This window comes from Cetorhinus maximus, chromosome 16 (assembly GCF_964194155.1).
Source record: "Cetorhinus maximus chromosome 16, sCetMax3.hap1.1, whole genome shotgun sequence".
Taxonomy (NCBI): domain Eukaryota; kingdom Metazoa; phylum Chordata; class Chondrichthyes; order Lamniformes; family Cetorhinidae; genus Cetorhinus; species Cetorhinus maximus.
The window spans coordinates 73,760,517-73,832,605 of NC_135894.1; the positions used below are offsets into that span (position 1 = coordinate 73,760,517).

Genomic DNA, 72,089 nt, shown 5'->3' on the forward strand with positions numbered 1-72,089 from the left:
AGGTGACTCTGGAATGTCTGACCCATCCAAATCCCCTCTTCCTGTGACCCCCGCAGCTCCAGATCCCCAGGCTGAGGAGGATGCAGCTGACCCACAGCAGGACATCCAAAGCAGAACAGGGCCTTCCAGGTCTCAGCCCTACAGGGGATGTATGCCAAAATCATCACACACAGGATGTCACAGTCAGCAGGCTGCCTCCACCTCCGCTGTGGATGTCTGGGGAGCACCAAGACGTAGCGGCAGGGTTAGGAAGGTTAAGGAGATGTATTTTCACAGCCTCGGCATGGGTGTTAATCAATTGTACATAACATTCACTATTGCAAATAACCTCCCAAGAATGTCTCCTTGCCTATGGCTCCTTGTTATGATGAGCAGTGTTCATGTCACTCAGATGTGAAACTTCGGTTCCTGCACAAGATGAAGGCAGGTCTCTCAGTCCAGGGCCTCTTCCCTGTGCAGTGTGTAACCTTCAGAGCAAAATGATGGTCTGGCTTCACACTCACTGGACACATTAGTGATGCCTGCACCTCGATGGTGCTTGTTATTGCAGCCAGAATGTTGTGGGCAGGCGTCAGGGAGTTCCGTCATTCTCTCTGTGTGCTCTCAGCACCTTTGAGGTGGGGCTGGGCCCCCCATCTCTTCAGCATCTGTGACCAGTGACACTCTGCTCCTGACGCTACAGGTACTGAAGGCTGACAAAGGTTCAGGTGCATTTAAAGTTTCATGGCTGCGTCTCCATGATATGACCATGTTCAAAGAGCGCAAGCGAGCTGCCCTCAGCCAGCCAGGAGTAGACATTGACAAAGGCTATGTGAAGATCTATGGAGTGTCCTCACTGCATGTCGTCATCATCCTCCTGGGTCTAGTGACTATTAGGGCCTCTGCTGCGTCTCCATGACATGGGCCTGAGCACTGAGGGTATGTACTCTGCCATCAGCCACACAGGAGTCAAACATTCACAGATGCAAGGGGAGGATACCAGAACTGTCCTCACTGCATCTCATCATCATCCTCCACGAATCACGCAGCTATGAGGGCCTCCCAAGCATGCCTGCCTCGTCTGGCCAGTGCGAAGGCCTCATTACCGGCACCCTTGCCTTCCAGGGCCTCACCCCCTTTGAGGAGCTCTTCCATCTCCTCCTCAGCCAGATCCTTCCCCCATTGCAGCGACAGGTTGTGTAGCATGCAGCAAGCTACGATGGTGTGTGACTCCCTCTGGGGACTGTACTGGACCTATCGAGGCACCGGAACCTCATTTTCAAAATGCCTATCGTTTGCTCCATCAAAGTCCGGGTCGCAGCCTGAGCCTCATTATACCTTCGCTCTGCTGCAGTCTGAGGCCACTGAATGGGCGTCATCAGCCACGTCCCCTGTGGGTAGCCCTTGCCCCCCAGGAGCCAACCCTGCAGCCCCTGTGGGCCCAGGAAGGTGTCAGGGATCTGAGGCCTGCTAAGGATGTAGGAGTCATGGATGGTCCCTGGGAATCGTGCGCAGATCTGTAGAATGTGTTTGTGGTGGTCGCAGGCCAGCCGAACATTCAGTGAGTGGAATCTCTTGCAGTTGACGCAGTTGACTGCTAGTTGTCATGGAGATCTAAGCGCCACCTGAGTGCAGTCAATGGCACCCAGCACCTGTGGAAAACCAATGACCTGTGCAAATCCCAGTGGTCTTGCTCCTTGGCTTTTCTAATCCCCGGCGAAATGCACAAAGTTCTGTGCCTTCAAGAAGATGGCGTCCTGGATACACTGGTGTGTGGAGGCTTGCGAGACCACACACAGATCACCTGTGAAGCCCTGGAAGGAGCTACTACTGTAAAAATTGAGCACCATGGTCACTTTCACAGACACTGGCAATGGATGCCCTCCATGTCTCCATGGTGCCAAATCCTGCAGTGGGTGGCGAATGTGGCTGACCAGTTCCCTAGGCATGCAGAGTCTTCAGCGACACTGGTCCTAAGTCAACTGCTGGAATGACAGGCGCCATCTAAAGGCCCTGGGTCCAGCTAGGCGCCTATAAGCAACAGTTTGCTGTGGATCTTCAACTGCATGTGCAGCAGGGCCTGCTGCCCCGTCATCTTGAGGGAGCCAAGCCAGGTGCCTCCGCCGCACTCTTCTTCTTCTCTTGCTCTGTGTGAGCCTTGACACATGCCGCTAAATCACCAGGCTCCATGATCCTGATGTTCTCCTCCTCCAGGATCAAGGAGAGAGATGTGTGGGTTAGCATATATGTCCTCATAACCTCTCCTGGTTAAGTCTGAAGGCCCCTGCACACATGTAGGAGAGTGCTGGCCACCACATGGCTGTCCGGAACCCCACCCACCTCCGCCCCACTCCACTTGACCGTTTGACAAGGTTTTCCAACTGCGTGGCCGTTTCCCTCACCACCCCACCCCCCACCCCCCCCTCCACCCATATTGTGCTTGTGTACTTCCTTCAGTCTGTGCTGCCTTGCCCCCACTCCACCTCCCCAGCCCCACCCATACTGGAGCCCTTGCACTGAAAGCCAGCTGAGAAAAAGCGACTTGCCTGTGCCACCCCCACCCACCCCCTGAATGGGCGGCGCCTACTCCTTGATGTCCTACAGGTGATGCTCACAAGCGCTGCGCAAGGCTATGGGCACTCACCTCCAACCTCCCTTCGAAGTTCAAGTCGCCAGGTGCATGCCTATTAAAGGCAGTCATGAAGCACACCATTCTGAAGTCACAATAATATGGGCGGTAAATTTGAGGCGGGGGGTGATTCTGGCACAAGGGCACAATAATGAGCTGCAAATGCATTAAAATTAAAATTAAGTTCTTGACCAGCAGTGCAGCCGGCCGTTGACAGGTGGAGCGGACAATCAGAAACAGACAGCGTGAAACCGATTTTTGGCCTTCTCACTATATTGCCCGCTCACGCCCACCATGACGCCCACTGCCAATGGGGCGATTCCACCCATTGTCTTAAATAGATTAAATAATATTCAGTTCAACTGGCTCTTCATTCTCTCAGTTTACTCTTGAGAACTCTAACTGACTTTTTGTTTATAAAGGTTTGTTTTTGGAGATACCTAAGTTTAAGAGACCTGCGTTGGATAGGTTTTATATATAAACATTAAAAAATAATTAAAACTACCTTTTTAACTAGAAGCCCAAGCAATGTATCCCTGGCAATAATCTATTGAATAATCTGTATTTTACAATCTTTTAATCGTTGTTCTGGGCTGGTTGGGCTCTAACAATAATTGAAATAAACAGAGAGCTTTTGAGTTCCTTTCAAGTGAAGCAGCATTTCACTTGCACTTCCCTCAATTTAGTCTACTGCATTCTTGCTCCCAATGCGGTTTCCTCTACATTGGAGAGACCAAACGCAGACTGGATGACCGCTTTACAGAACACCTTCGGTCTGTCCGCAAAAATGACCCAGACCTCCCTGTCGCTTGGTATTTTAACACTCCACCCTGCTCTCATGCCCACATGTCCGTCCTTGGCCTGCTGCATTGTTCCAGTGAAGCTCAACGCAAACTGGAGGAACAGCACCTCATCTTCCGACTAGGCACTTTACAGCCTTCCGGACTGAATATTGAGTTCAACAATTTTAGATCATGAACTCTCTCCTCCATCCCCACCCCCTTTCCGATCCCCCCCACCTTTTTTTCCTTTTTTTTCCAATAATTTATATAGATTTTTCTTTTCCCACCTATTTCAATTATTTTTAAATGTATTTCCATCCATTGTTTTATCTCTGCCTTTTAGCCTATTTCGATTCCTTCACCCCACCCCACCCCCACTAGGGCTATCTGTACCTTGCTTGTCCTGCTTTCTACCCTTAATTAGCACATTCCTTAGATAATATCACCACTTTCAACACCTCTTAGTCCTTTTGCCTATCTCCACCTATCACTGGCCCTCTATCCAGCTCTACCTGCCCCACCCCACCCCACCCCCACCTTAAACCAGCTTATATTTCACCTCTCTTCTATTTTCACTTAGTTCTGTTGAAGAGTCATATGGACTCGAAACGTTAACTGTGTTCCTCTCCGCAGATGCTGCCAGACCTGCTGAGTTTTTCCAGGTATTTTTATTTTTGTTTTGGATTTCCAGCATCCACAGTTTTTTGCTTTTAGCTTTTGAACTAACTTGTGTAGCCACTCTCTGCCCGATTAATTATCAAAATATTAAGACGTACTTCTGCTGTACAGTTATAAAATAAACTTCTCAGTGCCTCCAAGTCATAAGGCATGATGTTTTCAATAATCTGGTCTCAAAAGGCAAAAAGACTGCAGCCACCCCTTGATTTAGTGACGCATCCCTGGGATTCTTTCTGGACACCATTGAAGCCCGCCATGATGTCCTCTAGCCCTGCTCTGGCCGTGGCAGGTCCATCAGTGTCACCACTCCAGCTTGGGAGGTGGCAGTGGTGGTCAGTGCCAGAAGAGGTTCACCATCCAGTGCAGAAAGAGGATGAATGATCTCACCTGTGCCGCCACGTTAAGGCAACCATCTCATCAATCTAAACTCACACAATCACAAGCCCATCACATTTTCACTAGCATCTCACTCACTGCCAGCTCAAGGGTCATCACCCATTCTCACACACATACCATCACATCTCCATCTGGAATCGTCTCCTCGAGACAGCCTCCTCAGCCCTCACCCTCTTGAGGCCACTTGCACAGATCAACATGTGTTCCCACACACACACACACACACGCTGGGACGCCCCCCTTCCCCAGTATAGCCCTCGCCCTGCAGCCTCTTCCGTTGCCTAAGGCCTCTTCTCCCCATTCCCCAAACAAGCCATAGCCCCGCAGCCATTGAAAAGCTACCTCCACCTTACAGCCAGTCTCATAAGACCTACCCATCAGTCCCCCTAAAAGTGATGTGGTGCTGTCTGAGAAGCCTCGTGCTGATGACCGCGCATGCTGCCTAAAGCAAGGTAGACAAACAAACCTTGAAGTCCCGAGCAAATGCAGCTAACCAAGTGCACGTCACTTATGTTCAGTTGTGAAACACGTCAGCGTGCAATCACGTGCTTGGATGATCCAGTGTGGCAGGATGATTCCAGTGGGCTGGGCTATAATGATATGTAGATGTATTATAATTAAGTTCCCAACATCCAGCGGCAGGAAACACAGACCACCACTTATGGGTGGAGCAGACAATTGCAAACATGTTTCACGATAGCATGAAACTGATTTTTGGACTTTCTGCCATGATGTCCGTCGCCAACGGGCATGGAAAATTCCACTCTAAAATTCCAACACCCCTCTGCATCCTTCTCTCTCACTTTCCTCTGAACCCATTCCAGCTCCTCAGCTCACCTTTTGTTTTGTTTTCACTGTCATCTCTGACCCCAAAAAAGCAATCTTCAGAAAAGGCATCAGCTTCATCATCCTAGGCCCATAATGAATGAATTTTGAGCTTGGCAGGAAGCTGAGCTCTTCTTCCGTCACCGATTCCTCTGTGCCCATGTTTTTGGCCAGGTTTTGTACCCCACACAGCGGACCCTTTTACCTGTCTTCAGAATTCTCATTCCACCTGGACCACTCCCTCTGGTCTCTTAACCTCTCTGGATTTTTCCACTGGGAATGGCTGGAGTGACATCAACCATCTCAAATTCTGTTCCCTTCACTCACTCTCATCTACCTCCCTCTGAACTTGCGGCACTCCATTTTTTCGAGCCCAACCCTGACCATCGCAATCAAGCCTGCTGAAAGGGGTGAAGCTGTTTATGTTGCACAAACAGACCTCAAATTTGCATTGGATGATGGTCAGCTCTCTCACCTCTGCCTGAACTGCAACTTCACCACCAAACATCAAATCATCGTTTTCCAACCAATACTAAATGCATCTCCTCTGGAGATTTCCCATCCAAAGCCTCAACCTCATAGTCCCACAATGCGGATCAGCCCACTTCTACCTGCTACCCAAGATCCACAAACAAGAATGCTCTGGTGAATCCGGTAGGGTGGGAGGATGAGGGTTCGCCAATGGCAAGTGAAGAGGCGCTGCAGGTTGTTGGAGAGGATACAGAAGGAGAAGTGGATTCTGGGGGTTGGCAGAATGAGGGGGGCGGATTGAATGTGGCAACCTCTTCTTGCCCTTTGGAATGGATTTCTTCTGATCTGAACTCTATCTTTTCCTCCTTTTGTTCAGTCTCTTTCTACCTACATTCACGATTCTTCCAACCTCTGCCACTTTAACAGTTTTCAGTTTCCTTGCCCGAACCATTTCCTTTTCACCATGAACATCCATGGTGAAATTCTTCTACATCTCCAGCCCCCACCAAGATGCCCTGAGAGTGCTTTGCATTGCCTTAAACAAAGGCCCAATCAGTGCTCTTCCATCACCACCCTCCTCCACTTGGCTGAACTTGTTCATACATTGAACTATTTCTTCAACTTGTCATTTCTGCCATCTCCAGTAAGATACCACCAGCAAACATATCTTTCCCTCTCCTCCGCTTTCAATATTCCAAATTCTAAAAGTTCACTTCACTACAGCCTGGTCCACTATTCCATCACCCTAACATCCATTCCTCTTTCCAATGCACCTTCCCATGCAAATGGAGGGAATGTAACTTCCGCCCTTTCATCTCTACCCTTTCCACTGTCCAAGGGCCACACTCGCTGTCTGACCTCTCTGGCTTCAGCCTCCCACACTGTTCCAATGAAGCTCAAAGGAAGCTCCTCTTTCGATTAGGCACTTTACAACCTTCTCTACTCAACAACAATTTCAACAATTTCTGACCACCTCTCCCATTTCTTTTAAGAGTGGCTGTTAATAACTATTTTGCTGTTGCCATTTACACATCCTGTAGGCCTGATCTTTGTTTGTTCCTTGTCCCATTACCATGTCTTCTGCTTGCTCTATCGTGCCTTTCTCTATTTAATCCATCCTGCCTTCCACCCTATCACAGACCTCCTCTTTCGCTCTTTCCTCCCTTCACCCCTTTCCCTGTCTTTATACTTGCTGCAAACCTGTTACACCTGTAATATTTTCCAGTTCTGACAAAAGATCACCAACCTGAAATAATGGCGGTAATTTTAACCGCCCAAAGCAGGTAGGTTGGGTGAGGTGAAAACACCGCAACCTGCAAGTTCCCCTCCAAGCCACTCACCATCCTGACTTGGAAATATATCACCATTCCTGCACTGTCGCTGGGTCAAAATCTTGGAACTCCCTTCCTAAAATCACTGTGGGTGCACCTACACCACATGGACTGCAGCAGTTCAAGAAGGCAGCTCACCCCCGCCTTATCAAGGGCAACTAGAGATGGGCAATAAATGCTGGCCTAGCCAGCGATGCCCACGTACCATGAACGAATAAAAAAAACATTTTTGCCCCAGCGACAGTGAAGGAATGATGATATATTTCCAAGTCAGGATGATGAGAGGCTTGGAGGGGAACTTCCAGATGGTGGTGTTCCCATTGTCTGCTGCCCTTGTCCTCCTAGATAGTAATGGTCATGTGTTTGGAAGGTGTTGTCAAAGGAGCCTTGGTGAGTTCCTGCAGTGCCTCTTGTAGTTGGTACACACTTCTATCACTGTGCGTCAGTGGTGGAAGGAGTAAATGTTTATGGATGGGGTGCCAGTCAAGCGGGTTGCTTTGTCCTGGACGGTGTCAAGCCTCTTGAATGTTGCGGGAGCTGCACTCATCCAGGCAAGTGGAGAGCATTCCATCACACTCTGACTTCAGCCTTGTAGATGGTGAACAGGCTTTGGGGAGTCAGGAGGTGAGTTACATACCGCAGAATTCCCAGCCTCTGACCTGCTCGTGTAGCCACAGTATTTATATGGCTAGTCCAGTTCAATTTCTGGTCAATGGTAACGCCCCAGGTTGTTGATATCTCCTCTTTCCAACAGTACAATGTCTTCCATAATCCTTATTCCCACCCTATCTCCCTTTTTGCCTTCTCTGTCTTTTATGAATATATTTGCCCCAGAACTGGTTCCAATGCCCAAAGAATCTAAAGCCCTCCCTCCTACACCATGCCTCAAGCCATGCATTGATCCTGTCTTCCTATTTCTACTCTGACTAGCATGTGGCACTGGGAGTAATCCAGGAATTAATACCTTCGAGGTCCTACTTTTAAACTTCTTCCCTAGCTCCTGAAAATTTGACCATAGGACTACAATCCCTCTCCTATGTCATTGGTGCCAACATATAACACAAGTTCACACCCTTCCCTTGCAGAATATTCTGCACCCTGGTCATGATGTCCTTTACCCTGGCACCAGGGAGGCAACACGCTATGTGGGAGTCATGGTGACAGTTACAGAAATGCCTGTTTGCCCCGCCCCTTGACTATGGAGTCTCCTATTACACTTTGTTGATCCCTCTTGTGTAGTTCCTTGCCCATTGGTGCCATGGTCAACTGCATTCCTTTCTCACTCTCTGTATCCTGAGCTTTCAATTAGTTTTCTTCATTTAACTGAGATGAACTTCCATTGATAATGAGCAAGCTGGAGTTTGCTGCACTCACAGCAACACAAAACTGTTCTACTCTACCCTGCTTTAGGAAATCCCCTCTGCAATTTAATAAATAGCCATGTACAGCCTTTCTTTTAAACTAAATTTCCTTCAGTTATAATGGAATATTTGTACACAACAAAAACAAAAACCTCATTTGGTTACAACCATAATGACAACCATAATGAATACGCTCACACTTGAATAATTCAAAAATTATTTGTTTTAAAAGTCAATTATCAATTTTAAAAATGCACGTTAATTTAAGGCAATTACACAAACCTAAGAGTTCTGACGGTATTACTTAGATTTTGAATCACATGATAACTAAAACCTGTTTGGAACAGATCTATTACAGAATTTATCTCTTTCTGGAAGGACACACATACGAAAGAAACATGTCTATTTCATTTTTTATAATGACTCGCTCAGGGTGTAAATTATGTGGCAGGTAATGTGCTATTGTCATCTCCCAGGCATCCACAAATGCCACATTGATGCCTGTGAACATCTTCCTCATCACTAAATCATGTTGGTAGGAATACCAGTCACTGTTGTACAGACTGACTTCTCCTGGAAGGGCCTGGACATTGGCAGTCTTCATAACAACCACTGTATCCGGATTCCTGCCTAACAATTGTAGAATTGATCTCCGGATATTCTGTAGTCTTCGGATATAGACTTCTACTGGAAAAGTGCTGAAATGAGACCATAAGGTGATGGCTATAACGGTGTCCTTTCCTCCTTTAATTTCATCCAGTTCATTTGCAATGTAATGCAGGTCCTGGCTCGAAACAGTGTTGAATCGGATTGGTGGGCCATGAGGTCGATATTCTACCATGATATTGTTTTCCAAGTCCACAGCAAGGTGAGGGCCAATATTTTTAGGATTGCCAAGATTGAATATTTTGAGACCTAGAACAGGAAAGGTAACATTACTTAACACGCTAAGACACAATCTTGCTGATGTTCACATATGAAACTGGGAGGATACATCATTTCAAACAACAGAACACCAAAATGGAACCACAGCCTGCTAATTTAAGAGATGTGTTAGGGACATAAATCATACAGTGGAATCTTACAGCAAGCACAGACAAGCTGACAAATAAGCATATATCTCCTGTAGCATATTAGTTTGCTTCCATTTAGTTTGTTAATTATTTATTCTTCTTTCATGTTTCTCCGCCTTAAACATAAGTATTATAATTATATAATTGAGGAACGGGCAGACTGCTGACCTGTTCCCAGTACTCTGCCAATGCTGGTCTATCTGACCTCTGAGCAACAAGCAAGGCTGCTGAGAGTTAACTGTGTCAGATTTTCTCTTCCTCCCTTTGAGAAATACTTCTATCCAACGTAGTGAACAGAGGAAGCTTACTCTGTGGGAACAGAGGGGAATACATCCTGTTGAACATCACTGGTAATTGGGTTACATTCAATCATTGTTTATTTAGCCAAAAGTGGACTCAGGAATTCAATAAGTTACCAATGTCACCTGAGAATTTTCTAACTATATTAGTTGATCTCTATGGATAAAAAATTGTCTTTCTTCCTGTAACTATCACTCTGCCTCTTCTCCCCACCATAATTCCTTCACTGTCTGTCTCTGTTTATCTGCTTGTCTTGCTCTCCCTTTTTTCCCTCTTACTCTGTATTCCACCCCTACACTTTCGTTGTCATTTCTCTTTTACTTTGTCTTCAAAAGAGTATTTTCCTGCAAATTTTTCCTTCCATCTGGGACATCTTTCATAAACATCACTTTACCGATTCATACGTCACATGTTGAACCATCTTTAAAACCAAATACGACAGACTTCAGTGATGGCCCTCGTGTACTCTGTAGCTGAGTGCTGTGTAACAGCATGGACCAGAAGTGGCCACACTTGACTGGTTGATGTTGAACTGAACACTGCAATGAGATGCATCATTGGAACCCTCAAGTCGACCCCAACACCCTGGTTACCCATGCTGGCACACATCGCACCAACCCTGCCCCCCCCTCCGCCTCATCACCACCACCAATTTGCCACAATGCAGTAACCCTCCGTGAAGCTCCGCGAACTGAGGAAAACAAATGCCTCCCCATGCACCAACCTCATCAACATCCCTCACCTCCACTTGAAGTCACATAAGCCCTTTTGGACCCATGCAATTTAAGCCCTGAAGAAGCTTGGAAAAAAGAATGGCCCTCACAAGAAGTCACGAACGAACACCTCATGAAAGACCCGACACAGAAGATCCCTGGTATCAACCTCCCATGAAGCTCAGGGGCATCCATGAACTGCATTCATATAAACCATGGCAGAAGTGAATACCTGATGCACAAATGGAAGATTAAAAACTTTCCTGTATGTGACTGTGGTCGCCCAGAACACACCATGGCACACATAACAACTCAATGCCCACCTCAAAATACAAAGGAGGTATTACAGTAACACACACCAGTACTCCTGACATAACATCCTGGCTTGACCACCTTGATATAAAATTATAGTTCATGCTCTATACCCAGCCATATGAAAGAAGCAGCAGCAGCCCAGGCACAACACCAACATGGCTAACACCATAGAATGGATCAGATGTTGATACATAGACAAATCAGGAAAAGGGGAGACTCAATGGGGACAGGAGATAGGGGCTTGAGGGGGACAGCAACACACACGAATAAGAGAAATTGGGAGCTTGTGCTGGGAGGAGAGATTGAGACAGAGCAGGAGTCAGGGCCAGGGTTTGGGAATATGACCAGAAGATCTTTCTATCGCTAGGAAGATGGATCAAAGCAATTGCTACAACTGCTACTGACAGGCAGGGCCCACTGTAAGACATAGAGGCAAAAGAAACTCAGGGCCTGTTTTTTTTTAATTCACTCACGGGATGTGGGCTTCGCTGGCTGGGCCAGCATTTATTGCCAATCCCTAGTTGCCCTTGAGAAGGTGGTGGTGAGCTGCCTTCTTAAACCGCTGGAGTCCATGTGGTGTAGGTACACCCACAGTGCTGCTCGGAAGGGAGTTGCAGGATTTGGACCAAGTGACAGTGAAGGAACGGCAATATATTTCCAAGTCAGGATGGGAGTGACTTGGAGGGGAACTTCCAGGTGGCGATGTTCCCATTTATCTATTGCCCTTGTCCTTCTAGGTGGTAGTGGTCGTGTGTCTGGAAGATGCTGTCAAAGGAGCTTTGGTGAATTCCTGCAGTGCATCTTGTAGATGGTACACACTGCTGCTACCATGCTTCAGTGATGGAGGGAGTGAATGTTTGTGGATGTGGTGCCAATCAAGCAGGCTGCTTTGACTTGGACGCTGTCAAGCTTCTTGAATGTTGTGGGAGCTGCACTCTTCCAAACAAGTGGGGAGTATTCCAACACACTCCTGACTTGTGCCTTGTAGATGGTGGACAGGCTTTGGGGAGTCAGGAGGTAAGTTACTCGTTGCACGACTCCTAGCCGCTGAACTACTTTTGTAGCCACAGCATTTTTATGGCTAGTTCTGCTTCTGGTCAATGGTAACCCCCAGGATGTCGATAGTGGGGGATTCAATGATGGTAATGCCATTGAACATCAAGGGGCGATGGTGGATTCACTCTTGTTGGAGATGGTCATTGCCTGACACTTGTACTTGCCGTTTGTCAGCCCAAGCCTGGATATTGTTCAGGTCTTGCTGCATTTGGACATGGGCTGCTTCAGTATCTGAGGAGTCGTGAATGGTGCTGAACATTGTGCAATCATCAGCGAAGATCCCCACTTCTGCCCTTATGATGGAAGGAAGGCCATTGATGAAGCAGCTGAAGATGGTTGGGCTGAGGACACTACCCTGAGGAACTCCTGCAGTGATGTCCTGGAGCTGAGATGACTGACCTCCAACAACCACAACCATCTTCCTTTGTGCTAGGTATGACTCCAACCAGCGGAGAGTTTTCCCCCTGGTTCCCATTGACTCCAGTTTTGCTAGAGCTCTTTGAAACCACACTCGGTCAAATACTGCCTTGATGTCAAGGGCAGTCACTCTCACCTCACCCCAGGAGTTCAGCTCTTTTGTCCATGTTTGAACCAAGGCTGTAATGAGGTCAGGAGCTGAGTGGCCCTGGTGGAACCCAAACTGGGCATGAGTGAGCAGGTTATTGCTAAGCAAGTGCCACTTGATAGAACTGTTCGTGACCTCTTCCATCACTTTAGTGTTGATTGAGAGTGGACTGATGGGGCGGCAATTGGCAGGGTTGGGTTTGTCCCGCGTTTTGTGTATAGGACATATCTGGGCCATTTTTCACATAGCCGGGTAGTTGCCAGTGTTGAAGCTGTAGTGGAACAGCTTGGGAGGGAGGTTGAAGCCAGGACCTGGAACCTGGGACTATGGCTGAGAAGCAGTGGGGTGGCCAGGTCAGAGATACAGAGCAGTAAAGCTGTCAAATGTATTATCACGAATAAGTCAGATCTTTGGAAAAGGACCAAAACCTTTTTATTTTAAGAGTTGAATTGATCATACTTCTCACGCTGCTCACACACCCATCACTCATCCATCAGCTATCCCTAACAGTCAGGACTCAGGCATAGCATTCAGATATTTGATTTCACCTACCAATGAAGCCAGCCTCACATCCATATTGTTGGATCTCACGGATCCTCATCGCCTACTTGTTGTGACCGGTGGCCGAGTTGTACTATTGATAGAGTTGATCCGCAGACACTTCTTCGCTGGAAACATTAAGTTTATTTACAATATCTTCAACAGCAACTATACATGTAATTTCAACTTCAACTCCATCTCTGCACTGACTGGTGGTAGCTCGCGCTACTCTCCTGTTGTCTATTACAGGTCATGTGATCTTCCTTAACAAGCATTACTCTTAAAGGCACATTACACACTAAACAAAACCATAATTACTACATTCCTCCCTCTTTAACTCGGCCCTACATATTATGTTTAAAAGTAAAGAAGTTCAGGTGGTTTCCTGGTATGTGTGGAATGTCTCAGCTCCACAACTTCAGATTCTTTGTCAGGGACCTCCTTTTTTGGAGTTGCCTGAACATCAAGTGCTTCTGTGGGCACTGTGGGTATCCTCAACTCTTACAGGAAATGTAAACCTGGTCTTGATAACTGGTGGAACTAAATCTTGGTGATTTGTGTCTCTCTTCCTTAAATGGTCCACACGTTTATGGATTATCTGGTCGTCCACCTTCACGTGGTAAGATAGGGGTCAAGAAACTGCACTATTTTCACACGGTATGACCAGTTTGGTCCTTCCCCGAAGTTCTTCACGTATCCCGGCTCTCCCATGGTAAATTTCCTCTCGCGGCTATGCCAGGCGTGGCTAGTTTTCTGGCTTCCCTGACTCCTTTCCACCTTCCTTTCTAAATTCAGCGTTATTAAACTCAATCTTGCCTTGAGACGGCGTTTCAACAATAACTCTGCAGGTGTGACAGCTGTTGTTGTATGAGAGGTAGTCGTGTAATGAAAAAGAAAGTGTGCTAGTCTGGTTGCCTAGGAATCACCAGTTAGCTTTTTCATGCCTGTATTGAACATTTAAACCACCCTTTCAGCCAGCCCTTTTGAGGAAGGGTGATACTGTTGAGGCTGATAAACCGTTGAAATTCAGCACTCGTAAATGCCATGCTGTTATTGGGAACAACTACTTCTGGTAGTCCGTGAATGGCAAAACTCTGACGTAGTTTCTCAATTGTAGCGCCCGACGTTGGTGACTTCACCTCATATACGTCCAACCATTTTGAATGGACATTGACAATGAGCAGAAACCAGGAAAGGTCCAACGTAGTCAATTTGTAACCGCACCCAGGGTCTACCTGGCAGCTCCAGTGGGTGTAACGGACCTGTGACTGGCAACTTCTGCAATTGCACACTGTGCTTTACTAAACTCTCTATTTCGCTATCCATCCCAGGCCACCACAGATAGCTGAGTGCTATGGCCTTCATTCGGGAAATTCCTGGATGGGCACAGTGTAGTTCAATTAAAAGTAACTCCCTTCCCTTTGGAAGAACTATCACTCTCCACAATAAGATGCCATTCTGACTAGTTATCTCATGTCTTCTGTTGAAGTACGGTTTCATTTCGTCAGGACTCCTGTGACCAACCATGTAGCACTTGTTCTCGTACTTGAGATAGGACTGGGTCCGGACTTGTCCACTCTCTGATCTGTTGAACACATACCAGCAAGGAATCTAAGAAATTTGTTATGACACAGCAGTTGGTAAAGTCTGAGTTGTTTAAATCCCAGAGGGAAACTTGAACAACTGTCAAAACCTATATTTTCAATTGGATGCAGCTCTGAATTCAGGAATAAGACCACCGAGCCTCCAGAGGTGTTTTATATAAAACTAAATTAAACATTTACTAATTTAACAACAAATTTAAACACAGACACATGTCTACAAATTACTACCACAATAACTTTTAAACAAATCCCAATTTAATCACTCCCAGGTAAATCTTCACCAAGGCAACAATAACCCACAGACTTTAAACAGACACCAGGCAAAGCACATCTGACCTTACGAATTCAAAATGTGGTTCCTTGCAATTTGGTTCTTTGCAGACACAGTTATAGGCTTACAGGCTGGTTAGATCTTAAATACCTCTGACTCACACACACAAACTCCTTTCTGTTTATACCTAGATTTTCCTTAGAATGTAAATTTTCCATTGTATTTGTCACATCTTCTAATGATAACATTTTCAACCCACTAATTTTATTAGTAATATAAATGCATTACTTGGCATCTCCCACTCAGGTGCAAGATTTTACTCCCACTCTTGAATGCTTTATTCAACAAATGCAAATTTACACTTTACCTTCTAACCCTACTCAATGTTTACCAAATTAACATCTCAAAATACTATACATCAAAGCACCCAGACTAGCTGGCTTTAATCCAATTAAGATACACACATAGACACAGACCTTACTACAATTCAGTTTTAAAAATAACTTCCAATAACATTGTAGACATTAATGTCTTTTCATGACAAATTTAACAATAAAACAAGTTCTTCCACAGGAACATGCTCATCATTTTCTTGTAAAAGCAAACTACTAAGTGCTTTGGCGTTTGCAATTTTATTTTCAGGCCTATGTACGAAAGTGTATTCGTATGCTGCAAGGAGCCCACTCGCTGACGCGTAAAATGACGCGCGGTGATGTCGGGCAGACGTCCCGACGTCATCGCCCGTCATTTAGATTGTCAGTTCAGTGGGCAAGAAGCAGCGTCAGCTGTGCGCCCACCGAACTGTCAAAGGCCTATTAAGGCCATTAAGAAAGTCATTAAAGCCTTAAGGTTGGCGGGCAGGCAAAGAGCCCAGACGGCCTTCGCATTTTTCATGAAACCTCATCCACGGGCGGGATGGAGTTTCATGAAGTGTTTTAAAATGTAATAAAAATTTATACTTTTATTCTTTGACATGTCCCAGCTCATGTGATAGTGTCACATGAGGGGACATGTTTTAAAAGTGTTACAATCCTTTATTTGAAACTTTATCACTGAAACAAATCTCCCTGAGACACCTCCGTACCTTGGGGAGATCTCTGCACTCTTTCGTGCGCATGCAAAGAACCTCTCAGGGAATCCCCCCCACGCCCACACAGGAAGCGCTCAGTGCTTCCGGGTGTGCGTCACACTGGGTGGGCCTTAATTAGCCCACCCACGTAAAATGAGGGTGCCGATCGGGTCCAGGCTCGCTCCTGCCCGCCCCGCACAACACCCCCACCCCCCTGACGGCAGGAAAATTCAGCCCAAAGTGTCATTTGTGTTTCTGTGTCTTCTTTCTACATGCCACCTTCTTACTAGCACTGACTTTAATCTTGGCCTTCTTTTTGATTTCAATATTGGCCAGTCTACTCTCAGTTGCAAGCTCGACTTGAGTGAGCTGAGTGGTTGGGTCTCCCAAAATTTCATCATCTGTTTGCTTCGAAAATCCTACGACTTTTGCCTCAATCTGAAGAAGATTCACATGGACTTGAAATGTTAACTCTGTTTTTCTCTCCACAGATGCTGTTAGACCTGCTGGGGTTCTTCTAGCATTTTCTGTTTCCGTTTCAGATTTCCAGCATCCGCAGTATTTTGCTTTTATCTTGGAGTAAATATCTGAATTTATTGTTTCAGGCTGTTCTACGTTGTAGATCTCACTGAGCTTTTTTTCTTTTGTTTAAAAGCCTGTTTGAATCTTTCCTTGCACTGTCTCATTGTATGTCCATTTCTGTGACAATAATAACACTTGATTTTTTTAGAATAACAACCGTTATAAGATTGCTTGTTTCCATCTCTATTGAAATTATTCTTTACTTTTGCTGCTAAGTCATTTTTTCTCATTTTCCAGCTAGCAGGGTCTGTTTCCTGCTTCTCAGCAGAGTCTTGCATTTTCGCGTCCTTTTTGGCTGGAGTTTCCCACACTAGTAGAGGACGGCACCATTTTGCACTCCCTGTATGGCTTTTGAATCTCTTACTGCACTTTCCATGGCCAGTGCTATCTCTAGCACCTTCTTAAAATCCAAATTCGCTTCGGACAATAATCTCTTCTGAATCGTGTCCTCATTCACACCTCATGCTAAACAATCTCTGAGCTTGTCATTTAGGGATGTACCAAACTCACAATGTTCCATTAACTGCTTCAAACTTGCCACATAGCATGCAACTGTCTTCCCTGGGGCTCTATTTCTCGAGTTAAACATGAACCTTTGCATCATTACCAAGGGCTTTGGCTGGTAATGACCCTTCACGAGGTCCACCAATTCATCAAAATTTTTGGAATCTGGGACACTGGGTGCCATCAAACTACGAATCAAGCCGTAGTCTTTATTTCCACATGTACTTGAGAGGATCGCTCACCTCTTCCCTTCCCCCGTAATCTTGTTCACTTGGAAAAAGAACACAAGGCGTTCAATGCAATGAGACCAATCGTCCATGGCTGAATCAAAAGGATCAATTCTTCCGAATTGCATCATTCTGAGAGGGGATAACTTCTTCGATTCGAACAAAACTTCAACTTACAATTACTGGGCGAGGTACAGTGCCAATATCTTTTCAACTTGATTTCTTCTGTTTAACCTTGTTTTATCCTCATCGCCTATTTGTTGTGAGTGGTGGCTGAGTTGGTACTATTGATAGAGTTGATCAGCAGACACTTCTTGGGCGGGAACATTAAGTTTATTAACAATATATTCAACAGCAACAATACATGTACTTTCAACTTCAACTCCATCTCTGCACTGACTGAAGAGGTAACCCACACTACTCTCCTATTGGTTACTACAGATCATGAGATCTTCCTCAACAAGCATTACTCTTAAAGGCACATTACACACTAAACAAAGCCATAATTGCTACACATATCTTGATGTTTCCATGCCTCCAGTTATTCATCTGTGGCAGGCATATCAACGAAACATGATGCTAAACAATCACTGACATTCTCCTCTCTACGCCACAGGGTAAGGTGGCATGCAGTGGAAGGGAGCAGAGTAGAATCAGCACCCGAGCCCTACAGAAGAGGTGGTGCTCTACATCCTGGGGCTGGCTGCAACAGATCCTGGGTACATCCGGCATCGCAGAGAATACTGGGACAATTGTACGTTACTGCCTTATGCCCCTTCTCACCTTCCACATCATCTTCGTCCAGCTACTAGACATGAAGTACAAGCTGCAGACAGTGTGGCCATGGACATCTTGCATTCAATCCCATCTCACCCCACTCCCTTGGCCCCAAATATCACCTTCCATTTTTCTGTTTTCAGATACTCAAGAAATGCTGCCTGTCCATCCATAGCAGCCTCTGAAGGAAGAGAGGGAGTAACAGCTCACCGCTGATGAAAAAGCACCATTACTTGATCTGACACTGGCAGCCTCCAGCAGTGATACTGGCACTGTGTGAACTTTAGAGGCTGGTATAGATTCAGGGCCAGCACATGGTGAGTCAGTGGGCATGGGTAGGCTGCAGCCACCAAGGGGAAAGATTGCTCATGTGCCAGCTCACCGGAGGGCAAGGTCACAAACAAGACCTGCCATAGGGGGTTCAGATGAGAAATTTGATGAGGCTGCATACATGAAAACATTTGATGAGGGTGCAGACAGCAGGCCTGCCAGACTGTCTTCTTCCACTAGGAACATAAAAACAGGAGTAAGTCACTTAGTTCTTTGAGCCTGTTCCATCACTCAGTGAGATCAGGGCTGATCTGTCCCATATCCTTTAATACCTTTTACTAACAAAATCCAGCACAGTTTTAAAATTAACAATTGATCTGTTTGCAGAAAAGTTCCAAACTTCTACTACCTTTTGCCTGAAGAAGCATTTCCTAATTTCACTCTAAAAGATCTGTGTTAATTGATATTAATTGCGTAATTGCATTGAGATGATGAGCATTAACTGCAAATTCACTTGTGCCCCTAATATTAGACACAAACTGAAACTGTGGTTGTTGGGTTAGGAGCTTAAAATGTATAACTCTTGTAAATAGATGCTTGGAAAAAGGTGTAAAGATTGGATCCATTTTTATTGTTCACCAACTGACTTTCTGAAATATGGTAGCAGCGGCTGGTTGCCTAAAGATGAAGGTTGGAAATTAGGAAAAAAAAATCAGACAGAAAACCAGAATCCTAATGGCCATTGTGGATATTGGTAGAAAGCAAGTGTAAATTGTCAGGGAATGTTATCCTCTGATGTTCTCTGAATCTAAACCATATGACCAGTGGAAGAATGAAGTGGATATGTCCAAACAGGTTAGGTCCCTACTAAAAAGAAAACAAGGTAAGGCTTTGGCCTTGTCACTACCTATGAGAAGTGAAATGTGAAATAACATATTTTGGATAGCAATGAAGGTCTGCACCTTCTACTAGAGTTCTTGGATGAATTCTACAAGAAAGATGATCCATTAAATGCCTATGAGGTCAGACATTGATAGATTTCAGAAAAAAAAGATTGCCATTCCATGGAAGAATATATCAAGGACTGTAAAAGATTGTATAAAAGATTAACAAGATTCCATTTGTGGATCCCTGGTTCAGAATCATTATTTATATTGCTGTATTGTGCTAAGATATGTCATACAGACAGGTTTGTAATTGGTGTTCAGTTCTCAGAGAGGGACACTCTGTTGGATCAGATGTCTGCTGCCTTGAAAAAAATCCTGGGGGAACAGTTATTTCCTTCAGTCTTCATGGGAAAAAGGGGATTCCATAGTGATATAAAGAATAAAGGACTCCATGTCCGCCAGGTTTTGAATAGATCCAGATATTGGACACATGCATCAATACAACAGAAGGGTTAAAGACAGACAGATTGAGGAAGAAATCACCTTCCGCAGATCTGGTTATTACAGTGCAAGACAGAATTGGAATAACAATAATAGGCAAATTAATCCCAGGAATGTCCAAGGAATGGTTAATAGAAGATTCAAAGTATCATTATGTGGTGAACCACGCAAAGCAGAGAGGTGGGGTCCTTGAAAAGACAAATGACAAAGAGACATCTGAGAAGAGGATGAAAGTAATAAGGCTTCCAAACAAATTATGCTGGTCACAAGGCCAGTGATGAATGTATTAGTTGCAGGCTCCTTTAACACTGCAATAGTAGATAGTGCTTGCACTTGTGCTGTATGTGAAACAGATTGGTCTGCTTGATCTATCAAGTAGTGAGGATCAATGCAAGAGTAACAAATATAAAAGTATTATTTGTTTTAGGCATGATAATAACAACACATTAAGCTCACCAAAGAGAATTGCAGTTCCATGTATAAAGGCTTACTCCAGCTATTTTACAAGTACTAATGGAGTTTCTACTGAGCTAATTATGCGGTTTGGGTAAACTTCTATATACAAAAAAGGCACAAATAAAACTTGACATGGAGCCTGATAAGGCAATTTTTTTGGAAAGTCAGAGGATCTGAGTTCAACCAGTCAGGGCATGGTTATATCACCTTAACAAAACTTGATGTTTCATTTCAGGTGTTGGAAAAGTATTAATGGCAGATGATATGAATCATAGAGAAAAAAAGCAATAAAGAAAAAAAAAGCAAATTGTCTTAAAGTTACAAAGGTAATTTGCTCAACCTATTTGTCAAAGGTTAAAAATCCTGTTAAAAGATGCAGGTGTGGTTGATGAAGAGCATACAAGACTAATAGAAGAGAGAGAAGTGTGAAATCTCTTTAAAACTATCAGATGATGCCACCACATCCTACTGTAAGCCTTCCAATGGCTTTGACTTTACAAGATTTAAGGTATGGGACAAAGACAGAAATATTTTCATTCTATTTTTTGTAGACCTGGCAACTAGATTTAGTCTTTATTATATAGTGAGGACGGAAGAGTTTAAATGCACAAAATAATGGAGAAATGAATAAGGACGGCATTTGAAACACCATCAAAGTTTCGGACTAATAATGGAGGAGAATTTGCCAATGATGAGTTGAGACGTGTGAAAACATGATCGTGAATACCACAGTTGAAATTCCTTTCAGCAATGTGAATGGAATCATGCGGTGATCAATGAAACACTGCATGTGCAAAAGAGTGCACTCTTGGTTTAGGGAATCCTCCCCCCACCCACACAGGGAGCGCACAGCGCTTCCGTGCAGACGTCATGCTGGGCGGGCCTTAATTGGCCCGCCCATGTAAAATGGAAGCGCACCCCAATTGGAGACGCACCTCCACGTGCCCGCTCTTAAACTCCTCCCCCCTCCCCTTCCCACCCACCCCCCACCCAACGGGAGGAAAATTCTGCCCTACAAGTTGACAGCTGCCCTGGCATGGACAGTTCATGTAAAGAATTCCCTCCAGATGGTTGGTGGATATGGTTTTCATCATTCAGTCTATGGGCAAAATCCCAAATTGCCTTCTGTGCTATACAACAGTCCTCCTGCTCTAGAATGTACTACGATTAGTATTACTTTTACTGTACATGCGAATGCATCATATGCAGGGAGACAGGCTTTAATCAAGGCTGAGGTTTCTGAGAAAATTCAGAAAGTACTGAGGTATCATGGAAATTATCTGAAACAGAACTGAACTCAGAAGATTTGGTGCATTATAAAATAGAGGGAATTGAAGTGCCCTGGTAAGCTAATAAGTCATGATGGTAAGATAGTACTTTTCAAACATGGCAATTAAACTCTTAAGATTCATTACCCACAATTAATCAGAATTAATGACAAAATCTTGACTCTGCACAGCTGATAGAAGTAAACAAGGAACCTTGTACCACAAATGGTCATGTGTTTGTGATGAAGGACCTGAGGAGCACAATAAGGTAGATCATGGGCTGGACAGTAGTAATGTGAGTGATCATGACACCCATGACAGAGCTGTCACCAACAAAGGTCAACTGCCCAGAGTGAGTAGCTGGGTGCCATATAGTCCAGAGAGGTCTAGTGAATGGAATTATGTGACAACTATGGAACATGCGGGAAAAGCTATTGGCAAGTTTAAACATTGGTTGACTGTTCAGGTTGATGGCCAAGGAGCAAGGTCTATGGACTGACAAAATGGGGTGAAAGAGTGGAATGTAAGAAAGCATAGTGCAAAGCACAGGAATAACTCTTGTGTCAGAAAACAATCATGTAACAGAGAAAGACTTTCGGAAGGTGCAGAAGGGGGATTTTGCAGTAGTAGTCCCAACAGACATAAAATTACAAGCAGAGGCCGTAACTTGGATAAATTATACAATTAAACATAGGCTATAGAACAGTCTCAGAACAGAGCTAGAAATAGAAGCCCTCATCATTGTAGCTGCCAATAATTCTGAGGCTAATAAGAGAGGCTGAAGAAAAGGAATTAGATAAAAGCAAAATACTGCAGATGCTGGGAATCTGAAATAAAAACAGAAAATGCTGGAAAAACTCAGCAGGTCTGGCAGCATCTGTGGAGAGGGAAATAGAGTTAACGTTTTGAGTCCGTATGACTCTTCTTCAGAACTAAAGAAGAGTCATGCACACTCGAAATATTAACTCCATTTCTCTCTCCACAAAAGGAATTAGATAGCTGTGAAGAGTTTGGATTGATTCTGAGCTACCGGATAAGGCTGTGACAAAGGTGGATTTATACTAAAAAAAACGTCCTTGCAAATGGGACCTATAAGGCTAAAGCAAGGCCAGTTGCTAAGGATTTTGATGAGCAACCGGGTGATACAGATGTTAGAGGGGACTCTTCCATGGCTGGAAAAGGAATCTTGAAAATCATTTTAGCTCTTTTGGCCACATATTCATGTAACAGTAGATCAATCAACATAAAAGCTGGGTAATACTTTTCAAACAGAATCCTTTCTGAAACCGTCCAAAGATTTCTTATGGGGTGATACAGCAGAATTTGAGAAACGTGTTTTTAATAAGATTAGAGTAGCATTTAAAAGTGGGAATCAGGCTTGTGGTGCATTTAAATATATAGGTTCAGATATTAAGCATTGCAGGCCAGGAATAACTTTAAATCAGCAATTCTATACAGAGTGTGTTACTCCCGTCCCAACTAATCACACTAGGTCATCACAGAAAGATAATGTTAAATCTAAAGAAGAGACAGAACAATTGCAAAGCCTGATTGCTGAGTTGAACTAGTCAGGCACTCAAGAGTAGACCAGATGCTAGTTTTGCTGTGTTGAAGTTAAGTACTACAATGAAACATCCTAAAGTCAAGAATGTTTAAAGGGCAAAAAAAAATCTAATTAAATCTTGAGGAATTCATACCTAAGTTTCTATCCTTAAGTGACCCAAAGAACATGAAACTAGTCATTTTTAACAATGCTGCACATGTTAATCTTCCCGATCGGTATTCTAGTGCAGCTGGTTTCATAATGTTTCTTATGGGGAATTATTGAAAACATTGCTCTTTAAATTGGGAAACTAAGAAAACAAAATGGGCTGTTTAAAGTACTTCGGCTGCTGAGACATTGGCTCTTGCTGAGGTTGTGAATATGGGATTCTATTCGTCAAAAAAATTTAAGTAGGATTCTATAGAACGAGCATACTGAAGATAGTGCACCCACTGAATGTTACACAGATATTCCTTCATTCTAGGATAAAGGTGGCTCTATGAAAAGTGTAAGAGAGATAAAGCTACGGATTGACCTTGCTGGCTTGAAACAAATGCCGGAGAATAAGGAAATCTCCAAAATTAAATGAGTGGATGCAAGTCATCAACTAATTGTTTTACAAAAAAACAAATGCATGTCTGAAGAAATTGTTAGGGGTATAGTAATTCTTTATATAGAATGTGGAATTTTCTGATACCATTTGTTTTGAAATTTTGGTTATACATATAAACTCTCATTTATATTTTGAGCAAAGGGAATATGTTAATTATATTAATTATGCTTAATGCAGTTGGTGGGCATTAGTTGGAGATTCACTTATACCCCTATAAATAGGCACAGACTGAAATTGTGGTTGTTGGGTTAGGAGGTATATGCTTGTAGTATGTGATTTTGTAAATAATTGCTTATAAGGGTGTATACAGATTGGCTCCAGTCTATCCTTCACCAATTGGCTTTCTGGAACAGCCTGGCTCCAATTTTTTGACTATGGTCCCTAGTCCTAGACTCTCCAGTGAGTGGAAATAGTTTCTATCTATCTTACCTGTTCCCCTTAATATCATGAAAGCTTCGATCAAATCACCCCATAATCTTCAAAATTCCAGGGAACACAACTCTAGTTTGTTTAATCTCTCCTCATAATTTATGCCTTGTAGGACAGATATCATTCCAGTAAATCTACACTCCCTTCCCTCCCAGGCCAATATATCCTTCCTAAGGTGTGGCTCCAAGAATTGTTCAGAATGCTCTAGTTGTGGGCTACTGCTTTGTACAGCTGAAACATGGCTTCCTACCCCATTGTATTAAGACTCTTTGGACCTCCACTGAATCTAGTCTTCCACCATTTAGAAAGTACCCTGTTCTATTCCTTTTCAATATGAGAATTCACATTTGCTACATTGAAATCCATTTGCAACAGGTTTACTATCATCAAAGAGCAAGAAGGAATCTAGCTCCAACATGACAGACGCATCATACTGAGTTTGGAGCCCATCCTTTCCAGCATGGAAGTGGTGGCCAGCTTCATGATAGCACTTACAAAGCGAGACGTGATGCAGCGTCTGGTGACTGCTGTCTCAGTTCCCACTGGGGCACAGGCAGAAGCTACCCAAAGTTTCAGTGGTGCAGCAGAAGCTCAGGCTCAGAATGATGCCATCATGGCTCAGGTCTCAGCGTTCAAAGGGGCAGTCCAACAATCTGCCAACACTGAGTGAGGTCCTGCCCCACGGGAGTGGCTGCAGCATTGTCAAGAAGAACTTGCTGCCCGCCATCAGGATGATAGCAGACTCCCTCAGAATGTAGGCATCTTGGCTGCTGCCAAGGTAGATAGCAGTCACCAACATAATGCTTTTGTGGATGGTCGCACACAAACTGCACAATGATGGTAGCCCTTGCGGTTCCTGTACCTCACCCTGTTGACATATGGGGCCTGCAGAGCCACTAACATGCAGTCAGTCGCTTCCTGCAGGACTGGGAATCCCACTAACCTGGCAAAGGCTGCTCATTCTACATCTCACTGCTGACAGAGAACAAGATGAAATCACCTTATCTTGCCTACAGGGCCTATATCACTTCCCAGGCATAAAGGCGGATGGGAGATATTTGCTATGTCATTTGCTCCCAACTGGAACGATCTTGTCGTGTAGATGGCTAAGGCGAGTGTGATCTTTACAACCACTGGCAGTGCCATCCTTGCTATGAGGCTGCAGGTTTTGAAGGAGATGGTACAGTTGAATCTGAGTCAGCTCAGGCATTGCTCCGGATGAGACAGAGGTTTCAGAAGTGCACTCTGAAAATCCGTGCTGGGTATAGACTTCTACAGCTGCTTGGCACTCCAATCCTATCACTGCTGACTCTTCTGGCACAGACATGGCACTTCCTTACTAGCGCCCTTCAAAGCATGGGGTGCCACGCGTGCCATGTCAGAGGTGGCCCGAAGCGTAGTACCCGAACCAACAACATTACAGAGCCCAATTTCGCGGCCTCTATGACTGACTGGCAACAAGAACATGAAAATATTTTCTGAAACACTGCCTTTGCAAGTTGAAGTTATTAAAAATGTATCAACATTGCATTCAAAATCATCTCATAGTGCCTCAAATAGATTTCCAACTTAAAAGAAATACACTTTTCCATTTGTACAGAATTCTACTAATGAGTGATTGAATTTGTGCATATTTGCAGGCTACAGAATTCCCTTTGGCTAATAGGTGGTAGAAAAAGAGAAATATATTAAGGAAGATTTTTCTGGCACCCGTCTTCCCTGGAGCTGGACAGAAGTAACAACCTCAAAGTACAAAACTCCTGTCCAGGCCCAGCATGTTTAGTTATGTAGTCAGGGTTTTGGGGATTTTCCATGCTGTTCGAGTCTGTAGTTTCTCAAAACCATTACTCTTTATTTACAGCAAGTATTTACACATTTGGACCTCTACACAAGGTTGCAGCTTCTCCTCCTTCTAGATCTCTCTTACTTCTCAGTGACATGATCTGACATTACTATTACATCAGCATCATGTATGTTTCTGATGTTAACCCTTTACTCTACTCAGCACTGCTGGTATTTGCTATCCTGACCTAGTACATGACCCATGGTTCCCTCAGTCTGGCATATATCTCAGGCTTCCAACTGGGATCATATTCCACAATTTGGGTCTTCACTGCTGATGGAGACATCAAAAACCACAAAACATTCTGGATATACAAAAACCGAAGAACTGAATGTTGCCTGTCTTTGTCCTGTCCCTGGGTCTGCCCCCCCACCATCCTGCCCTCCCCACTGGCCTTCCGATCACCTTTCCTCCAGGAAATTGAAGGGGGAGGCTGGAATTCCCATCTCCTGCTTCATTAGCAGACACTTTGCTGGTGTGCATTATTGCAGGTACAGACCCAGCTCCTGTCTATCCCTAGGGAAGCCCTGGAAACCCTGAGGCAATTAAAAGGGCCATAGATGGATCAAAACAGACCTAGGGCTATTTTTCCTGCTCTTTGCACCCAGGGAAATGGCCAGTCTTTGGGGTCAAAGGGCAAAAAAATCTAGCATATTAAGTTCATGCTCAGATGAGAACCTCAAATACAAGTGTTAATAAAGCTACTCAAAGATAGGAAACAATGTTGCCATTAAGCTTAAATCAAGTTATTTCATAGTATTTTTTAAGCACTTAGTGGATCCAGGGGGTAAAATGGCAGAGCAAAACATTTTTCTAAGAGTACTTTGATTGGTTCATGTTCACCTTTCTTTTATTGGTTGGTGAATCATTTAAGATTATTTTGATAAATCCCGAGATGTTTCTCATCAGTAACTTTCCAACTACTTTCCTTTGTTCAGATTTGTACTTGAGCCAATTATAAAGGCAAAATTGACAAATTTCAAGTGTCACATGTGCGTTTAATCTGTGCTACATGGAAGAAGATAGATACAGGTAGTTAATCAAGTTAAATAGCAAGACAGACAGAAGGAGGCAGACAGACACAGACTAACTAACCCAACCTGGAATGAATTCAGTCAAATATTCAAACCACTGGCGCACAGTAGAATCTCCAAGCAGATAAATATTTTTTCTACGAAGACAGTCTGTAATTCTTGCAGGAGTGTCAAACCGGCGATTATTGCAGGTCGTAGACATCCATTGGTCCTTATAATAAAAACCAGATGGTGATACCATGGGCTTTCCCCGGGCACATTCTCCGAGAGCTGTGGCTGAAAATAAAGAAAACCAAGAAATAGGAATCATAACGCACTATACTTTAGGTTATCAATACACTTTCACAGCTGCTAATAAAGCAAATCTTCAATTTTAAAAAATTCATTCATGGAATGTGGGCATCACTGGCTAGGCCAGCATTTGTTGCCCATCCCTAATTGCACTTGAATTTACCAGTCACAAGTTTACCTATATCTTACCTGCCTGAGGTAAAGGCTCCACAGTTATATAATTTGTCGAACTGGGTAATATGGGCCTCTTGATATTGACTTCACTGAAAATATAATAATGTTGCACATTAAACCATTGAATCAATATAAAAACTGAATACATACAGGAAATAGCCCAATTCTAATTTTAAAAATAAAAGAGTATTTTTCAAGATAGATTAATATTTAACCTTTAAATTTATTTTGACGGAAAATGTAACGGTTAGCTATCCTACTAGATCACAGGCTATGGATAGAGAGGAGTTCTGGATGAGAAACCTGGAAGTATGGGTTTCTGAGGACATTCACAGCAGGAATGTCTTGAAATGTTTCAACAGATTTCTTGCACGACAGCCAGTCAGTTTGACAGGCAGTTTCCCTGTTAGGTGGGAATGCCTGCGGTGCAAGATCACAGCTAAGGATCAGACAGCAGATGGGATAGGAGGATTGCAAGGGAAGGATCACAAGGAGTAGGGGTGCCTGTGTTTGGGGGAGAGGAAGAGAGCATGGTGATTAGGAGAGTTGGAGATTGTGAGGTGAAAATCATGGGGGGAGTGTGCATTTGAAGTGGAGGCGAGTGTCTCAGGTGATCCTGGACAGGAAAGCAGGTATGCTTATTGGGCCATGGGGAAAACACTCCTGCACCTCATAGCCCACAAGCAGTACTGCAAAAGGCATTGACCTTCTGGACTCAGCCCTTCTTGCTTCTTTTTGCTTGCTGGGTTTCCCATTTTTGGCAGCAGCATGGAATACCCTGTTTTTGGACGCAGGTAAACCTGTGAGCTCTGTATAGGCTGGTAGTATTGTTTTTGCATTACAGGTCTGTAAGACTGTTACTATTAACTCACTGCTTCGCTGCATGTTCGTGCATGGTAAATTGTTTCTTTGTTATCATTGGTGCTCTGAAATTCATCCCCACAATAGAAAACAGGACAAATTCTCGAGGACCAGGTGCTTCAGCACACTGCATCTATGCTAGATAACAGCTAGCAACATCTCAAAATCTATTCAAAGTCTATGATATCATTGGAAATTAATTTTAAATGCCATGCAATATTTCTCAGTTGTCCCAATTTCCATGGCCTCTCCCCTCCCCAGCTCTGTAACCTCCTCCAGCCTTATAACCCTCTGAGATATCTGCACACCTCCAGTTCTGGCTGCTTGCACAATCCCAATTTTAACTTCTCCACCATTGGCAACCATGCAACCATGGTTCAGCATGGGAAACGTAAAGTCAAAATAAAACAACCTCAAGTGACATACCTTTGGAAATAACGCATCTCTTCTCCAATTAAGAGACCTTTCTCATATCCTCCTTTAGCATGGTTGATACGAGCAGAGCAGGGAAGCTTCTTTGGTTTGTAACAGAACCAGGGCTCCCCAGTCCTGAGATCAGTAAAGTTACAGAGCGGTTTAGTTTGTGGCAAACAAAGATTACACACAGTGGTCTCTGAAGCACCTCTGTATTTGAAGGCACTTTTAAAATACACTCTGTCTGGTCGTTCCTTGCGTAGCCTTTCAAGCACTTGGATCCCTTCACTGGGATGAACGAGGAAAACAGACACTTCAACTTTCCCTGGCCAAGATAAATTAAAATTTATATAGTAAAATCCATTTTGGTTATCTACAACTGTTCCTGCTGAACCAGCTTTTAAATCTGGGGTGTGGATCCGGCCTTGGAGATAGTCACCCCCATATTGCTTTGGGTGGCCTTCAAAATCAATCATTTGCAGCATCACTTGTAACTGATCCCCAACGTAGAAAGTCTTTGTAGAATTTAAAATTACAAAGCGGACATGTGCTGGGTCACTGCTTTTCTGAAAGGGCACAGCAGGGCTGGGTGGTTTTGGCCATTCGGTCATTTTCATAAGGAATGTCCCCTCTGACCTTTCTTCAGGGGTGAAGCTGTGATTCTGGTAGCCACATTGCAACAGTCTCTGTGTCCAAGGTTGCTTCCTTGTTTCCACTTTCTGCCTCATTGTGGAATAAAACTTTGGAGTTGGATAACTCCTCCATTTGGATTCTGATCCAGAAGCTAAATATTTATCATACTATGAAAAGGAAGAACATTTTTAATTAATATCTTTTCCATTGTCATCACACACATGTTACTTCCCAATGCACAACCTCCTCTAGACATAAAGAAGCACAAGATAATTCAGATAACAGACTTCTTCAGGATTGCTACACCATGATTAAATTCTGTAGAAAGTCTGGCCTTGGACTCTCAGACAGCTCAGTGGACTTATCCAGTTAATGTGTGAAGCTGACCAGACCAGGAAAGTTCCAGGTTTAATCCCCAGTGCGTGCAGGGTTAGCCTCAGCACTGCTGAATTAGTGAGAAGTGAAATGTCTATGCTCCCACTCCTGATCACTATCCAATGACTCCTGTTGGAACAGCATGTGTGGCATAGAGGAAGAACAGAGTTGGGCTTCCCTATGATGCCCTCCTAAAGGCCAGCAGACTCACCAACACTCGCTGTCAAGGCTAACTAATTAAAAATGCTTGGTCTAAGTACGAGAAAGCACCAGCTGCTCATGGAACTGTATCCCAGCAGGATTAGTTCCCATAACTCCATTCAAAATCTTGAGAGTTTTAATTAGTTCTGTTCTTGCCAGATGATCACCTTTGACAACGTGAAACATTCTCAGTCAGTCGTTTTCAATAAGCACCAAGAACTGTGCTTGGCACAATCTCAGTTTCTTAATACAGTACATATCTACCTTGCTATTCACATGGGCAAAATTTTTCAGATGATGCAGCATCCCCTACCACCAAAAAAGTCAACAGGGAACACATGCCTGCTGACCAAGGCAGCCCCACAGCCATGGAGATTGGCCAGTAGCTTTAGTCCGAGCCGTGCCATTGAAAGCAGAGCCACTGCTGGACCACACCTGGTCTAAGTGCCGGAAACCCAGATCCAAGTATGCAGTCAGAGGGCTCTCAGTGGGGAGAAGGGAGGGGATGGGGTTCATGTTGGGAAGGCCAGGGGAAGAGGGGAGAGAGCACCTGGACAAGGGGACCCATCAGGAAATAAGGGAGGCAGCCACCCTTTCTTCCCACCTGAGGCCCAGGCAGGGTAACCTGCCAGACTTGTCCCCTGTCCCTGACCTCCTCCCACTGGCCTCAAAATTGAACAGCCCTTAAGTGGCCAAGGTGAGGGTAGGCACTTGGCCTCCCTCATTCCTGTTAAAATTGCAGACAGTCTGGGGCGGGCAGGTAGGCGGCTGCAAGGCCACCAAGGGAATTTAATGAGCGCCCCACCTACAAAATCGCCAGCAGTTGCCCGTAAAGTTCTGCACCATGTTACAAAAGAGAAAGGGAGAAGCAGCACTTACAATTTAAAAGGTTTAAAATGGGATAATGTTACTCCATTAAAATTATGTCACTTGATATTTAATTGCAGCACTAAAAAACAGCAGGGACAATAAATTGACACTTCTTATTGTCAGTCTTATTATCACTCAGCAGAAAGATCCAAATTCAATAATTCTGCTATGCTGTGATCCCAATGCGACTCTGCAGTGGGGTGCAATATCTACCTGCAGATGGCTGATGCGGAAGGGGAGGAGAGGAAAGGGACAAAATGTCCTCACCAGACTAACATTGTGCACCTCCTAGCAGGTGGTCAAAGAGAGCACGGGCAGTGGTCTGGAACACAATGCTCACCCTACAGTGAGGATGTATAACCCAGCAGGACTCAAACTGGGAGAAAACCCAGCCATGTTTAAAGAGACAACAACAGGCATATAATCATCCTGATACTTTACATATGGAACATATGGTGCAGGAAAAACAAACCATCATGCTTTTAAACAATACTACTTTGAACCTTGGTGAACATGATTAGCTTACTCTAAACATGTTGGTTATACCACTCTACACACCTTTAGGTTACGCAAGTTTAGAATCAGCATTAGTACAGTCATCAGTACCAGCAACATGAAAAGGAGTCGATGGATGTAAAAGGGAAGAACAATTTCTTTCGTGGCTTGTTCATCCATACTGGAAGGTCACTGTGCACCAGTGCATAATCAGCCTGTTTACCACGCCTGTTTTGTAAATCTGCAATAAAAAAAAACTAATAAATTTAATATTGAGAAATCACTGGAACCTGAGAGTTCTACTCGTACATCATGAGGGAAGCCTCTGACTATAATTTCACAAAAGTAAAATTTTGGCAGAGAACCGGAGGGTTGGAAACGTAGCATCCATCTAAAAAAAATGGAGGTGGAGATCAGCCAGGTAATTGTAAACTTTCAGTCTTATTTCAGTTACTGGTAAATTATTGAACTATATCACAAAGCACTTAGACAAACACAAGTTAACAGTACCCATCAGCACTGATTTCTTAAGACAGTTCATGGTTAAACAACCTGACAGAATTAAATGATGAAATAGCTGAAAGCACAGATGTAAAAGACACGTGTTGATGTGGTTTCTATGATTTACACAAAGCATGGGCAAAGATACCACACAAGAGACTGATAGCAAAGACAATGGGGTAAAGGCTTAAGGGCACATGGCCACATGCGCCAAGAGATGGTTGGAGACCAGAAAACAAAGACAGAAGAATTTTCTCAGACTGAAAAGATGTGGTCATAGGCATTTCACAGTGGACTTTTCAGAGGCTTCATGATGAATTCAAAAATGGTTAGACTATTGTGGCAGGGCGGGAGGGTGTTGGTTGGGGGGTGCAATAAGTTGGTAGCTGGGTGGGTTATGTGCTTAGGAACAAATGGATCCAGGCAAGAGGACAGGCATAGGGTTGACGGTTGGGGGAAGTGGAGAAAAGTAGAGGAGCTCGGAGAATTGGTGGACTGCAGAGGTGGCGGTGATGGATGGAGGACGGGGTCGGGGGGTGGGGGGAGGTACGTGAGGGAACAGGGTGGAGAAGGATCAGCAGGCACACGTGATGGGGGTATAGGAATACAAAGATATGTTTTGTCACTGGGATTAAGCATAGGATCATTTTTTGGCTCAGTGTGGGGAAGAGGTGGGAGTAAAGAGTAGTTCATGCCCCAGTTCCTTCTGTGTGTACAAAGGGATTCTGTGGAGATTTTCCTCTCAGTATCTGAGTTCTTCCTAGGATCAGGGGGATGAGGCTGTAAGAGGGCTAAATTGTTATTCAACGTGGGGAGAACAAGGAGAAACAGTGGCCAGGCAGAAGTGAAAGGAACGTAGATAGAGACAGAGAAAAGGTTGGGGGGGGGGGGTTGGCGGGCTAAATGCAGATAGGAGACAAGGGGCACACAGGAACAAGGTGGGTTGCATTGGACCAGGGGCCAATTTCCTTCTCAATGGTAGAGGAAGCAGTACTAATCCAGGGCTGTGTGGTAGATAGTGAGAAAGAAAGCTGTAGGCTGCAGGAAGATATCAATCAGCTGGTCAGGTGGGCAGAAAAATGGCAAATCTAATTTAATCTGGAGAACTGTGAGGTAGTGTATTTGGGAACAGCAAATAAGTCAAGGGAATAGACAAAAAATACAGGATTCTGAGAAGTGTAGAGGAATGGAGAGACCTAGGAGATGCTTTCATGCTTTTCAGACTGGAGCCTGCTTGCGGACATTCAGTTGTCTCCTTGGTGACATTATCTAAATAGTTCTCAATGAATTAGCACCCACAGGAAGACCACGTGTCGGTTGTCATCAATTCTGGAAAAAGTTGCTCTACACGCCACATTTTCAACTGCCTTCAGCAAAGAGATGGGCAGACACAGCTGTGACAGATATGAAGTTTGGGAAGACAGTTGGGATCAATTGCATCTACCTGGAACTCAAGAGCCAGGACCCAAACGAATGGATGTGGCTTTCCAAACTCTACTCCAACATCCTTGACACTGGGGTAATCCCATCTTTGCACCATTCCAAACCCATTGCCATCCAAAGCCCTGAAGATCTCCCAGCAGGTTCCTGGGAGGGTGACGGGGGTAGAGGTGCCATGGGGCACCATTCTTTAAGGCTGTTCCATAAGAGGTCCCTCAGCAGCAATGGTTGCATCTGTGGCTAAGGCACTGCTGCTGCAATATGCAACCCCCACCCACTCACCGATTGCTGTGGCTTGCCGGCCATAATGGTCATCGGACCTTATCCAGTCTTCAAGGGCGCCTCAGCATTGAGGCACCTTCTCCTTCATGCTGCATCCTCAGCAGTGGCCACCTCTAATGGCTGAGGCAGCCGAGCTGCCAGCCCTCTCATTAGCAACTCTGCAAGATGTGCCTCTGTCCTCAACTGGACCATGGTCCTGCCGGCAGCTATTAACTGGCCGTCGTCGGTCCAAGGTATCACCGCACACAAGCATAGTGTTGGCTCCCATTTTCACTTTAAGTGGTGGGATTTCTTTGATGCTGACAAAATTCAGCCCAAAGGTGCAGCAGTGCTCAAGCCTGGGGGGGGCAAGGTATGGCGGGGTTGGAGCACGGGCAGGGCCAAGTTCGGGCTGTGCCAGGGAGTGAGAGAGTGAGTGTGTGCTGGAGTGAGTGTGTCTGTGTGGGAGAGAGAGAGAGAGAGAGAGAGAGAGAGTGAGTGTGTGTGGTAGTGACAGTGAATGTGTGTGGGAGTGAGAGGCTGAGTGTGCGTGTGTGTGTGTGGGACAGGCGGGGGAGTGAGAGAGTGGGTGTGTGTATGTGGGAGAGTGAGGCTGAGTGTGCACGTGTGGGAGTGAGAGACTGTGTGTGTGTGTGTGTGTGTGTGTGTGTGTATATGAGAGGGCGGGGGAGTGAGAGTGAGCATGTGTGTGGGGGAGTGTGGGAGAATGAGAATGAGTGTGTGAGTAAGAAAGTGTGTGTGTGTGGGAGTGAGAGTAACAGAGAGTGTGTGTGTGGACATGAGAGTGAGAGGGTGAGTGCGTGTGGGAGTGAGTGTTAAAGAGTGTGTGTGCACATAAAAGCATTACCTGGGAGTTATTAAATAATTACTTTATGTCAAAACATAATGGGCAGGATTTTTCACTGAGCGGGTAGGCACGGACGCGTGATGACTTTGGGCGAGCGTCCCGATGTCATCGCGCACTCGCACAGTATTTCGGTCGGCAGGCATGTGCGGGAATCGCCAACAATTAAAAGGCCTGTTAAGGCCATTAACAATGCAATTCATTTAAATTTTTTGCTGCCCGTCCAACCTTACGGGTGGCGGGCAGGCGAAAAGGCCAAGTGGCCTTTGCATTTATTGCGAAACCTCATCCACAGATTTCGATCTGTCATATTAAAAATAATTTTTCATTTTATCCTGATTTCTAACTTCTCCCTGCTCATGTGACAAAGTCACTTGAGGGAACGTGTTTTTTTAACATTTCAAAAATCTTTATTGTCAATTTTTAAAACTCTTCTTCTCCCTGAGGCAGCTCAGGGAACTTTTCCAGCGCACACCCGCGCACATGCGCAAACTTGCGCCCTCGCCCTCCTCTCCCCTACACAGGCAGCGGTGAGGGCTGAAGCATTCATTTCACACTGAGCGGGCTTTATTTGGCCCGCAAGCGTGAAATTGCAGTCCAGCCCCAATTGTGGACGGCGGTCGGCTTCCTGAACGCTCCCACCCGCCCCCGCCGAGCCCGCTCAACGAGGGAAAAACCCTGGCCAATGAAATATTGGTTAATTCCTGGAAATCAGTGGTCAATTTAATTTAGCTACTGCTTCTCCAGTTACATCCTTACCTGCTGTTGGTGCCCATTTGCCACATCAATCATAAAAGAACAACTTATACCTTTATAACATCTGTAATGTCATAAAAATCCCAAGAACCTCCACTGGAGCATTATAAAACAAAATAGAGTGTGAATAAGTATCTGCCTTACTCCCAGGTTACTCAGGTTTCTCACTCAGTCTCACCACCACACACCAATACATACACACACGCCCATTCACAGTGAGTGAGGCTGAGTGAGTGAGCACCCTGAGACTGGGAGTGAGCTGGATACACACACACACACACCCCGAACCTCTCACACTCTGGTCATTTTTATTCATTACTCTTTTTTAACTTAACAATTTATTGTTATGGCATTGCTTTACTTTTCCAGCGATTGTTTCTTTTCTTAATTCCTCAACTTATCTTTTGAAGTTCAGTTTATTGTTGTGCCTAACCTTGTCTTTCTGGAATTTGTTCATTGGCCCCTTGAGTGGAAAAAATGCTCCCCCACCGAGCTAAAAGGTTGAACAAGCCTATTGTAAAAGATGCTTATGAATGCAAATCCTCCTCCCTTTTTACAAGGCAATAAATTAAATTTTATATATGTTTAAAAAGGTTACTCCCAGTTTAATAGTATCACCAAAAATCTTGAAGATTCAGTTCTCAGGTTTCTCATTGTATATCTCAACATTGCAACCAATTTGACCTTTTGGGTAAACGACAGTTTCTTGTCATCTGACAGTGAACATATTTTTGTTTCCGCTTAACAGTTTCCTTTGACTTTCAGTTAACCATCTCTTGAAATGACTGTAATATTCATTGATTGTATGGAAGCACCTCGTGATCCACGTGTAAAAGTTGAATCTGATTGCACTTTTTGTGATGGCAATTTGGAAATGTTTTGTAATGTTCTTCCAGATATTTTATGAATAAAGTGTATTTTTCAAAAAAAAATCTCTAACTTTGTTACAAAGATTAAGGGCTGAAATTTGTGTTGAGCAGGCAGGCGCGCGCCCAACCCGCTCGAGTATAAAATGACGCGCGATGACATCGGGCGAGTGTCCCGACGTCATCACGAACTTGCGCAATACTTCAGTCAGCAGGTGTGCGGTGTCGCAGCGTACCCGCCAACAATTAACAGGCCTACTAAGGCCATTGAAGTCACAACTGAATGAAATTTTTCGCTGCAAAAAAGCCAAGTGGCCTTTGGATTTTTTAGGAAAATTCATCCCCGGGCAGGATGAGGTTTCCAACTGCAATTAAAAATTAAATAAAATTTTTTAATTTCATTCATAACTTGTCCCTGCTCATGTCACATGAGGGGACATGTTTTTAAACAGTGGTAACTTTTTTATTTTTGTGTTTTTAAATCTTCAGTTCCCTGAGGTAGCTCTGTGCCTCAGGAAGCCTTCACTGCGTGCACTCACACACATGCCTGAGCTTCCACACTCACCCTCCTCCCGCCCCCACCCTGGCAGCACTGCAGCGCGCGTTTCACACCATTAATTGGCCAGCCAGCTTGAAATCGATGTCAGGGCCCGATCGCGGGCAGTGGTTGGCTTCGTGACTGCTCCCGGGCCCGCCCAACAAGGTAAAAATCCTGGCCTGAGCCACTATAAATTTTGAACATTTCAGTAATCATCACGCAGATTGCCTCATTCATTTAGACACTCAGGGGAGGGTGGATGGGTGGTGGGGTGGTGAGGTGAGGGGCAGGTGGAAGGAAGTGTTAAGGGTAGCTAATTTTAGCTGAGATGACCGGCAACATTCACACACTGTCCACGGGAAGTGGAGCTGGGCAAGACAAATATATAGATTTAGCAAAGTTACTAGAACTGAATGAGGAATTAGCAAAGTGTGGGGTACAGTTTTTTTGGAAGCAGGAAGCATCAGAGCCAAGTGATAAATACAAATAGCAGCTAATCGTTCAAAAAGGCATAGCTGTTCACACGACACATAAAAGCATTACTTGGGATTCAATTTTATGTCAAAACCAAATGGAATAATGATTGATTCCTGGAAATCAATGGTCAGTATAATGCAGCTGTTGCTTTCTCAGTTGCGTCCTTACCTGAGGTTGGTGCTCGTTTGCCACATCAACCATAAAAGAACAACTTAAATCTTTACAACATCTGTACTCCACTGGGGCATTATAAACCAAAATGTGATACTGAGCCAAGGAAGGAGATATTAAGGCAGATAACCAAAAGCTTAGTCAAAGAGGTGTGTTTTAAGGGGCGTCTTAAAAGGCAGAAAGTGTGGTAGAGCTGGAGATGGAGTTTCAGAGCTTTGGAACCTAGGCAACTGCAAATGTTTCCTTTATCCAATGGACTTTGAACATTGGTCATACCGAGGAAACTTCAATTAAAATAAGCTATCCTTTTATGGTATAGGTAGCCTGAACTCAAGTTACCATAGGAGTTTCATAATTCCTACATTTTGCTTAACTTCTTTATGCAACATGCTACTTCGTCATTACAGTTAAAGTTATGCAAAATTGTATGTAGATGATAGAGTTTCAAATGAATTGCTTTGCATCAATTTGCTCCATTGTGTTTTAAATTTACTCACAAGCTACATCGTTGAAAGAACTCTCCAAACTGTTGGGCTGTGCCCAGCTTCACCTACTTTCTAAATAGCAATTCTGGGAAACTGACAATACGAACATAACGAAATACAAGCAGTAAGCCATTCAGCACCTCGAGCCTGCTCCGGCCTTTGATAAGATTATGACTAATTTGATAATGTTTTGAATTCCACATTCCCATCTACCCCCAATAACCTTTGAATTCCTTGCCTAACAAGAATCTATCTCAACGTTAAAAATATTCAATGAAATACTTAACCCTTTACATTTATGGGTAGCGCCTGGTTTAGTGAGCACATAAACTATGTGTAAGCAAATGCAGCAAGCGCTTCAATTTTTGATTTTTTTAAAATTCACTTAAAAAGGTCTACTTTTTGTAGAATTGTGGCCTTCTGTGTGAAAACTGTTTTCCTTCCATCTGACCATGAATCCATTAAATGTGTCAATAAACAGAATATAATGGATGATAGATGCTGGAAACCTGAAATAAAACCAGCAAACAGAAAATGCTGGAAATGCTCAGCAAGTCAGGCAGCGGTGTAGAGGTAATGTCACTGGACTAGTAATCCAGAGGCCCAGGCTATTGCCCTGGAGATACGGGTTTGAATCCCACCATGGCAGCTGGTGAAATTTAAATTCAGTTAATATATCTGGAATTAAAAAGCTGGTCTTGTTAATAGTGACCATGAAACCATTGTCGATTGTCATAATAACCCATCTGGTTCATTAATGTCCTTTTTTTATTCATTCATGGGATGTGGGAGTTGCTGGCTAGGCCAGCATTTGTTGCCAATCCCTAATTGCCTTTGAGAAGATGATGCTGAGCTGCCTTCTTGAACTGTTGCAGTCCATGTGGTGTAGGTACACCCACAGTGCTGTTAGGGAGGGTGTTCCAAAATGTAGGGAAGGAAAGCTGCCGTCCTTCCCTGGTCTGGCCTATATTTGACTCCAGACCCACATCAATGCGGTTGACTCTTAAATGCCCTCTGAAATGGCCTAGCAAGCCAATGTGAAATGTGAAATCAAACCCAGCCAATTATTGCCCCATTGATCTACTCTCGATCATCAGCAAAGTGATCGATGGGGTCGTCGACAGTGCTATCAAGCGGCACTTGCTCAGAAACAACCTGCTCACTGACACTCAGTTTGGGTTCCACCAGAGCCACTCAGCTCCTAACCTCATTACAGCCTTAGTTCAAACATGGACAAAAGAGCTGAACACCCGAGGTGAGGTGTCAGTGACTACCCTTGACATCAAGGCAGCATTTGACCGAGTGTGGCATCAAGGATCCTTAGCAAAACTGGAGTCAATGGGAATCGGTGGGGAAAGCTCTCCACTGGTTGGAGTCATACCTAGCACAAAGGAAGACGGTTGTGCTTGTTGGAGATCAGTCATCTCAGCTCCAGGTCATCACTGCAGAAGTTCTTCAGGGTCGTGTCCAAGGCCCAATGATCTTCAGCTGCTTCATCAATGACTTTCCTTCCATCATAAGATCAGAAGTGGGGATGTTCACTGATGATTGCACAATGTTCAGCACCATTTGCCACTCCTCAAATACTGAAGCAGTCTTTGCCCATGTGCAGCAAGACCTAGACAATATTCAGGCTTGGGCTGATAAGTGGCAAGTTACATTTGCACTACACAAGTGCCAGGCAATGACCATTTTCAACAAGAGAGAATCTAACCATCTGCCTTTGACATTCAGTGGCATTACAATCACTGAGTCCCCCACTATCAACATCCTGGAGCTTTCCATTGACCAGAAACTGAACTGACCAGCCATATTAACTTTGTGGCTACAAAGGGCATGAGAGGCTGCGAATTCTGCAGAGAGTAACTCATCTCCTGACTCCCCAAAGCCTGTCCACCAAGGAACAAGTCAGGAGTGCGCTGGAATACTCTCCACTTGCCTGGATAAGTGCAGCTCCATCCACACTCAAGAAGCTCACCATCCAGGACAAATCAGCCTGCTTGATTGGCACCCCATCCACCACCTCCAACATCGTCTCCCTCCACTTTGATACACAGTGAAAGCAGTGTGTACAATCTACAAGCTGCATTGCAACTCACCAAGGCTCCTCCAACAGCACCCGCCAAACCCATGACCTCCACCACCTAGAAGGATAAGGGCAGCAATGCTTTGGAACACCACCACCTGCAAGTTCCACTCCAAGCCACACACCATCCGGACTTGGAACTATATCACCATTCTTTCACTGCCGTTGGGTCAAAATCCAGAAACTCTATCCCAAACAGCACTGTGGGCAAACTATAGCACATCAACTGCAGTGGTTCAAGAAGGCTGCTCACCAACCACCTTTGCAAGGGCAGTTAGGGATGGGCAATAAAAATGTTGGCTTAGCCAATGATGCCCTCATTCCAGGGGAAAAAAAATAAAAATCTGTGGAGAGAGAACCAGGGTTAATATTTCAGCTCTGTGACCTTTCATCAGAACTGGAAAAAGTTTCTGTTTTTATTTCCCATTAAATATGTGCCTCTTACTCACATTCCACCTTCAATTGACCATCTCTATCTTTAAGCTGGTAACAGGTCACTCCAGAGATGCACATTTTGACCATGCATTGCATTGACTGCCCTGCTTGTTCAGGTACTCAAGGGGTGGAGAGGAGTGAGTTGAAGGATAATTAGTGACCTCAGAGGAAAGGCACCCCTAGGTAACAGTGACCACAATATGATTGAATTTTACATCCAGTTTGAAAGGGAGAAGAGTGGTTCTAAGACTAGTATCTTCAACTTAAATTAGGGTAACTATGTGGGGATGAAAGCTGAGCTAGCTGAAATGAACTGGGAAACTATGCCAGAGGATAGGTCAATGGAGAAGCAGTGGCAAACATTTAACGGGATATTTCAGAGTATTCAGAATAAGTACATTCCTACTATAAAGAAAAATTCTAAGGGGAGAACCCACCATCCGTGGTTACTAGAGATGTTAGGAAAATATACAACTCCAGAAAGATGAGTGGAAGAACAGATGATTGGACAGAATATAAAGAATGGCAGAGAATGACTAAAAGGTTAATCAGGAGAAAGAAATTAGAGTATGAGAGGAAGGTAGCTAGAAATGCAAAAATGGATAGCAAGAGTTTCTACAGGTACTTAAAAAGGAAAAGAGTAGGTAAAGTGAGTGTTGGTCCTCTAGAGAGTGACAGTGGGGCATTAATAGTAGATAATAAGGAAATGGCAGAAGAAATGAACAAATATTTTGCTTCTGTGTTCACTATAGAGGATACAAAAAACATCCCAGTAATAGCTGCAAATCAGGAGGTGAACGGGAGAAAGGAACTTGGTGAAATTGAAATCACTAGGGAAACAGTACTGGGCAAATTGATGGGGATGCAGGCTGGCAAGTCTCCAGGTACTGATGGACTTCATCCTAGAGTCTTAAAAGAGGTGGCTAATGAGGTAGTTAATGCGCTGGTATTAATTTTCCAATATTCGCTAGATTCTGGAAAGGTTCCATCAGATTGGAAAGTAGCAAATATAACTCCTCTATTCAAGAAGGGAGGGAGGCAGAAAACAGGAAACTATAGGCTAGTTAGCTTGACGTCTGTCATGGGGAAGTTATTAGAATCGATCAGTAAAGAGGTTATAGCCGGGCACTTAGAAGAGCTCAAGGCAATTGGGAAGAGTCAGCATGGTTTTGTGAAAGGAAAATCACGTTTAACCAATTTATTGGAGTTTTTGAAGGATTAACATGCGCAGTGGATAAAGGGGAGCCTGTAGACATACTATACTTGGATTTCCAGAAGGTATTTGATGAGGTGCCACATCAAAGATTATTATGGAAAATAAAAGTGCATGGTGTAGTGGGTAACATATTAGCATGGATAGAAGATTAAAACAAAATACTACTGCGGATGCTGGAAATCCAAAACAAAAACAGAATTACCTGGAAAAACTCAGCAGGTCTGGCAGCATCGTTGGAGAAGAAAAGAGTCGACGTTTCGGGTCCACATGACCCTTCAACAGAACTGAAGTATAGCTAGGAGAGGGGTGAAATATAAGCTGGTTTAAGGTGGGGGGGCGGGGGGAGAGAAGTTGAGGGTGGGGTAGTTGTAGGGACAAGCAAGCAGTGATAGGAGCAGATAATCAAAAGATGTCACAGACAAAAGGATCAAAGAGGTGTTGAAGGTGGTGATATTATCTAAGAAAAGTGCTAATTAAGAATGGATGGCAGGACACTCAAGGTACAGCTCTAGTGGGGGTGGGGTGGAAAGACTGACAAGGTATTAGTTGTAGATTTAAAAATAATGGAAATAGGTGGGAAAAGAAAAATCTATATAAATTATTGGAAAAAAAAACAAAAGGGAGGGGGAGGAAACGGGGTGGGGATGGGGGGAGGGGGAGTTTAAGATCTAAAGTTGTTGAATTCAATATTCAGCCCGGAAGGGTGTAAAGTGCCTAGTCGGAAGATGAGGTGCTGTTCCTCCAACGCAAATATCACCCCACCCCCACTAGAGCTGTACCTTGAGTGTCCTGCCATCCATTCTTAATTAGCACTTTTCTTAGATAATATCACCACCTTCAACACCTCTTTGATCCTTTTGTCTGTGACATCTTTTGATTATCTGCTCCTATCACTGCTTGCTTGTCCCTACAACCACCCCACCCTCAACTTCTCTCCCCACGCCCCCCACCTTAAACCAGCTTATATTTCACCCCTCTCCTAACTATACTTCAGTTCTGTTGAAGGGTCATGTGGACATGAAACGTCGACTCTTTTCTTCTCCACCGATGCTGCCAGACCTGCTGAGTTTTTCCAGGTAATTCTGTTTTTGTTTTGGATAGAAGATTGGCTGGCTGACAGAAAGCAGAGAGTATGCTTAAATGGCTCTTTTTCTGATTGGCAGGATGTGACGAGTGGCATCCCACAGGGGTCTGTACTAGGGCCTCAACTTTTTACAATTTACATCAATGACTTAGATGAGGGGAGTGAAGACATGGTAGCTAAATTTGCAGATGACACAAAAATAGGAAGGAAAGTATGTTGTGAGAAGGACATGAGGAGGTTGCAGATGCATATAGACAGGTTGAGTGAGTGGGCAAAGATCTGGCAAATAGAGTTAAATGTGGGAAAATGTGAAGTTGTTCACTTTGGTAGGAAGAACAAAAAAGCAGAGTACTATTTAAATGGAGAACAACTGCGTAATTCTGAGGTGCAAAGAGATCTCAGTGTTCTAGTACATGAGTCACAATTAGTTAGTAGGTAATTATAGCAAGTAATTAAGAAAGCTAATGGAATGCTATCCTTTATTTTGAGATGGACTGAACATGAAAGCAAGGATGTTATGCTTCAGTTATACAGGGCATTGGGGAGACCGCACCTCAAATACTATGTGCAGTTTTGGTCTCCTTATTTCAGGAAGGATGTAAATGCATTGGAGGCGCTTCATATGGAGGTTTACTAGATTGATGCCCAGAATGAGTGGGTTGTCTTATGAGAAAAGGTTGGACAGACAGGGCTTGTTTCCACTGGAGTTTAGAAGAGTGAGGGGCAATTTGATTGAAGTAAACAAGATCCTGAACGACCTTGACAAGATGGACGCTGAAAGGATGTTTCCTCTTGTGGGTGAGTCCAGAACCAGGGGGCACTGTTTTAAAATTAAATTTAAATCGCCCTTTTAGGACAGAGATGAGGAGAATTTTTCTCTCTCAGAGGGTTGTGCGACTTTGGAATTCTCTGCCTCAGAAGGTGGTGGAGGCAGGGTCATTGAATATTTTTAAGGCAGAGGTAGATAGATTCTTGATTGGCAAGGGAATCAAAGGTTATTGGGGTTAGATGGGAATGTGGAAATCGAAACACAAGAAGATCAGCCATGATCTTATTGAATGGTGGGGCAGGCTCAAGGGGCCGAATGGTCTACTCCTGTCCCTATTTCTTATGTTCTTATGTTAAAGGGTATCACTAATATTACTAGAGGTAGCCACGATCACTCGTCCATGCAGCCATAACCTAGACAGTGTCAAACCAAGGGCAGAGACAAGTGCTCAGTGCATGACCTAACATCTAGTCACGGATTGTTAAAAACAGCAATTAGCAATGGAAATAGGTTGATAGCCAAGGATGGCCTGTGATGTTAAACATTATCACCAATCCTACAGAGTATGTGCAGAAGAGAACCTGCTAAGGGAGAACGAAAAGCTTAATTATTAACTGTGGTGAAAAAAGAACCTTCGATAAGGATGCTGAATCATTACACGGGGCCATTGCCCTCCATGGCCAACAAGGACATATACATTCTTCTAATGATAGATATGTTGTTAGAATAGGCAGTGGCTGTCTATTCGCTAGATTGTACAGTTGTAATAGCTTGAGCACCAGTGGAACAGGCAATGACACGGTGGGCAATTCCATCAAAAGTCAAGTCTGACAGAGGATCCCATTTCCCAATTTGCAGAAGTGCTTACCAGATGTTTAAAAATACTTGTAATGAACAAAAATTGCATATTCCTTACATCCCGAGTCATCTGGCGAGGTGAAAAAGGTTAACCACCTTCTTCAGATTGTATTGAGAAAATTTACAAAAATAAATTAAAAAGAACTGGGACACATTTGGCAGGAATTTCCCCGCAGATTTCAGGACCCCGACATTGGGTCCCAAGCCCCCACTAAACGGTGCCAGAACGGAGAAACTATTTTCCTGAAGGCCGTCTCCTAATCAGTCTCCTTTGCGCTTGCGATTGAACCGAGGACGGCGGTGGGCTCCTGCTGCTTGCAGCATAATCAGACAGCCAGCAGCTCTCAAGCATGGCAGCTCCACCAGGAGAGGTGCATGCTGCTGAGATAGGTAGGAGACCTACAGGGCACCTCAAAATGATCACACCACTGAGATGGTGGCCTCTCAATGCAGGGCTGCCCTGCTGCCTGGCCCTCTAAGTCAGCCCTTACTGTAGACTTTATTATTGAAATTGACTGCCCACCTCCGTTCGGCAGGCAGCTGACGCACATACCAGCCCGCCTCTCGGAAGCTTCCCTGGCCGCAGGAGTGCGTGGGGAGCCCTCCCAAAGCAGCTCCCCACTATTTTCCTGGCGTTCCCCACACCAAGCTCACTATCCCAGTGCCTGGAAAATTCTGCCCATTGTTTTTAGTGGTTTCGATGACACTACAAGCTAGTCTTCTCCTCCACTCACCATATGAAGCAATGATATGCAGGAAATGGAATTGGAAATGCATGCAAGCCAACAACAACTTATATTTATATATAGCCTTTAATGTAATAAAACATCCCAAAGGGCTTAATTTTAAAACAAAGTATGACACTGAGCCACTTAAGATACTAGGTCAGATGACCGAAGGCTTAGTCAAAGAGGTAGGTTTTAAGTAGTCTTAAAGGAGGAATGCAAGGTTGAGAGACAGAGAGGTGGAGAGGTGCAAAGCTTAGGGACTAGGCCACAGAAGGCGTGGCTACCAACGGTGGAGTGAATAAAATCAGGATGCTCAAGAGGCCAGAATGAGGGGAGCACAGGTATCTCAGGGGGTCGTGGGCTGGAGGAGATTACAGAGATAGGAAAGGATTTGAAAACAAGGATGAGAATTTTAAAATCAAGACACTGCTTGACCAGGAGCCAACATAGGTCAGCGAACACAAGGGTGATTAGCTGAATGGAACTTGTTGTGACTTAAGACACAGAAAGCAGAGTTTTGTATGGCCTCAAAATTATGGAGGTCAGAATGTGTGCAATCCATGAGAATTTGACTGCCCCATTAGAGGAAGTGGTGTCCCACCTTGAAAACTTGTAGCAATAACCAGATGTTACGACCACATCTGATATTATTTGCTAAGCAAACCAGACAGCAGAGGGAAACTTGTCTTACTGATCATAACTTTTTTTTGACGTTTCGAGTCCTCACGACCCTTCAACAGAACTGAGTATAGGTAGGAGAGGGGTGAAATATAAGCTGGTTTAAGGTTGGAGGGGGGGGAGAGAGAAGTTGAGGGGGGGGTGGTTGTAGGGACAAGCAAGCAGTGATAGGACTGCTCTAGTGGGGGTGGGGTGGAAAGACTGACAAGGTATTAGTTGTAGATTTAACAAGGCAGAAGAGACAGGCGGAAATCCTGTCAGAGAACAGAGCAATACTTCTTTGAGGTAGGCATTTCTTGAAGAGGAGTGGCAGTCAATTAAACACAAGAGATAAAAACAAAAAACTACTGCAGATGCTGGAAATCCAAAACAAAAACAAAATTACCTGGAAAAACTCAGCGGGTCTGGCAGCATCGGCGGAGAAGAAAAGAGTTGACGTTTCGAGTCCTCACGACCCTTCAACAGAACTGAGTATAGTTAGGAGAGGGGTGAAATATAAGCTGGTTTAAGGTGGGGGGGAGAGAGAAGTTGAGGGGGGTGGGTGTTTGTAGGGACAAGCAAGCAGTGATAGGACAGCTCTAGTGGGGGTGGGGTGGAAAGACTTACAAGGTATTAGTTGTAGATTTAACAAGGCAGAAGAGACAGGCGGAAATCCTGTCGGAGAACTATCACTGCTTGCTTGTCCCTACAACCACCCACCCCCCTCAACTTCTCTCTCCCCACCCCACCTTAAACCAGCTTATATTCCACCCCTCTCCTAACTATACTCAGTTCTGTTGAAGGGTCGTGAGGACTCGAAACGTCAGCTCTTTTCTTCTCCGCAGATGCTGCCAGACCTGCTGAGTTTTTCCAGGTAATTTTGTTTTTGTTTTAGATTTCCAGCATCCGCAGTAGTTTTTTGTTTTTATAACTTTTTTTTTTATGTATTTTGAAAACGAGTGGATAACTACTAACCCCAGAAGCAGAGAATCCCAGTAACACTTTTAGGATTTTAAAATTAAAAGATTTATTAACAAGAAGAAAAAAAAACTTAAGCACACAAGATTAAATTTACAGGGTGGGATCGTCCCAGATTTGCACTAAGTGCAGTAGCGGGTAGAAAAAAAGCGTTTCACCCGCCAGCACAATGGATTTTCACACCCTATCATCCCAATCCCGCCTCATTAAGCATGCATTCCCAGGAATCACACCATTTCGATGGCGGGCAGGCTCTCATTCACCCGCCACGCCGTCAACTCACCGCTTCCTCACGCCGCGTGCCATATTTAAAGTGCAGCCGTGTGCACACCTCTCAGTGCTTCTAGCCCATGACTGCTGCACAGAAGACATGGCCCGAAAGGCAACAGGGCTGCAGCCCCCCACGATTCAGTGGCTTGTCCGGAGAACAACTTTTGGACGCCATGGAGGCCTGCCATGGTGTTTTCTGCCCCTGCTCTGGGCAAAAGCCAGCAAGCAAGGTCACCAATCCAGCATGGGAGGCAGTGGAAGCTGTGGTCAGCGCCAATGCCCTGCAAAAGAGGACAGCCACGTAGTGCCGATAGAGGATGAATGGTCTCCTCTGTTCCGCCAGGGTAAGTCATTCTTCTCATCGCTCTCAACTCTCACACTCACAAACCCATCACACATCCACAGGGATCTCACACCTCAAGGGACAACACCACTAACTCTCACACACACGCCCTCACATCGCCATCAGGCTCATATCCTCTCAAGTTCGCATCCTCTTCCTGTCCATGGCTCCGCTCACCACGCAAACATTCTGCCATGTGTCCTGCTGACATTCTGGCTCAAGCAGCAGAGTGGTCCCAGACCAGGTGTGAAGTGACCCACATTAGGTCCCTCACTCACTTTGAGGAGCGTGCCATAGTGCTGACTGGTGAGGACGTGGACCATGCCTGCAGCGACGGTGAGGTCAGCGGCAAGCACCCAAGTGAGGATCCTGCACCACATCAACCTTCTCTCAACGCAAATGTGAGCGCTCTCTCTCCTGCTTTTGACCAATCATCTCTACTTTGGTACACAGGGACCAGGTGCCAAGCGACCGGCACCCTCAGCCAGCCAGTCCCTCAGCTCCAACCAAGTCCTCACCTCCAACCAAGAGGACACCTCCTCCATTGAAGTGCTGGAAATAAGCAGCCTGGACGATCTGTCACAGCGCTTACCCACACCCTCCACCAGCGCAGATACACACACCTCAGTGGAACCTAGATCTAGAGAAGGCTTATGTTCACAATCTGATGGTCACCACACAGACGCGTGTCCATAGCATGAGGACGCAGGTTCAGCCAAGCACCCTGGCACTCGGAGGACTGTTGGGGAAAAGGCATCTCTGAGGTCTGAATCAGGTGCCAAGCCTCTGGATTTGGCCCCGACACCTTCATTCCCCCCTCCAAAAGACACCCCCCCAGCACCTTCATTGCCCCCCTCCCAACCTCACACACCCCCCGACACCTTTGCTCCCCCTCCTAATCTCATCCCCCCGACACCTTTGCTCCTCCCCTCCAACCTCATACCCCCCTAACCCCTGACACCTTTGTTCCCTCCAAGCCTCACCATCCCACCCCCCCACCCACCCAAACACCTTCGTTCCCCCTTTCCAACCTCACCCACTCCACCCCCGACACACCTTCCTCTCCAACCCAACACCCACCCCCGCAACCCTGGTACATCGTCCTCTCCCACTCACACCCCTCAACAATCATCCGTGGCAGACCATGGCCAAGACACTGAAGTCCCAAAGCAGACCCTCAGTGGTGAATTTCCACCTTCCGTGCACTGCTTCACGGCTGGGCCATGTCCATCAGAATCCACCCAGCAGGCGATGGACATTCCTCCAGGGTCCCATTGCTGTCGGGCTTCAGCATCTTCGGCTCCTCGGATGTCCACGATGTAAGCGAGGCCCTAACAGTATGTCCCGATTTCTGCACATTACACTTGTCAAGACATGTTCTGCACCGACGTGTTTTCCTGCCGATGTAGGTGGTAAATTTGACATGGGGGGATGATTCCGGTGAGCTGGGCTTATAATGATATGCAGATGTATTTTTATAATGAAGTTCCCTACATCCAGCAGCAGGAAACGCAGCCCGCCATTAACGGACGATTGCAAATGTATTTCACGATGGTGTGAAATTGATTTCTGGCCTGGCTGCCACATTGTCCGCTCACACCCACCATGACGACCGCCGCCAGCTGGCACGGACGATTCCGCCCACGCAGTTAAAACAGTGTTACAAAACATTCTCCAAAAAAACCCACTTAGTCAGAACACACAGGTAAACCACTTGGCAACAGCTCCCTTATAGGTTTAAACAAAAAAATCCAGTAATATTACCCAAGGCAAAGGCTGCTTGCCTTTGAATAATGTATACCACACGAATTCTCACTCTCTTCCACTCTGCTGTGGAAAAAAGCTGAAGAAACAGACTGCTTTCTGAAAACAAAGACTTTTCTGGCTTGACACTGGACGGCTGCTTCAAATTTACAACTTTTCTCAGCACAGAGCTGGCCTCAGGACATATCCCACACACAGTCAACACAACTCAACTAAACATCTTTCCTTAAATGTCCTTTTCCCCTTTGATCTTAGAAGCCGTTGTTCTAAGCACCCCTTTGTACTCAATTTTTGCAAAATACAAAAATCGTCCATGTTTTCCTATTGCCTCCACGTTCAGGTAAAATAAAATTGAATAACCTTCGCTTGCTTACCTCTTGTGAGTCGTGAAAGTCATTTGCCACTTCTAATCTCACTTTTGAAATTTAACAGCTGAAAAGTCAAGTGCCTACTTTTCTTATAATGCAAATTTTAAACCCAACCTATTTACTCCTACATTCAACTTCACCATAGCCTCTCATTACTAATGCATGTATTTAGCTCACACGCACACAGCCTTCTTTACAGAATACATATTCACACCAGAAAAATTTTAAATTATACACAAGAACATAAGAAACAGGAGCAGCATTAGGCCATTTGGCCCGTCAAGCCTGCTCCATCATTCAATATAATCATGGTTGATCTTCTACCTCAACTCCACCTTCCTGCACTATCCGCATATCACTTAATTCCCTCAAAATCCGAAAATCTATCGATCACTATTTTGAATATAAGAACATAAGAAATCTACACATCACACAGCATACACAACACAAGGATGACTTCAAAGCAGGGTTTCAGTATAATGTATGGACATACGAATTTGGAACAGGAACCCCTCAAGTCTGCTCCTCCATTCAATAAGATCATGGCTGATCTGACTGTAAGCTCCCACCTACCACAGATAACCTTTCCTTCCTTGTTTATCAAGAATCTATCCAGCTCTGCCTTAAAATATTCAAAGTTTCTGCTTCCACCGTCTTTTGAGGAAGGGAGTTCCAAAGACTCACTACCCTCTGAGAGAAAAAACTCCTCATCTCTGTCTTAATTGGGTCACCCCTGGTTCTAGATTCTCCCACAAGAGGAAACATCCTCTCCACATCCACCCTGTCAATACCCCTCAGGATCTTCAAGGTTTCAATCAAGTCACCTCCAGTGGGTACAAACCTAGCCTGTCCAACCTATCCTCATAAGACAGCCTGCCCATTCCTGGTATTAGCCTAGCAAACCTTCTCTAAATTACTTCTAATGCATTTACATCCCTCCTTAAATAAGGAGACCAATGCTGTACAGAGTACTTCAGATGTGGTCTCGCCAGGGCCCTTTTACAACTAAAGCATATCCTTCTTACTTTTGTATTCAATTCCCCTCACAATAAACAATAACATTCTTTTAGCTTTCCTAATTACTTGCTGTACCTGCATACTAACATTTTGTGATTCATGCGCTAAGACACCCAGATCCCTCTGAATCTCAGAGCTCTGCAATCTCTCACCATTTAGATAATAAGCTTATTTTTTATTCTTCCTGCCAAAATGGACCATTTCACATTTGCCCACATTATACTCCATTTGCCAGATTTTTCCCACTCACTTAACCTATCTATATCCTTTTGTAGCCTCCTTACGTCCTCTTTAAAACTTACTTCCCCATCTAACTTTGTGTCATCAGCAAATTTAGCAACCATACCTTTGGACCCTTCATCCAAGTCATTTATATAAATTGTAAGAAGTTGAGGCCGCAGCAATGATCCCTGTTGCACACCACTATTTGTTAGGAAATAAGTTTAAGTAAGTTATATTTGTATTTGTGGGTGTTAGGAATGAGTTTAGCTTTAATATTTAAGTTGATTTGTGTTTCTGTATCTGTGCATTAGTTGAGTTTTAATTTCACTTTAAAAAGGTGCCTGCATTTCAAATGAGAGTTTTACAACTGTTACAGCTAACGTAAACAAACAAGAGTAGAAGAATTGGGTTGTTGCCTAGCATCAGGGGTCCAGAGAGGCAGGTCCCTCCCACAGACACACACAGAAAGCTAGAAACAGCAGTTTGATTTTGGAAGCTGTTTGAGTTCAGTTGGTTTTGAAAGTAGCTGCCAGGAAAGACTGGTACAAAGGGAACAAATAGCCAGTCCAAAGCCAAAGATAAGATCCCAAAATCCAGTGGGGTGGAACAGGAGAAAGTCCCAAGAAGACCTTCTAGTCCAAGAAAGGACAGGAACCTGTAAAACGTCCTGCTAATGAAGTTAAGAGTGAGGGGCAGAGAGAAAAGCTCCAAGTTTCAGATTTTAACAGACAAAAGCTGCAGAAAGCAGGTTTAAAGCAAGAACAGCTTGCAAGAGGCAAGAAGGTCCAAAGAGATGGCTGAAGGGGTATAAGGTTTTGCTATGGGCCGTGAAGCAGTGGTATACTGTTGACGGCTGAGTCAATGAGAGCAAGTGCATGGAAGACAGCTTGAATGCATATGGTGACACAGGGAAGAGGAACATCGGAAGGAGAGTTCAAAACCCTGGAGGTGAACCCTTGCAGAAGGCATTTGAGAGAAAGTGTTGGTTTCGGAGAAGATTCCAAGGCGAGGTCTTGGAGAATGGAAATTGGAAACACTCGTGTCAAAAACGGAGTGCAGTGAGACCGGTTGGGTCACGGTGTGACAAGCGTCTGGGGGAGTTGAGGAGAGATCCATTGCATCTGTTGAGGCGGCATCCGTCACTTGGTTTCAGAGAGTGGTGTGTCTGACCACAGGGTGCCTACTGGTACATGGACTGTGTACTTACTATGGACATTAGAGTATAAGATAGCTTTTGTAACTTGTGTTTTCCTTACAAATCTGTATATATCTGTGAAGGTATAGTTGTAGGTGAAGGAGTATTCTTTATTTATTTATTTGTGTTGAATAAATGTTTTATTCTTTTGTTAAAAGTTTATCAGCTGACTCCTGTGATTCTGTTCAGCTACTCTCCACGTACCTAAACAAACAAAGTTAGGATCTATCAGGTGGGTTCTCCCTAGGATCAGGCTTGTCCAGGGGTAATCTCAGCTGGGATCATAACATATTAAAGGTCAAAATCCAGGAACTCCTGCCCTACAGCACTGTAGGTGTACCTGCACCACATAAACTGCAGCGGCTCAAGAAGGCAGGTCAGCACCACCTTCTCAAGGGCCATTAGCGATGAGGAATAAATGCTGGCCTAGCCAGCAATGCCCACATCCTGTAAATAAATAAAGAAACAGAAAAAGACCCTTTCTGCCTGCTCTGTTTCCTGTTAGCAAGCCAATCTTCTATCCATGCCAAATATGTTACCCCCCTACACCATGAGCTTTTATTTTCTACAATAACCTTTGTGTGGCATCTTTTCAAATGCTTTCTGGAAATGTACGTACAGTACATCCACAGCACATTTTACTTCTTCAAAGAACTCTAATAAATTGATTAAACACAATTTCCCTTTCACAAGACCATGTTGACTCTGCCATGTTACCTTGAATTTTATTAACTGCCATAACACCATTAATAATAGCTTCTAACATTTTCCCTATGACAGATGTTAAGCTAACTAGTCTGTAGTTTCCCACTTTCTGTCTTCCTCCCTTTTTGAGTAAAGGAGTTACATTCACTATTTTTAAATCTAATGGAACCTTCCCAGACTCTAGGGAATTTTGGAAAATTAAAATAACACATCAACTATCTCACTTACCACTTCTTTTAAGGTCCTAGGATGAAGTCCACCAGGATCCGGGGTCTTGTCAGCCCGCAGTTCCAACAATTTGCTAAGTACCACTTCCCTGATGCTTGTAATCTTCCTGAGTTACTCCCTCCATTCCACTTCCTGATTTACAACTATTTCTGGGATGTTAGTTGTATATCCTCTATAGAAAATTCCAGGCCTCTGGCTCTCCCGAAACATCATGGCATTCAAGTCTTCTGTGATCTTCACTCTGCAGTCACCTTACTCAAATGGCAGCCACAGTAATGGCTGCCATGGTCAGTTTAAATCAGGCCCACATTTGAGATGTCCCACCTTCATTTCTGCCCCCATGGCCCCCGCAGCTAATTGACTGCCAAACCGCCACAGCAATTAAGGGGTGGCCCCTGTGAAACTTGGAGCTGATGACTGCTTCCCCCACTAGGGACGGGTTTGGGAACAGGTAACAGTCCCGACTTCTGTTTCCCAGCCTGCAGAGAAAATCCTTTGTCTGCAATAGTTTGAGTTTCTTCTGCTAGCCTTGTATTTCATGCAAAAATCAAAGGGGCTCAGTTACTGAATCAGATGATCCCTGACATTCATGGCATCCTAATGAGACCTTCATGCCCTCCGCCTTGCCCAACTACTTCCCTATGCAGTTAGAGCACCTCAGTGTTCTGCATCTTCCTGCACCCCCCACCCCCCCACCACCACCACCACCACCACCTCTCTTCCACGTCCTGCTCCTTTCCCTTATAAGCTGCCCCTTCCAGGGCGTCACCATCCTTAGAGTCCACATCTCACTGGAGAGCCATGTATTGGGGAATGCAGCACACCACTGCAATGACCGAGACCCTTGCAGTATGTATTGCAGGACACCACCCAACCCTCGCATCTTCAGAAGCCTGATAGCCTGTTCAATGGCGTCCTAATGAGAAGATTTTGGTGTAAGCGGCTCGGTGCCTCTGTCTGGGATTCCGTGGAGCGGTCAGTAGCCATCTCTGATATCTCTTGTCCACTTGAAGCTATCCAGAGACTTTGGTGGTTGGAATGAAGAGCTGCGGTGTCAGAAAAGTGGACATACACATGAAGAAAGCTTTTGTCGTGGTTGCAGACCAGTTGAACATTCAGGAAGTGGACGCCCTGCCTGTTGATGAATTTGACTGGCCAGTTGCTGGGTGCCATGATGCCCTGCACCTTGGGGAATCCAATAACGGCAGCAAAACCCAATGCCCTCTGTCCCTGCAAGGGCCCTTCAGTGATTAATCAAATAAGCTGTCCAGCTCTGGCAAAGGAGGCATTAGTGACCAGCGAGATGCAGTGGTGTGCAGGTGTTCGCAAGATGCCACCAAGGTCTGCAGCTGATCCTTGGAAGGAGTCAGAATCAAAGAATTTCAAGGCCAATGCGACTTTGACAGCTATTGGCAGGGCATGGCAAACCAGTGCTACGAGGTCTTCCACAATGAGGTGTCAAAGATGTCTGTGGCCATCCCCCTCGATAGGTGCAGTCTCTTGCAGCATCGGTTCTCAGTCACCTCAAGGTAGCTCTACCTTCGACAGTAGTTATTATACTGTTGGTATGGCCTTTATGTCCTTCCTGCCCTTGTCCCTCTACCCTGCCCGGGGTTCCACCCTTTCTGCAGAGGACGTTGCTCCTCATCATCACTGAGCCCAAAATCTGAGACTTGTTGCCCCATTACCAACTGCTGCCTTCCTTGTGCTCAGGTAGTCCTCCAATTCTGCTGGATTGCTCCCTGATCTTATGCTCCCAAAATGCCAATAAGGTGATGATCCAACACTGCCCAAGTACTTGCTCTGCCCACTCTCCCCGTCACCCGCACTGCACCAATGGCACCTGTCTCACAATGGGCGAGGCAGCCTCTGAGCCATTCACCCTTTTATGCATTGCATCTAATTACCTGGGGTAGCCATGACTATCTCCCCATCATGTGCCCACCTCCATTGAACTGGTATGCCCCAAGCAACAGATACAGCCTGTGTGCCCCCGTGAGAATCACAACATTCCCCATTAACAACCTCTTACTGAGCTCCTAAACCATTTTAATTGGCCCTCATCATGGATCAGTGGGATCACAGGGCTGCCCGCACTCCCACACCCCCCGCCCTGATGAAAATGGTCAGCATCGGGAATGGGAACCCAGCATGCCAGCTGGTGCCTGCATTTTAGACCCACAGACACCTTCTTTACCACCCCTCCCGGGAACCAAATGTTCAGCCCAAAAAGCCTGCTCCAACTGATCGACAAGAGCAAAATGTCAGTGGTTTCACAGCTTATGTTGTGACATCTTACAAAATATTAATGTAGTGTTGTCAGCACAAAGCACCGATTATGCTGGGTGACACCATTTACCAAAGTACATTGTGAATTCAATAGTGTTCATAAATTGACATGCAGGAAGATCAAAAGAAATTTCAGCTTTATACAATCTTGCACATATGATTGCATTACCCATAGATACCGAATATCCAAGGCATAGTCAGTTTGGACTTTATAACTAATTGATACTAAAGTGTGTTTGCTCAAGGGTTATGGTAGTGTATACTTTGTTAATACTGCCTGGTGTAAAGGAACATGTTTAAAGATATGTCTGATATCCACAATGTATGAGTACTTGAAGGTGAAACACATGGAGCTGAAAACAACTTTCTTAAGTATGAAGAAAACCATTAATCTGATCTTGGATGCTGCAACCACCATGGATTCTGCTTTAAATGCAAGAGTGATGGAACCACACTCAAATTCCAAAATATGTAGGCTAGGTGATGCCACTAATTTTATTTGTGGTGTGCAACTAAATAGACCTCCAGCAATAATACTCAAGCACTAGTCTTTGATGAGGGACCCTGATTAGTTGCATAAGCATTCATCTTTTTTAATGTAGGTAATACTACATGTCCCTAAAAGGGTGTTTTCTATTGCAAAGTAACAGAATAGTCACTGTAGGAGCAGTCACTCTCCCAAACATATCATACTCAGAAAATATCCACTGAATACAAATTCATTATATATCAGATTACACTCTTTCCAGATTTGACATGAAGTGTCAAGACCAAGGTGGAGCGAACGACTGACTCTTTGGTATAAATTATAAATGACATGGACAAGGCCCAACAATATTTGATTAATTATTATCCCAGGGTGATGAGAAACTGTTATACGATTTCAACTGGTACGTCCTGACCTACATTCACTGTAAAGGTTATATTCTTTCCAAATGCTAATGCTGTTTTGAATTATATCCTCATTGTGAACTGTTAAAAGAATGATGAAAAATGTAAAAGACAAGTGAACTGTTTGAACTCTAAATGTGGTCAAATCACAGCTTTATATAAATAACAAAATTTCCACTCTGTATTCCAGTCTCCTTTTGATAAATGCCAGCATTCTAACAGCCTTTCAGCGTTTTTATACCTGTTCAGTAACTTGTAGTAATTACTGCGCCAGGACCCCAAAATCTCTTTGCTCCTCCGCAGATTCTAGCTCCATAGCATTTGAAAAAATAGTTTTATCTGTCACTCTTCAGATACAAAAGGGATGACCTTACATTTCCCCATATTGAACTCCAGTTCCGTTCCTTCACTGTCGCAGGATCAAAATCCTGGTATTCCCAGGGTGTTCCTACAGCACATGGACTGCAGCAGTTCAAGAAGACAGGTCACCACCACCTTCTCAAGGGCAATTAGGGATGGGCAATAAATGAGCAATAAATGCACACATCCCATGAACGAATAGATTTTTAAAAACTGCCACAGTTTTGCCCACTCACTTAATCTATCAATGTCCCTTTGCAACTTACACCTCCCATTTACATTATTTACTTTGCCATCTAACTTAGTGTTGTCAGGATATGGCCTCCTTTCCTCCGTCCAGGTCATTTATAAAAATAGCGAAAAATTGAGCCTCCTGGATAGATTCCTGAGAGACAGCATGATCGCATCCTGCCGACTGGAGTGTTCATCAATAACCTCCCACCTCCAAACCAAGCTCCTAACCAATTCCCTAACCATGTCAATAAGTTGCAATAAAAATAAAATAAAAACAAAAATAAAAGTTTGCAAAAAAGCAAAGAGCAAATTGGGACTATTTTCTCTGGAGTGCAGAAGAATGAGAAACAATCTCATTGAAATGTACAAGATTCTGAAGGGGTCTGATAGGGTGGACACTGAGGGATTTTCTGCTGGTCGGGGAGTCTAAAACACGGGGGCACATTCTCAAGATATGGGGGCTGATCATTTAGGACTGAGGTGAGGAGAAATTTCTTCACTCAAAGCGTTGTGAACGTTTGGAAATCTCTGCTCCAGGGGGTTGTGGATGCGCCATCGATGAATATATTTAATGCTGAGATCGACAGATTTTTGGTCTTTCACGGAATCAGGGGATATAGGGAGCGGGTGGAAAAATGGAGTTGAAGCCCAAGATCAGTCTCAATCGTATTGAATGGTGGAGCAAGCTCAAAGGGCCATATGGTCTACTCCTTCTCCTACTTCTTGTGCTCTTATTCTTGTTGTCTCCAGTTCCATGTGTTCTCATGTTTGCTAGCAGTCTATGATATGGAAAATTACTGAATGCCTTTTTGAAGTCTATGCCCCAGATTTGATGTTGAAAATAAATGCGAGGCTTTCAGTGCTTACTATTATTATAGAGCAAATTGAACAACAATTTATAGCATTCACACGCAATCATTGCATTCAGAAATTCAGAAGTTGCTGTCTGATTTGTCCTGCTCTTTCAGAAGCTTTGCTACAGTGATACCTCACCAAGAAACTTGGCATTGAGATTCAAGGATATGAAGTTTCTGTCCTTACGAACTAGGTACAAATTCCTTTCCCAAGACACCAACTCCAGCCCTCTCTCCCTGTCAATTGAATGAAGCTGAACCAAACTGTTTGCAACTCTGGTGTCATATTTGAGTCTTAGATGTGTTTCCATATCTGTGCCATCACTAAGATCACCTTTTTCCATCTCCGTAACATCGCCTGACTCTGCCAATGCCTCAACCCATCTGTTGCTGAAACTCTTATCCATTCCTTTGTTACTTGTAGACTTGACTATTCCCATGCTCTCCTGGCCAGTCTCCTGTGTTCTACCTTCCATGAACTTGACATCATCCAAAATTCTCATACCCTTATCCTAACTTGCACCAAGTCCTGTTCACCCATCACCCCAGTGCTCACTGACTTAGATTGGCTCTTAGTTAAGCAACAGATCAAATTTACATTTGCATCCTTGTTTTCAAATTTCTCCATGGCTGTGCCCCTTCCTACTTCTAATCTCCTCCAGCCCTACAATCCTCTGAAATATCTGCACTTGTCTAATTATGGCCTTTTGAATATTCTTGATTTTCATTGCTTAGGCATTGATGGCCATGCCTTCAGCTGCCAAGGCCGTAAGCTCAGGAATTCCCTGCATAAATCTTTTTACCTCCCTACCTTGCTTTCTTTCTTTAAGACGCTGCTTAAAATCTACTTCTTTGGCCAAGCTTTTGATGATTTGCCCTAATCTTTTATGCGGAAAGATGTCAAATCTTGCCATGTAACACTCCTTGCAAAGCACCTTGGAATGTTATATTACATTAAAGGCACTATACAAAAGCAAACTGTTGTGTTCTATAAAATATCTGTGGACACTTCTTAACTAGGTTAGCCACTTCCTCAAAAAATTTAACTAGGTTCATTATACATGACTTACCCATTACAAATCCATGCTGGCTTCCTCTGATTAGATCCTTTTGGTCCAAGTACTCAATTGTCTGTCCCGAATATTAGATTGCTGTGATCTAGCTGAAATCAAAAGAAGAGAAAACTATATTTTTTAAAATGTGACTTGTAGCAGGGCTTTTGCCTTGACTTGACAGGAAGTCCTCCAACACTGCCAGCAGAAGGGTTACCAATTGAGGTTATTGGGCTGGGTTTTTGTGTTAGGCTTGTAAAACTCGAGTCAGGCTAATTCCTGATTTCAGAAATCTGCACCCACTTCCTCACTCAATTCCCACCGTATTTTCGTCTCGAAGAGATGTGCATGGGATAAGAATAAGTTTTGCGACTCCTGACTGGGTGCGGGCTGGGTGCAGGTCCAGAAGAGTTCAGGTGTAGAAGCAGACTGGTTAGAAGGCCCGCCTCAGTTCTCAGGAACATCGATCCAGCTCTCCACGTCGTTCTTCTGCCCCCTGTCACCCTGCTACCCACCCTCCATGTCCCCTCAAACCCCCATGCCTCCTCCATACCCCTCATATACCCCATTTTCCTCATACCCCCATGCCCAGTCTATGCCTCTTCAAACATCCTCCATGCCCCCATTTCCCATGATTCCTCCATAGCCATTCACCCAGTATACACAATGGACAGGCCTCAGGAGCCACGTAATAGAAATGGGAAGTCTTTGAAATGTTCAAAAATTAAACCTCCAACAATCTAACAGAGCTGTCATTCAAACACATACCATTTAAACTGAATAAAAATTCCAGGCCCATTGAAATAAACTTAAATCACTTCAAGTAGTCATTCAGTTGTTAAAAACAAACAGAAACCTCATTAATGACAGGTAATCCTTTAGCAACCTCTTAAAATTGTTAATAAAACTGTGTGCACAACCTCCTGCTGATCTAAATGGTTCACTAGCTTTTGAAACTCAGCCATGCATTCTTAATGGTTCAGCTGTCAAAACAAATCATTGTAGCTTCAGAACATGGAGCCTATTGAAACTGAAACCGATGGCTCAGTTTTCCCCAAGCTACACCAGATGCCCCCTCATTCAAACAATTCCAGGAGCAGGTGGCTGTTTTATTTTTAAGTTAGAGCAACAGGCCAATGTTTTTCTAGGTTAAACTACTATGGAAATTACATCACTTCAGATCATGACACAAGTTCTCAAACTCTGTTTTCTATAGTTTTGAATGCATAGTAGAACTTTTTCAAATGGAAAAAGTACGTGAATGCATCTCAATACCTATGCAATCCTGGTCAATGTAATGGTCAACCTACCTTGGCAGGACAGAGTTCTATGATCAATTATTGCAGTAAAAACACATCTAACTTATAAGGCAGCATCTAATAATGACATTTGAAGTCGTCAAAAGATTTAACACTTACCCGTCAGAATGCTCCTAACTCCTCAGGAGGCTGCCCCCAAGATTCCCGAACTCTCTTACTTGGCGGGTTTTCCAAAGGTTTCCAAAGCCCACTCAGTCCAACGAGAATACTGAGGGACATGAAAAACTAATTTCCCCTAGGCCTGTCAATGATAACCCGGACATCGCAGGCCACACTTATGGGGTTGTAACCCAAACCTCTTCCCACTTATAGGAAGTTTGCGTAGGGCTCTTTTTGAGCAGGGAATTCACATTTCCAGTCAGGTGCCTCTGTTTTTCCAATTTCCACACCCATTCTTGACTTTTTTGGGTATGAAAATCCAGCCCATTGTCTCAGGTTAAAATAAGTGACCATGAGAGTGGATTACACATAAGTCATTATATCCATGCTAATGAAATAAATAAGCTTTGATCACTAAATTTGTTCAGACAAAATGAATAAGTTTTATTTTTCAAGACACTGTAGTCTGCTGTGGTTGGCCCTGGGCGAGAACCAGGATTATAACAGAGAGCTGGACTCAGGATCCCATATTATGGGGAGGCCGTGGCGTAGTGGTATTGTCACTGGACTGGTAATCCAGACACCCAGGGTAATGCTCTGGGGACCTGGAGTTGAATCCCACCAAGGCAGGTGGTGGAGTTTGAATTCAATAAATATCTGGAATTAAAAGTCTAATGATGACCATGAAACCACTGTTGATTGTTGTAAAAAACCCATGCGGTTCACTAATGTCCTTTAGGGAAGGAAGTCTGCTGACCTCACCTGGTCTGATCTACATGTGACTCCAGGCCACAGCAATGTGGTTGACCCTTAAAAATGCCCTCTGAACGAGGGCAATTAAGGATGGGCAACAAATGCTGGCCTAGCCAGCGATGCCCACATCCCACGTATGATTAATTTTTTAAAATTACAAATTCAACTATTTCACATTCCTAATACCATCACACAATATGCATTCTTGACAGTTGAAAAATTGTGACCAAAACCTCTGCTATCTCCTTTCTGGCTTCTTACAGAAGCCTAAGGAGCTTGCCATCAGGTCCCACAACATCCACCTAGAATGGACTAACTCCTCTGAAAGGACAAAGATTCTTCAGGATACACAAGGAAAAGGAGGGTGCCAGGAACTGCTAATATAGTGCGAAAGAGCCATTCAAAATGGCAGTCAAAATCTTCCAATTCCTCATTTGGCCAGTACATCTGTATTCAGTTTAAGTTCTACTAATTTGCAAAACAGAAAAATATCCTTTTCCACAATTATTGGAATTGGATTCTATATCTTTCTCCACTTCACCTGCATTAATTTTTAAAAGACATCCTTTTTAATTATTGGTTTAGTTTTAATCTCTCTATTTATCCATGGAACACCATTCTTTGGTGTAGCCATTTTCACATAATAGTAGTCAATTGATTTTGTATTTTATCCAGCTCACATTAGAAGATTTCACACCAGCAACTAGTTTGCAAACTTTTCTGCCCAACTACCTTGAGCCAAATTCACTTGCTAAAATTTGCCTCTTACAGTGATGATACCTAGCGCTATGTCACCACCATCTCACTTGACCCTTCCACTCTCTCTAATTTGTCACACTAATTGTCAGGCATCCAGTACTGAATGGGAACAACTTTTCCCCAACTAAATATTGGGAAACCAAGGTCTTTGGTTCCCACAACCATTTCCATTTCACTCCGGGCAATTGCCTGAGGTTTATCCAGACAGTTCATAAACTTGATATCCGTTTAGACCATAATATACACTCTTAATGCCAAGACCACCTACTTTCAGCTCCATAACACTGTGTTTCTGTCCCACCTTCATTCACCTGCTGCTGAAATCCTCAACCATGCCTTCGCTTCCTCTAAACTGTACCAAACCGAAACTCTCCTGATCAGCCTCCCATCTTCCATCCTCCATAAGCTCGAGGTCATCCTAAACTTTGGCACCCATATCATAACTCATACCGAATCCTGTTTAACCATCACCCCTGTACTCGCCAACACACGCTGGCTCCCAGTCCACCACTGATCTCAATTTTCTTCTTTGATTTCAAATCCTCCCATGGTCTCACCCCTCCCCGTCTCTATAATTTCCTCCATCTTACAACTGATTGAGATCACTGCGCTCATCCAATTCTGAACTCTTGGGCAATCCCAATTTTAATCACTCCACCATTGGTGGCTGTGCCTTGAGCTGCTAGGGCCCTAAGCTCTGGAATTCCCTCCATAAATCTCTCCACCTCTATTTCCCCCTTAAGACACTCCTTAAAAACTACCTTTTGATCAAGCTTTTGGTCATCTGCCCTAATATCACCTTATGGGTCTCGGTATCAAATTTTGTTTGACAACAGTCCTGTAAAGCGCCTTGGGACATTTTACTATGTTAAAGACAATACATCATTACAAATTTTTTTTCAGTCCAGTACTCTTATATTTAACTCATCATTCTATTCTATTCTCACACGAGACCTAGCAAACAGCGTTGTGACTGCAAGCTCTTACAGTTATTTGCCCCATTTACTTTCCAGAAATGAATCAAACATTACTTCTTTCATTTTCAGAAAGCTACTAGCCAACAAAGCAACAAAGGAAAATAGTAGGCCTTTAAGTTCCTCAAGCTTGTTCCACCATTCAGTTAGATCACAATTGATCTGTACCTCAAATTCAATTACTCATCTTTGTTTCATATCCCTAACTATTTTTACATTAAAAAAAATCTTCAATCTCACTCTTGAACATTTCAAATAACTCAGCATTCACACCCTTTGGAGGGAAGAGAGTTTCAGATGCCACACTCTGATTTTAAAACAATGCCTCTGGATTCCTTTATCAGAGGAAACAGTTTTGCTCCATCTACACTCAAACTTATAAACTCAGTAACACAAACCAAGTTTGTGAAACCCATTCGCATAATTTAATATTTCAACCCTGGTATTATTCTGGTGAATCTGCACTGTAACTCCTCTAGGCTTGTAAGGAGGATCGGAACAGACTCCCACAGGCTAGTATATATTTCTTGAGGTTTGGTAGTCAAATCTGAGTATCACTTTCTCACTTTTGTATTTCACTCCCCTTAAGATTATTGTCCATTAGCTGTTTTTCATTAGCCTGTTTAACTACTGGATGCATTCTAAAAACATCTTCTACTTTGGCTACATGTGTTAACTTTATTTCAGCCCATTTTGGGATAGCTAAATGTCCCAGTATTATTACTCTCTTGTCCTTGTATACCTGTCTGAATTGTGAGTAGGTTTTAATCATTCCCTCATCTCCACGGTTTGTCACTTTGCAGTGTACAGCAACAGCTGTACCATTTCCTTTTTTTTTAATAAACTTCCTTAACTCTTGATGCAAAGAACTGTATTATTTCACTTTTTTAAAGAATTTATTCGCTCTTCCATTGAGTCTTAAAGCAACTTCCAACATTCTCCTTCGATTCTGATGTGTTTTTTTTTAGGTTATTCACTTTGTTTGCAAGAATAATGAAGTAGAATCTTTCTTTAACAGATGTGGAACTTGTAAATCTTGATGTTCAGAGGGACTTGGGTGCACTCATAAAAGAAACACAAAATTTGTATGCAGGTACAACAAGCAATTAGGAAGGCAAATGGCATGTTGGCCTTTATTGCAAGGGGATGAGTACAGGAATAAATAAGTCCTGTACCATTGAGGCCTTCCGTGCCCAGTGGGCACCGCAGGGGCTGGGGTGCTTTATAGACCCCTTTAATCACATTTTGATTTAATGTTTGTAAGTTTCCTTTGAATTTTGTCTTTTATTTTTGCAGTTTCCCTTTAAGGGACTGCCTTTCACTTTATCCCTTGATTTGTTAATTTAGTTTATTTGCTTTGTAACAAACGAGTCACTATTGTAAAGGGTTTTGGTAAGACCACACTGGAGTACCCTGTGCAGTTTTGGTCTCCATATTTAAGGATGTAATTGCATTGGAAAACATCCAGCAAAGGTTCACTAAATTGGTTCCTGGGTTGAGATTGTTGCTCTTTGATGGGAGCTGAATAAATTGGCCTATACTCTCAGCAGTTTAGAAGAATCAAAGGTGATCTCATTTAAACATACAAGATTTTGAAGGCACTTGACAGGGTAGAGGCTGAAAGGTTGTTTCTGCTGGCTGGGGAATCAAGAAGACGGGAGAGCGGGTTGGGCACAGTATCAGGATATGGGACCAATCATTTAGGACCGAGGAGAAATTTCTTCACTCAAAGGGTTGTGAATCTTTGGAGTTCTCTACCTCAGGGGGTTGTGGATGCTCCGTCATTTTATATATTTAAGGCTGGGATAGACAGAGCTTTGGTCTGTCAGGGAATCAAGGGATATGGGGACCAGCGGGAAAGCGGAGTTGAAACCGAAGATCAGCCATGATTGTATTGAATGGCACAGCAGGCTTGACAGGCCATAAGGTATATTCCTCCTATTTCTTATGGTTTTACATTCAAATTACATTTTAAAAATCCCTTATTAGTATCGCCAACCTATACTCTTTTCTCTCCCACTCTCTTGAAAATGTTATAGCTAAGAATTTCAGGTCCCAGTCCAGTCTGAACCCAAGTCTCAGTTTTCACTGCACATCTTCTTATCCTCTCCTTGGTTATTGACATCTCTAACTCTATTTTGTTTGAATGCTTTGTGTATTCACAAAACATAACAGCAGGGTTACCAAGGTTATTAAGGCTTGGCCTCAAACAATGACCAATCAGAAGGAACGAGTTCGTGGCTGGAGAACAGAGGCAAGTAGGGACATCAAGAGAGGTAGTGGTGAGGTATAGCTGGGTGTCATCAACATGCACATGGAACCTAATATTTTGGGATGATGTCACCAAGGGGCAGCAGGTAGAAGATAAATAGGAAGGGGCCAAGAATAGATCTCTGAGGGTCAGCAGAGATAACGGTGTGGGAACAGAAGCCATTGCAGGCAATTGGCTATCTACGACTAGGTAGACAGAAGACAACTGCACGGTTAACCAAACATAAATATATTTTGGAAATGAAACATTTATCCTGGTAGCAGCAGAAATAGCAGATACTCACTTTAAAATCAACAAGGGAGTTCACATAATCCTTTGAGACGAGTGAATCAATGTGTGTTGAATTAACCTAAATAGCCGAAGCAAGACTGTCACCAAGCAAGGTATGAAGTGAACAGGCCAAATATATCCGTCAGATACCAAAAGTCCAGTTTTTTTTTCCTTAGGGAAACAGAAGCACGTTTTTTTTCTTCCACTTGCTCATATACTTTACAAGGAGAAAACAAACCAAAGAGATCATCGGATCTCAAACCATGTTCCTCCTTGTGGTCCGGTAATAAAACTTCAAGCTGGAGACGAATAACGGAACATGCGACTCTGCAGTCGTTCTGAAAATAGTATTTTTTTTTCCCTGTTAAGATGATAATCATTGTCAGGGGAAACCGACCCGCAGCCCTCCTCCATCTCACTGGCCCTTTACTCTCGCTCACAGCCGCACTGCACCCCCTCCAGCAACGATAACTGACAGCTGCAGCTTCCACCCAATCACAATCCAGCAGCTCGCCGGCCATTGGCTGGCAGGACCACTACTTTCTCGCATCCAATCAGCGTGCCGCTTCCCCCCCCCACCTCCTCCCGAGCCAATGGCGCTGAGGGGAGACGGTGGGGGGGTGGGGTTTAAACCCTGATTGACGGGCAATGGAGAGGAGCGGGGCCCCGCCGGCTGACTGACAGCAGCAGCGTCCAATGGGACTGCTCTTCCCTGCTCCGTCCACATCAATTCGAGTTAGATGCTGGACAGCGGCTTCAATGCACCCCCCCCACTCCCCTCCCCCCCTCCGGCACTTACTAAGTGTGCAGCAGCAACAGCAATTGCTCATCGTTCATTAACCGCACTGCATTAAAACCAAATCATAGCCATCTAAAGGCGTGTGTTATATCCTCGCCCCTTTGCTTACCAGCTCGATGGTAACCAGGTTGCAAGCAGCGGCTGCAAATACAATTCATCCCCATCCTGCAGTCAGCTCTGCGGTTCACCTCAAACCGCCGCCTGCAACCTGCTTCTGCGCATCTGTTAGCATGCAACGAAGGGCAAAGCGGAGATTACAAACACCTGATAAATTATTAGCGGTTTGTCGAAAACAGTAAAGCAACCTTGCATTGACTTCCCCTTATTCCTTAGTGCTGGTTACCAGGACCTCCGATCCTCAGTTCAATGACCCGCATTCCTAAACTCTTCATGCTGCTCCGCTTTAAGCCTGGTTACTATATGTTTCTCCAGCTTAAAATGACTTAGGTTTGGGTACAGGGCGTACAATTTCAAAATTTGCAATTTGGCAACATACAGTGAGCATGATGACATCGAATTCAGGGTACCTTGGGTATCCTGCAGAGACACGGTTGGTGGAAGTTCTCCAGCTCCCAGTGGTGCCTTTGGTAGGTGATCCAAGTCTTAATGCCATAAAGAAGGATGGTGAGTGACTGCAACAGTGCTGTAGACTAAAGCCTCTTATGAAGATCTTTGTTGTGGAAGGTCTGGATGCACAATTTTTGGAAGGCTATGCTGACACAGCTGGACGAGCCCCAGCATGCTCACCAAAGTCACTTCCTCCAGCATTGCAGCCATAATCATGTGAAGTCAGGAACTGCACCTGTTTGCCAAATAATCAGCTTTTCACAACTTAAGGATGGTACTCAATCCCACAGAGAATAGAGAAAATATTTTAAAGGCACTCTGAAGGCCTCATTGAAAAGGGGACAAATTGACAGAAAAACGGCTGAATTTTCCCAAATTTGCATCAAATGCCGTAGCGGGCAGGTACCTGCCGGCCGCGATGGTGGGTTTTAGAGGCAGGGACTCTCATAACATTAAAGAGGTACTTAGATGAGCACTTGAAACGCTATAGCATACAGGGCTATGGGCCAAGTGCTGAAAAATGGGGGTAGAATAGATAGGCACTTGATGGCCAGTGTGGACAGGATGGGCTGAAGGGCCTGTTTCTGTGCTGTATAACTATGACCTCGGTGGAACCTAGCTTTAGGGTAGCCCCAGGATCACCATCTGGTGAGCAGATTGCACTGTCTGATCCACTGCAGTCGGTGGCAGGGATTTCCCAGGTGTCTGGCACACGAAGGACTGCTGGAGGCCAGAAATTTGCTGTGTCCGAGTCAGATGACTAGCCTCTGGACTCAGTCATGTTACAGTTACTGGAGCTGCAAAGGCAAGCTCGGGAACATCAGGAAGGCATGTCCGCTGCACAGATAAAGATTGCAAGGCATGATGGAGGAGTCCGTTCGCCCTCAGTCTGAGGTGATAGTGCTGGCATTCCAACGCACCGAGGTCAACACTGGTAGCATGGCGGCCGCCATGGAGACCTTGGTCCAGGACTTTGCTCCTGCACTGCTGCGCAGGCTCAAATCCATCATTGATGCCATAGTTGGCCTCCAACAGTGTGTACGCAGCTCAATCTCACTCTAGCTACCCCTGCTCCTCAAGGAGTCAGCCTGGGACCCCCGGGCACCCATAGGATCTGCAGGTGCACACTCCAGGCCCATCCATCGAGGTGACTCTGAAAGTGCTCAGCACATCCGACTCCCCTCTTCCTGTGACCTCAGCAGCTCTAGCTCCACAGGCCGAGGAGGATGCCACTGGCACACAGCAGGACCCTGAAAGCAGGCCAGAGCCCTCCAAGTCTCGGCCCTCCAGAGGACACCTGCCAAAGTCATCACAGGCAGGGCATCACAGTCAGCAGGCCGCCTCCACCTCCTCTGAGGATGTCCAGGGAGCACCAAGACCTAGTGGCAGGGTTAGGACAGCTAAGGAGAATTAGTTGCACAGCCTGGGCATGGGTGTTAATCACTTGTACATACTGTTCATTATTGTCAATAAACTCCCAAGAATATCTCCCTGCCTGTGGCTCCTTGTTCTGATGAGCAGTGTTCTTGTCACCCAGATGTGAAACCTTTCTGCACAAGATAAAAGCAGGTGTCTCAGTCCAGGGCCTCTTCCCTGTGCTTTGTGCAGCCTTCAGACCAAAGTGATGGTCCAGCCTCACACTCCCTGGAGACAATACTGATGCCTGTGCCTCAACGGTGCTGGCCATTGCTGCCAGAATGTAGTGGGCAGGCACCACAGAGTTCTCTCGTTCTCTCTGTGTGCTCTCAGACCTTTAAGGAGGGGCGGGCCCCCATCTCTTCAGCATCTGTTACCATCGATGCTGTGCTCCAGCTCCTGAAGGGCTCAAGTGCTGAAGGCGGACAAAGCATAAGATGCTTCTAAAGTTTCGTGGCTGCGCCTCTATGATATGAGCCTGATCATGGAGCGAAAGCGAGCTGCCCTCGGCCAGACAGGAGTCAGACATTCTCAGAGGCTGTGTGAAGGTTTATGCAGTGTCCTCAATGTATGTGGTCATCATCCTCCTAAAATCGAGCAACTATTAGGGCCTGCACTGTGTCTCCATGACAGGAGCATTCTCACAGAGGGTGTTCACGGTGCCATAAGCCAGACTGGAGTTAAATGTTCACAAATGCAATGTGAGGAACTATACGGTCACCTCACTGCATGCTGTCATCATCCTCCACAAATCTAGCAGCTATGAGGGCCTCCCAAGCACACCTGCCTCGTGTAGCCAGTATGAAAGCCTCATCCCCGTCATCACCACCTCCAAGGACCTCCTCAGCTTCATCCCCGTCAGCATCCTCCTCATTGGAGGAGACATGAAGCTCCTCCATCTCCTCCTCAGCCAGCTCGACTCCACGTTAGAGTGCTAGGTTGTAAAGGGCGCAGCAGACAACAACATGATGCGTGACACCCTCTGCGGGCTAAATTGCAGGGCTCCACCAGACCGCTCCAGGCACCAGACCCTCATCTTCAGCACCCCGATGGTCTGCTCCACCAAGGTGCGAGTTGCAGCATGAGCCTCATTATATCGTTGCTCTGCTGCAGTCTGAGGCCGCCGCACGGGTGTCATCAGCCACGGCATCTGCGGGTAGCCCTTGTCACTGAGGAGCCAAAAATGCAGCCTCTGTGGGCCCTGGAAGATTCCACGGACCCCAGGGGTCTGTGACCAACTGACAACATAGGCGTCGTGCACAATCCCTGGGAACCGTGTGCACACTTGCAGGATGCGTTTCTGGTGGTTGCACACCAGCTGCACATTCAGCGAATGGAAGCCCTTGCAGTTGATGTATTCCACTATGTGTTGCAACAGAGATCTGAGCTCCACATGAGTGCCGTCAATCACACCTTGCACCTGTGGGAAACCCGCAATCTGGACGAATCCAATCTCTTGCATCCTGGCTGTCCTGATCCCAGGCAACATGCACAAAGTTGTGTGCCATCAGGAAGATGGCACCCGTGGCCTCATGGATGCATTTGTGGGTGGAGGATACCTGTGGAGCCCTGAAAGGAGCCACTGACATATAAATTGAGTGCCGCAGTCACTTTCACAGCTATTGGCTGTAGATGCCCTCCATGTCCCCGTGGTGCCAAATCCTGCAGTAGCTTGCAGATGTGAGCAACCAGTTCCCTAGCCATTCACAGTCTTCGGCGACACTGGTTCTCAGTCATCTGCAGGAATGAAAGGCGATGTCTATAGACCCTGGGTGTCACAAGGCGCTGGCCTGCAATGGCTCGCTGTGGATCTTGGGTGGCGTGTGCAGCGGCCCCTTCTTCCTCTGCCTCTGAGGAAGCAGCCAGGAGCCTCAGTCGCGCTCTCCGCCATCTTCATTGGGCTCTGTAGGCCATAAGGCAGACAGCTAGCTCACCAGGATCCATGATCCTGATGTAGTCCTCCTGCAGGATGAAAGAAAGAAACATGTAGTTAGCATGGGTGTACTTAAGAACCTGTCCTGGTTAAGTGTGATGGCCCCTTAATGCTTCCCAGAGAGTGCTGGCCACCACTTGGATGGCCAGAGATAGTGTGCTGCATGGCTGCCCTGTTAGCTTGAACCATGGGGGACACTGGTCCAAACCGGGATGCTGACATTGCAAGGGGCTTTGAGCACCTCCAGCAGTGACTGCTACATGACCAGCTTTAGCGAGAAGATTGTACAACATGTGTAGTCCAACTGCTCTGCAGTCCACTAAAGTTCTCATGAATTTGCAGTCTGTGGCAGGGCTGGGGTGGGGGTGTGGGGGTGGTGCAGGGAGCTCTGGAGAATTTGGTGGCACTTTGATGCCTCTGCGTTGCTTGAGTGAGCAGATAAGCGAGGAGCCCGACCCCAATAATATCAATGTGGCTGCGCCTGAACTGTCTCAGTTGCAGAGGAATGGTCATTTTCTACAGGTTTCCCAAATGCGTGGCCTCTTCCCTCGCCCATCCTACCCCCGCACCCCAAATGTTTGTGCGCTATATGCAACAGCAGGGCTGTCCTTGCCCCCCGCTACCGCCACCAGTCATCTCAGAGGCAAGGCTGCATTTGCCCACCATTCCCCCTCACCCTCAAAAGTCACTTCCAAAGCAGGTTGGCACTTAACCCCGACCCCCCGGCACCCCTGAAGCCTGCAAAGCAACAGACAACCCTGGCGAGCTCTGCAGAAAGTCGCTGTGCACTCACCTCCAGTTCACCCAAAAAGCAGACCACCAAGTGCTCGTCGCCTCTGTGCTGTTGTGAAACACGTTGGTGTGCTTTCCCGCTGATGTGGACGTGATCCAGCGGGGGCGCAAGAGCCTGGCGAGATGGCCTGATAATGATATGCTGATGTATTACAATGAGGTTCCTGATTACCGATGGCAGGAAACGCGGCCCGCCATCGGCGGGCTGAGCGGAAAATCACGACCTGCCTTCCTGCCGTCGTGAAATCGATCTCACCATATTGTCCACTCATGCCACCAATCATGCCCGCCGCCAGCTGGCACGGAAAATTCCGCCCAAAGAGTCATACGGACTTGAAACGTTAACTCTGTTTCTTCCTCTATAGATGCTGCCAGACCTGAGGTTTTCCAGCATTTCCTGTTTTTATGACAAATTGACATCGGTGCATGGGAGGAACTTATCAGAAACCGTGCCATGTGGTGGCGTCTCATCCAACAAACCGCAACGCAGTGAGAAACTGTCTGCATAAAATGTACTGCGGAGAAGCAGCGCAAGCTGGAGCAGAGAAAGCAGAACCCTGGCTTGAGAATGCCCCCTTCTTCAGGGCAACTCTTGCCCTCTCTGCCCAGAGACCTCTGCCTCCAGGTTTGGCCTGCTAAGTCACCTCAGGACACACAAAGGTGTCAATCATTTTGAGGGACTGAGGACAATGTTTTCAGGAAAACATAGACTTGGTGAAGGGGCGGACACATGGCAGGTGCAGTTTTCTGCTGTTAGATTAGCAGTGCATTTTAGAAGACATAACATGGAGAGGCAGTATTAACTAAATGGTAAAATTTCGAGGGAACCTTTGAACATGGAGACTTGGGGTGCGTAGTCACAAATCTTTGAACGTGATAGTGAATGTTAAGATAGCAAATGGGATACTTGTGAATAGGGGCTGCAAATGCAAAACAAGTAAGTCTAGCTAGACCTTTATGAATCTCTGGTGAGACCTCAGCTGGCATATTGGGTAGGATTTTACACGTCGGCGAGTGGGCCCCGCCCCCGATCGCCGACGCGTAAAGTGACACGCGGTGACGTTGGGCGGAACTCCAGATGTCACCGCGCCCCATTTAAATTTTCAGGAAGGCGGAGGTGCAGCGAAATCAGCCATTGACAGAGTCAATTAAGTAATTAAAGGACCTGCCCGTCCAACCTTAAGGTTAGCGGGCAGGCCAGGAGCCCTGGCGCGAATTAGAAAAAGCATAAAACCTCAACCACTGGCAGGATGAGGTTTCATGTAGCTTCTTAAAAATTTTAATAAAGTTTTTGTGAAAATTATGGGCATGTCCCAGCTCATGTGACATTGTCACATGAGCTGGGACATGTTAGGGAAATTTTATTTTTCTATTTTTAGGTTTTTAACATTTAGAGCTGATCTCCCCGAGGCTGCACTTAACCTCAGGGAAATGAGTGCGCTCTTTCGTGCACATGCACAAAAGAGCGCACTCTCGATTTTGGGATTCCCCCACAGCCCACACAGGAAGCGCATGGTGCTTCTGTGTGGATGTCATGCTGGGCGGGACGTAAAATGGTGCCCACAACCCCGATTGGGGGCGCCAATCGGAAGCGCGCCTGTGCGCGCCTGCCCTTCAACTTCGCCCCTGACAGGGGGAAAATTCAGCCCATTGTGTACAATTACAGCCACCACACTTTAGGAAGGATGTCAAGGGCTTAGAGAGGTTTTTTTTTTATTATTCGTGGGATGTGAGCATCACTGGCAAGGCCAGCATTTATTGTCCATCTCTAATTAACCTTGAGAAGGCGATGGCGAGCTACCATCTTGAACCACTGCAGCCCATCTGGTATAGCTATACACACAGTGTAAATAGGGAGGAAGTTCCCAGTGTTTGAACCAGCAACAGTGAAGGAGTGATGATATAGTTCCAGGTCAGGGTGGTATGTGGTTTGGAGGTAAGATTCCAGGTGATGGTTTTCCTATACA

The 72,089-nt window shown here is 44.9% G+C and overlaps 1 protein-coding gene across 2 annotated transcripts; it reads right to left on the bottom strand.

The window, feature by feature from the left end:
- Positions 1-8,657: 8,657 nt before the first annotated feature.
- On the bottom strand, positions 8,658-59,689 carry LOC144691700 (NXPE family member 3-like). Of its 2 annotated transcripts, none has more exons than XM_078560057.1 (7): positions 59,588-59,689; positions 58,188-58,279; positions 31,270-31,447; positions 28,645-29,432; positions 27,373-27,446; positions 26,959-27,168; positions 8,658-9,367 (listed from the first exon to the last, which is right to left on the bottom strand). In XM_078560057.1, exons 3-7 carry the CDS (start codon positions 31,384-31,386, stop codon positions 8,814-8,816), a joined length of 1,743 nt encoding a protein of 580 aa, XP_078416183.1. In that variant the 5' UTR covers positions 31,387-31,447; positions 58,188-58,279; positions 59,588-59,689; the 3' UTR covers positions 8,658-8,813. The 2 variants fall into 2 exon arrangements, with proteins under 2 accessions (XP_078416183.1, XP_078416184.1); XM_078560058.1 differs by having other exon boundaries at positions 29,269-29,432; positions 59,588-59,684.
- Between the last annotated feature and the right edge of the window lie 12,400 nt (positions 59,690-72,089).

Coding starts and splice junctions, on each gene's coding strand:
- LOC144691700 (XM_078560057.1), bottom strand. CDS start 31,386: ATGGATGAACAAGCCACGAAAGAAATTGTTCTTCCCTTTTACATCCAT. Junction 29,433..31,269: donor TAAACTTGCGTAACCTAAAG/GTGTGTAGAGTG, acceptor TCCTTTTCATAG/TATGATAAATATTTAGCTTC. Junction 9,368..26,958: donor TTTGACTGAATTCATTCCAG/GTTGGGTTAGTT, acceptor TTCCTGTTCTAG/GTCTCAAAATATTCAATCTT.